The sequence below is a fragment of the Amblyomma mixtum genome, chromosome 6, assembly GCF_055824585.1.
Source record: "Amblyomma mixtum isolate Tamu chromosome 6, ASM5582458v1, whole genome shotgun sequence".
NCBI classification, from domain to species: domain Eukaryota; kingdom Metazoa; phylum Arthropoda; class Arachnida; order Ixodida; family Ixodidae; genus Amblyomma; species Amblyomma mixtum.
Window position 1 is genome coordinate 73,946,304 of NC_143017.1, and position 72,089 is coordinate 74,018,392.

At 48.7% G+C, this 72,089-nt stretch overlaps 1 protein-coding gene across 1 annotated transcript; it reads left to right on the forward strand.

Moving 5' to 3' along the window:
* The first annotated feature begins 16,312 nt into the window (after positions 1-16,312).
* On the forward strand, positions 16,313-50,346 carry LOC149339392 (U-scoloptoxin(01)-Er1a-like). Its single transcript, XM_089550464.1, has 4 exons — positions 16,313-16,517; positions 36,104-36,151; positions 46,173-46,207; positions 47,895-50,346. Exons 2-4 carry the CDS (start codon positions 36,112-36,114, stop codon positions 48,174-48,176), a joined length of 357 nt encoding a protein of 118 aa, XP_089406590.1. The 5' UTR covers positions 16,313-16,517; positions 36,104-36,111; the 3' UTR covers positions 48,177-50,346.
* The last annotated feature ends 21,743 nt before the right edge of the window (positions 50,347-72,089 follow it).

Consider the following 72,089-nt stretch of genomic DNA (forward strand, 5'->3'; position numbering starts at 1 on the left):
CACTGACATGTCACAGTACACGGGCCTCTAGAATTTCGCCTTCATCGAAATTCAACCGCCGCGGCCGGGATCGGTTTCAGTTTATAAAGCGACTGAGGCTATGAGAGACGCCGTAGTGAAGGGCTCCGGAAAATTCGACCACCTGGGGTTCTTTAACGTGCACTGACATCGCACAGTACACGGGCCTCTGGAATTTCGCCTCCATCGAAATTCAGCCGCCGCGGCCGGGATCGAACCCGCGTCTTTCGGGTCAGCAGCCGAGCGCCGTAACCACTGAGCCACCGCAGCGGGACAAGCGGTCGGGATCGAACCCGTGTCTTTCGGGTCAGCAGCCGAGCACCTTTACCACTGAGCCACCGCGGCGGACTGAGACATAGTTGTATAGGAAACAAGTTCCCAACGTAAATGGGCGTACACTTTAGGACGGAAACCTGGCTTCGAGTATTTTAGCAAAATAATGTGCTCAGAATTCGCTTCCCTGTGGTGGCAATGAATGACATTCGCTCCTCCTTGGTGCAAGGAATGGCGGCAGGATCTACGAGTGACACTAACAAAAATTTGCATTGCTCAGTGTGAGACGTTAGGCAGAGATTCATCAGCTTGTCCTGCATCCGCGGTTACTTTCAAGCAATAATCTCGGCCTAAATTAACGGCTTCCACGCTCCTACAGAAATCCTGATGAAGAAACTTTCTGGAAAAATGACTATTAACATCACTGTCGTCGCCAAGAAATAACTAAGCATATACACTCTGTGGCACACACAACTGAAACCTGAACAGTGCTGATGCAACACAGATATAGGGCAGCATACACTTGTAAACCTTGTAAAGTGTCATGCAGCAAGATGCTGCGAATCTTGTTCCGCACCACAGGGATTGTGCGGAAATGATGGTCGCACTGTGGCCTTCGGGATTTTTAAGCAGCAAAGAAGATTAATAACAGCGCTTGTGAACTTCTCTTGCCCCGTCAACAGTGCGTTCTATTAAGGCAGAGCCCATACTTTTAATCTTAAGCAATGAACAACACGATTCCTCCAGCGCGTATACAAATCCGACCAATTCACTATCGAATTCAAAGAACGTATGTCATGTTGAACAAAGTTCGCTTTGGCATATATCCGTGGCGGATGCAGCCAAGGATCCTAGTGCGGGGTCGGGGTTACAGTCTTCAAAATCTTCACGATGAAACCTGGCGACATTTATTCCGTTACACAAGGCAACCAGCTTTCACGAAGGCCAGCGGATGCGAACGCGGGGAAATAAAAATGAAACTTCGAAGAAGAAGGAGGATGCGCATATAAATTTTAGAGATACAAAAGCGAGCCGCAGTGGGTTACGTCACCTGACGGGTATACAGAAGCGGCAAATTTCCTCTTGTTTTTTGTTTTTTTTCCCCCTCTCTGCGTGTACGTTCAAAGACTGCGAGCCTTGGAGAGGGGAGCTCGTAATGGCTTCGCGAGACAAAGTGGCCGCCGGCAGCCAGCCATGGCGTAACAACGGACTCCCCACCGGAGGCAACATCACCGGCAGCCAGGGAAAGTCGTAAAGCAAAACCGTACGCGCTGTGAGTTCCAAACTTGACTCAAGCGAGTAGAAAAACGGAGGACAAAAGGGGTTCTGTCGAACTCTCATAACGGGGTGTTTATTCTGGGTAATCACGTTTTCTCCCCGTGGGCGGAGGAGCTGTACGCTCGTTGCGGAGCAGTGACCCTGTCGTGTACTGAATCGACGTGTATATAGTCCTTCGGTCGACGAGGAGTCAGGGACCCTGCGGCGTCGCCCTTCCTGGCTGCGCGCACCTTCACTGGAATTCTGAGTGCTAGTAAGGACGAATGCAAATCAGAGAAGCCGGAAGTAATTAATGGAGAGTAAAGACCGCAAGTAACTTTCTATTCGGTCAGCGGGAGAGCCAGGGAGTTTTTGGTATTGACATACCGCGAGCGTACTGACGACGCCATAAACCCTGGAGAAACTCATGCAGCAATTAATGCAATGCGAACTTTGCGAACCTTTATCCTGCGGTATTTTCTTGTGGCTGAAGACATACTAACGTTGTAAATTGCTGGTAATCTATAGTGTATGAGTAGTATACGATTGTTTGTTTGGGAAATCTTCACCGCACGTGCATATTAAGTTTTGGGTTAAGCGTGCGTTTGTGTGGCTAATAGGCAATGTACAGGAAAAAATAAAAAAAAAATAAATAAGCGGAAGCTCCGATTACAACACACGGCAGAAACCAAAAGTTGCACAGACCCCCGTCTGGTTGGAATGGTACATGGCTTAGGTATCGGCAGGAAAAAAATATTTGCGGTGCACATGCATGTCTACCGTGCCATTTAATATGAAGGTAACCAGTAACCACACCGATAACCACACCGGTAAACATCTACCGGTGTGGCGGTCACTTTCTCTACAATACGTGGCAGTGTAGTATAGGAGGGCCAAGCGGTCAGCTATACTCACATATTTTGTTCGGACTTCTCGTGTGAAGCTATGTAGTGACCACCCGCATATCGATTATGACCGTAATTGCAATAGAAAGAAACCATATATTACACGTTTATCTCGAGTCTTTGTTTGTACAGGCAACATCACGTATGCTTAATTATTATAATGAAAATATCCTACAAGTATACGCTACACATATGGGTCCCACCGCGCGTCGTACTTCAAACGGCCCAATCCAGCTTTTCTTTAAACAAGCTTCCTGTGCTGGAGCTGAAACATTTTTCCTTTTCGCCAGCTTCGTATTTAACCATCTGTCACTTCACATGGCCAAGGTGTCTGGCTCCATGAGTAGTTTCTGAAGAGGAGACACATAAGCGCTGGTGAAAATCTTACGTGTCTTCTCTTGTGTCCCTCGCCTGGTTTTCGCGCTGACTCCTTTGCATTATGTTGACAGGTTTATTCTTTGCCGATTGCAGACTGTTTACATATGAGTTATATGTCTCTGTTCACAAAAACTCTCGAGGATTTTAATAGTGTTATTGCCTGAACAAGCGCACATGCGATCATTCCGACAAGCCAGGACGACACAAAAATAGAGGCCCATACTGACACGTTTGTAGAGTCGGCCAAAATAAATAATTGCAGGCCCTGGCTACATCGCGAGCGCTAAGGACACATTGATTCGTTAGAAGCGCATCATAGCGTACGATCTTGCGTTGGCAGCGGTTCAACGCTACTGGCGGAATTTTTTACCCAAGAAAATGCTGGGCTTCCGCTTGAACCCGCTCAACGTTGTGCGGCGAAAAAGATAAATCATCCATCTCGCTTACGAAACAGAACTGCCTCGGAGCCCTGCGGCTTTAAGGCTTGCACCGTACAGTCGACGTGAGGAGAATACGCAGCGATGAGTGCGTTGAGCTCACCCAAACACGAAACGCGCCGTGCATTTGCCCCGTCGAGTAAGCTCACGGAAGAATTCTTACGCTCTAGCTACTGCAGGCTAAGCTATTGCTTTCCAAGAATGCAGTATAGAGAGCTGACAGAGGTACTCAACAAGCTATGCATTTGGTTGCCGAAAGAAGAAATTGTTCTTTAATATCATCTCTTAAAACTTTTTTGTACCTGAAAAGCACAACTAATTGTTGCCTGCGAGCTGTCATTTTAGAAAATAGGACGGAATTAAATAGGAGCCTTTATAATTGATAGATAATAATGCATTGGTAATATATACAGAAAATGAAGTGAATGCTTGTTGAGAGCCGGAGAAACACATGCTGTTATCAGGTAAGTTGACGTAAGCAGCTTGTCATCCATGGTCAAATCAGTTCCATGCTTGCTCCTTCTAAAGTCGAGAATGTTAGCGCCGGTATCCGCCGTCGTTGTATCCGTTGGTTCTACCTTCCTTCGAAATTTGAAGCTTGAGTTCACAAGAATGAACAAAAATACCACGAGCGAACTACGTTGCTTACTATTCTCTAGCCCTTTCTCTTCGTATTTTGTTTCAATGGTGTCAAGATACCAGCTAGACTAGCACAAACATATCTGCTGTAAGCATTTATCAACACCTGCACCATGAAAGGGAAACTAATGCGGCTAAAGTGACATCAAGAGTTCTTCGTTCTTGAAATGAATGAGAGAGATCAAAATTTCCTCACTATAAATACATCCACAGGATGACTGCACTGCTTTAAGAAAGCTAATAAAGCACGATGTAGTGCGGTATAGTATTGAACGCTGTGGTAGAGTACGATACAGTATGGTACAGTACGGTATGGTAAAGTATGACACTGTATGATACGATGTGGTACGGTAGAATATGATATTGTACGGTATGGTGTCGTACGGTATGGTACGGTACGGTATCGAGTGTTATGGTAGTGTATGGAATGGAATGGAATTGGATGGGATGGGATGGGATGGGATGAGATGGTATGGTATGGTATGGTATGGTATGGCATGGTATGGTATGGTATGGCATGGTATGGTATGGTATGGTATGGTATGGTATGGTATGGTATGGTATGGTATGGTATGGTATGGTATGGTATGGTATGGTATGGCAGAGTACAGTACAGTACATTACGGTACGGTATGGGGGGGTACAGTATGATACGGCATGGTACGTACGGTTTAACATCCAAAAGCAGTGCATGAATTATGAGGAACATTTTAGCAGAGGGCTCTAGATCAATTTCGACCGTCTGGGCGTTTTTAACGTGCACCAGGATTGCACAGCACAACTGCGTCTCTGCATTTTTGCCTCCCCCGAAATGCGGCCTCCACGGTCAGGATTCGTTTTCGCAACCTTGTGAAATGGCGCGTAATTGATCTCCCCATAAATCGCGACGGGTGATCGAGGCGGCGGATTAGCAAGTGAGTGCATATGGAAAAAAGAAGGGGTAAAAATGCTTTTTAGATGAGAATAACGTAAAAAAGATGTAAGATCGAATTCATGTTGAGTCAGGTGGGAATAAACAAGACAAATGAATGACTTGGGAGCTTGCAAATAATAATTAAAAAGAAAAAACTGGAAAAAATTTCAATGAGGCAGACGGCAGCGCCTGTCTCGCCAAGGAGACGTCTACCTGGCGTTTCCGGCGAGATTTCCTGTCACTGGAACAAAGCAGATGCCGATAGCTTACAGAATAGGATGAATTTGGGCCATTTAGCTCAGACGTATTTCGGTGCACGCTTACCACGGTGGCATACACACCAGGCGGGGTAACTGTAACTACGGGGCCGCTCAACCAGGCATACTCTTCTGGCGTGGCGTTCACCTGATGGTGAAGCGTGACAACTTCGCTCAAGAGCGTTGCGGAAGCGTGTCTATGTAAGTGAAAAGAAAAAAAAAACTATAAGGACTGCCATTATGTGGTTCATCTTTAATAGCAAGGAGGAGGGCACATTAGCGAACGCATGGTTAAAAAATAAAAATAAACATTTGCCCTGCTAGCTGTTACGATGCATTTCAAGTGCAGATGCGAAGAAACTCCGTGGGATGTTTCTCCACTCCTGTCGGACCAAGGCTGTTACAATGGCAGATCTGGAGCGTGGGACGCGTGTTTCGATGGCAGGTCGAGAACGTTTACCGAACCAAGGTCACGCCGCGCGGGGCAGTCCAGGCCGCTCCGACGATCGAAATTGGCGGAGTTGACCTGAGGTCGCGGAAGTATTACATCTGTCCCGTCACTTTCTGCTACCCGGTTTTCTTGTTTCGCTGTACGTTTCTCAGTGTCATTTATGAACCAATTAGCCCCGTAACCTATCTTCTTTGGCGGCCGGAAGCGTGACATACGCTTGAACCTCATTATAACGAAGCGGTTCATAACGAAATATGGACTATCGATTGAACCTCGCAATATCGGTTGAACCTCGATATAACGAAGTTGAAGAGGCCTGGTGATTACTTCGTTATAGCCGTAGTTTCGTTATCGCCCGTGTTGACCGAGCTTCCAAGGAGAATCGTCATTCCTTCGCTATACACATTATTTCGTTTTAAACCGTTTCGTTATAACAAGGTTCGAGTATAACGAAGGAATAATGATTCCCCTTGGAAGCTCGGTCAACACGGGCTATAACGAAGCCACGGCTATAACGAAGTAAGCACTGGGCTCCTTCAACTTCGTTAGAGCGAGGTTCGACTGCATTGGGTTTAGGTTTATTAAAACGAAGAGAAATCAATCAAAAGTGCAGATAAAAGTTAGTACAGTAGGAGGTCCCAAAGTAAAACTGTCTGGGGGACCTCCCGTCAGAAATACATGAGTATAAGTACATTAGTTTGGCAGAGGAGCTGGAAAAAAGGTGTATATCAAGTTGCAACCTATCAGTATTATTTGCTGCAATGAATAAGATATACAATAATTAGCGGGCAATGCACCAATAGTTCGCGTTGGTTTAGTAAGCACCTAATAGGACCACAGTGTCGTGCGCTATTTCCAACTACTACCGAACTAGGGAAGTATTTTGAACGGGATCGATATTTTCCTAAGGGAGACGCCGATATGCTGGCCACGTTTAGTCACCGCAGCAGTAAGGATTCTCTATTAAAAAACACAACAAAAAATTTTCACCCCGCAACAGATTTTTGGAGTATTTTCGGCCATGAACTTGCAGTAACAAAATAATTTCTGGTGGTATTTTGCTGTCCCTTGTCAATACGACAGAACTACACAAAAGTCTACGTAAAAAAATAGTACTACAGAAAAATCTATGGTGACAACAAAATGTTTTGTGTTATTTCGGATTCGATTGTGCCGCTTTTTTTCGACTAGGGAACATCATACAGGCAGATGGTCTGTGGAAGGCCTTGTGGATGTTGATTGAGGTGCAGTTTGGAAATACCTTACTGTACAGTTTGAATTGATGCGTGGTGTCGTTTCACGCTTGATGTTCGCTGCGATGCCTCGTTTAGTGCCATACCTTAAAGTTTCGTCACCTTCAGTAAGAGAAAGAGGCCTCCATCAGAAGCGCTTTTTGCTGCAGTTATCGGTATAGCTTACAACGCATTTTTCTCAGTTACTGCTCACAGAGCAGCGACAGCTGCTAGTATCCATGCACAAGTATTGAGCTCGAACAGGGACACATTTTGGGGAGGGGGGGGGGTGCCTACATCTCTTTGAAGATATCTCTAGTTTTCCAGACCGCACACCCAGACGCTTGAACTTCAATGAGGTGGTGCATGTGGTAGCGCAATCGATGTCCTGTACCTTTCAAGGCTTGAGATATATACACCGCGGAAACACGGGAACACCCGGATACAAGCTTGCTGGTGAACCATTCGCTCAGCCCACTCAGCTTGTAATACCCATGGAAAGGGATCTCACAACACAGAACCCTTATACCAAAATGTCAGGCAATGCTTAATTTTGACTATCAGGAAAAATTTTGCGCGCACTGAAAGACTAGTTTAACCTCCAGTAGAACGAGCTTTTGGGCACGTTTGTTGCTTAGCTTGGACATAACTTGAGCATAAATTGCAGCGTTTGTCCGTGTCTTGAGTGTTTTCTTCCCTATGTGGTTGTCGCGCGCGGCAGTTATGTCAAAAGTAGTTTAAACCTCCCTCCTCTTTTTTTTTTGTATCATTTCGCCCCCTCAAATGAGGCTACACTTGGGGCCAGATATCTCCTGTTCAGCAGCAGAACTCGTTTCTTGCTCAAGGCACATGACAGGTGCGCGAGGTGCTGTCTGGTTAGCGCCACCTTTTTCAGACCAAAGGAAAAAGAGTGGTACAAAAGTATCCACTTTTATATCCCAACACAAATACATGTACGTGATCACTACGTAACTTTTGCCGTCTTTTAGAACAGTCAACTTCCTCCACTACAAAGCTGCACGGCGAAGACACAAGGAATGCCACCGTTTTCGCAAGAGTTACGTCGTACCGGAAGTTTTTTCCACGACTCGGATTCTTGTTGCGGCCGGTGACATATGCGCATCAAATCGCTACATGCTTCCTGATGCGTGACGAGACATCAAAAAGCTGCATGCCTGAATTCCTCGCGCACTCTCCCTCCGTTCTTCCCTTCAACTCAGCGCTTTTGAAAAAGGAAGTTGAAAGAAGAACAAACAGACAAAACGAGGTCTCGAGATTTTGTCACACAGGTCGTCGCCAGCAGAGGCCACGCGCACATAGCCAACCGCCGGACTCGTGCAACCTAAAAACACTGATGTCGTTGCTACTCGCTGTAGCTTTTTTATGTGACCAAGCGCAAACGGGGAGCCAGCAAAGATTGAAATGTTCCCTCCTCTTCTGAGTCCTTACTTTTTAACGCTGACTTATTGAAGCAGCAGGGAAGCAAGTGTTTTCACCGATCAATGCTTTGTGCTCGTTGTTTGTAGCACTCGAAACGCTGTTAAAATAACAACTATGAGGCACGAAACGTCCACCTTGTGCATAAACTGCTTTCCTACAGAATTTCGTGCAAAGCTTTGTCAAAGTCCAGTCCCGAGGAGGAGGAGGAAAGAGACTTTAATTGATAATGGAGAGGCCTGCCTGGTTATAGAGACGCTACAGATATCACCTAGCTATGTGTATCACAATGCGCTGAAGAATCCTGAATTCAGTACACTGAATTCAGGGAATACAGAATCAAGAGGAAGAAATGGGCTTGGGCAGGGCATGTTATGCGAAGGCAAGATAACCGCTGGTCCTTAAGGGTAACAGAAGGGATTCCAGGAGAAGTCAAGCGTAGCAGTGGGCGGTAGAAAGTTAGGTGGGGTGATGAGATTAAGTTAGTGGTGATACGGTGGCCGCAACTGGCAAAGGGTAGGGTTAAGTGGCGAGACATGAGAGATGCCTTTGCCCTAGTAGGCGCAGTCAGGTTGTTGTTGCTGCTGCTGCTGATGATGAATACACTGCAGTGTACAAAGGGATGCGGCATTTGCAGCTTTGCCCGTTTTTTGCAATCGCATTCGAGCTTTCATCATCTAGAACTTTCAGCCGCATTCGAACTTTCATTCCCTGGGCTCACGAGTAGACGTGAAGTCAAGCGAGCTCAAAGTTTTGTTTGGTTTGGTTTATTGGGGTTTAACGTCCCAAAGCGACTGAGGCTATGAGAGACGCCGTAGTGAAGGGCTCCGGAAATTTCGACCACCTGGGGTTCTTTAACATGCACTGACATCGCACAGCACACGGGCCTCTAGAATTTCGCCTTCAAGAAATTCAGCCGCCGCGGCCGGGATCGAACCCGCGTCTTTCGGGTCAGTAGCCGAGCGCCGTAACCACTGAGCCACTGCGGCGGGGCTTAAAGTGCCCCTGTGCGCTTGAACAGGGTGAGCTGTAGTCAGCAGTGATGTAGCCGACCTGTCAGCGACCGCTATAAAAGTGCGAACTCATGCTTCCCCAATGGAAACTGCGCGGAAACTGCAGAAGCGAGAGCGCTGAGAATTATAAACCATCGTACTGAAGCATTGTTTCAGAGTGCAAATCACACACGCGCGCGCACGCACGCACGCACGCACGCAAGCACGCAAGCAAGCAAGCACGCACGCACGCACGCACACACGCACGCACGCACGCACACACACACACACACAACACACACACACACAACACACACACACACACACAACACACAAACACACAACACACACACACACAACACACACACACACAACACACACACAACACACACACACACACAACACACACACACACACAACACACACACACACACAACACACACACACACACACACACACACACACACACACACACACACACACACACACACACACACAGGCACAATCTCTCGCATGCAAGTAGGCGCGCACACAAACATACAAGGCCAATAAAGGGGTAATTACTCATTGACTCCCTTATTACTCCCCTTATTACTGTTTCCCTTATTACAAATCTACTCCACCTTGGGGGATTCCCCTAAACATTTGACCAATACAACACCAACTAATCACAGCAGCTGTTGCAGTACATCGCGTCATCCAAGGCATTTGCTGCTTTCACGCAGCCATCCTTATCTATTTTTCTGCCATTGCAGAAGCGTCGCATCAGGCAAATTAAATTTTCGATTGATCGGTCAACAATTATGATTAACAATATCTATGGTGGAAGATTGTTGCAGCTTATTGGCTTCAAGGTATGGAAAACCATACCACCGCATGTTAAACCAACTCAGTGCGTTTCTAATCGGTGTTTTATCGAACTGAGTGTGCCCAGGTTAAATCTGGTTGATTCGGATGGCGAAGTCAACACTATTTTATTTTTTCTATTTTATTTATACATGCTGCAGCCCCTTTATGGGGCTATTGCAGGAGTGGGTTAAACAAATGTGTAGCAAACTTGATACACGGCAATATTTAAAGAAAACCAAAACTGACAAAAAACAAGGCAGAACACTAAAATAGTAACACACATTAACGTAGTAGCAACACAGTGATGCAGTACCAAAACGTAAATGCAGCAATACACTGCAACACCAACAAGCAAAACACAAAATCAGATGGAATTAATTTCTAACAGGAAGGCGTTTAATGGCAGTCACCTTATTGTTCCAGGGATTGAGCGCCATTATTCGACAGTTCGCGGGAAAAAACAATTTGAAGATATCAGCGCCAAAATGCCAAATATATGTGACCAGTCCGTGCGCCACGGCTACCTGTTTGTGGATGATGAGAAAGAGGAGCGAGTGGACCCTTGACGTTTCAGTTAAGGGGTCCGAAGAGGTGTGTTTCGTCGTGTTTGAAGAAGCTGAAATCCATTGGTTAAATGTGCACGACACAAATACGATGCGCGATAAAATTGAATTCGTCACCTCGTTTGCTGGCCGCGAGAATCACTAAAACGACGTTTACGATTACCACAGTTGAAGAGTTGGTAATGAATCATGCGGGATGCAAAAAAAAAAAATTGAACTGGCATGGTTTAATAAACCGTAATAGAGGGCAAACCTCCATACTATCCAAGCTATGATCGTGTGCCCAGTATCTATATATGTATTGTATATATCACATCATTTTTTACTTAATCCTACTCATGGAATTAAGCTGGATTTTCACTGGTTTCCAGAGATTAACCTGTATTAACGCTTACAAATGCGTCGCAGCGAAAAATGAGTGTTATTTTCATCACGTCAGTATTTAATTTTCTGGAGAAAGAAAGATATGAGTAAAATGAAGAAAAAAGTACTTGAATTTGTACAAAATGTCCGCATCATACAGAGCTTAGCACGATACTTGATTTTGATACGTCCACAAGTTGTGAAATATGAAAAGGAATTGCAGTTTTGATGCTACGTGTGCGTGTGTTCTTGCAAAAACGATTTTGCGGGCGAGAGGTTGTCTTTCTGCACCGACCATCCTTAATCGCACATATTTTCGTAAAGGACTCTCAGGCAAACCTCGGGGCACAACCATATCCCTGGCAACAAAATCAAATTCATATCTTTATTAGAGTTAGGCACGGAAGCCTCAAAGGAGGGCGAAAATATGTATAACACCGGGGATAGCTGTGTTCTAACAAAATGCTTCGCACAAAACTTTTCGTCCACATATAAGGTTGCTGATCATTACATAATCATGGACAAGCTAGTGGCACGGTTCATATTAGAAAACAAAATTTACGCCTGTATCTATTTCGATTTCAAACTAATTTAGAATAATGAAACCTTCCTGAAAAGTACTGAGTGCCTCACACCCATTTCCTCCCTTTAGCTGAGCTAAAAAGGGCCAGCTTAGAAAATAAGGTAGCAAGCGGGCTCGCCCGATTTCTTCAAAGAATGCACGTAGTCATATTTCCGCGGTAAAAGAATTGCTTCGAAACCCAAGCTGGGAATTTCGCTAACCCTAGCTTATCCTATTATTACATCAGTCAGGCAATGCGAGAAAATTGCAGGCAGGTGCGGACAAAAGTAAACGGAGCATTTTTCAGGCTTTTTCTAATCGCGAAACTGGGAGGTGTGGTATGTGGAGGCCGGTAGTGGATGCTAGTGTGCTTCCTCGTAAACAAATAATATTTCTTCCTGTGTAACAGGAAAGGCATGGTTGCACTTAGAAAGCATTAGCGTGCTCCAGCCACCTCCCTCCACCTCCCCCCCCCCCCCCCCCCAAAAAAAATCAAGCTCATTCCCCCCCCCCCTTTTCTCTTACACTGCTATTCTTGTGTTGGGCTTGCCCCTTCTACAATACAAATTACGCTGCCACCCCCCCCCCCCCCCCGCCCTCGGCCCTCCTGAAAAAAAAAATCAGTCGATTTGGGTAATTAGGCCAAATGCCAATATGCGCCCTAGCCTGACCTCAACTGTTTGTTGGAGCTACGACCTACAAGGTGATCCCAGACACCCATATAATTGTTGTTATTGTTAGCCTTTCGAAAGATGGCACCACCCCAACTTCTTCGGTTTAGCTGCTGTGCAAGCATCATTCGAATCATGTTCTGCTAACCGGTGCTGCTCCTTCCGCTCAGCTCGGTGCGCTTAGGGGCGGTGCCGCCTAATTAGTGCCCCACGTTCTCTCCTGGTTATTACCAGCTGCACCTTGGCAAGTAAGCCATCCGCTGGCCAGGTGAGAAGTGGCGCAGTGGCACAAGGCAGGGGCAGGTGTTGCCATCGGTGGGACTTGGGTTGCTTGGGTTGGGTTTGCGAGCCAGGTTGCTCTTCACGAGCAGCACCTCACTATTAAATGGGCTGCCGTCTGACACGGTGGGCCTATGGGCAGCCTGCCACAAAATCGTCTTCAGACAGACAGACAGACAGACAGACAGACAGACAGACAGACACAGACAGACACAGACAGACACAGACAGACAGACAGACAGACAGACAGACAGACAGACAGACAGACAGACAGACAGACAGACAGACAGACAGACAGACAGACAGACAGACAGACAGACAGACAGACAGACAGACAGACAGACAGACAGACACACAGACAGACACACAGACAGACAGACAGACAGACAGACAGACAGACAGACAGACAGACAGACAGACAGACAGACAGACAGACGGACGGACGGACGGACGGACGGACGGACGGACGGACGGACGGACGGACGGACGGACGGACGGACGGACGGACGGACGGACGGACGGACGGACGGACAGACAGACGGACAGACAGACAGACAGAGAGACAGACAGACAGACAGACAGACAGACAGACAGACAGACAGACAGACAGACAGACAGACAGACAGACAGACAGACAGACAGACAGACAGACAGACAGACGGACGGATGGACGGACGGACGGACGGACGGACGGACGGACGGACAGAAACGCCCAGGTGCGGGGAATGGCCTGTATAAGTGCTAGCACACTATAAAATACTGTTAACGTGCCTGCCCACCCTCCAGAAGCTACCACCCACCATGAGAGGAGCCCGTCGCCCACCAACCTGCGCACTCCAGAAGATCTTCACCCATCAGAAATCCGTGAGGAGCCTATCATGGAACCACCTACATCCACTGTTGAGAATCCAAGAAGGCCTGCGCCACCCTACACCCTCCAGAAGCCTCTTGCCTGCACAGCCTGCCAACGAGCGAAAGGAACTTATCGCAGAACCTTACATGCATATAAGGCGCCCGTAGACTACAGGTAATCACTCTTCGAGGTAGCGCAGTGGCTAAGGCGTTACGCGACTGCGTTGGGCAGGTGCACGGGCTAGTAACCCGGCCTCGGAGACTGCACCCAGGTTGGAGAAATGGGTGGGAAAACGCCCGTGTACTATACGGGTACACGTATTACAAAGGGAAGGCTTCCGTAGGTCTCCGCTACGGAAATAGAACACTTAATAAGAAAACTGTAAAATAATATAACTAATGTGAAGTAAAACTAATAAACTGTGACTGTAAGATAATGTAAAATAGAAACTAATAATATTGAAAGTGTAAAATAAAATGTACAATGTAAATGATAGCTTTCGCATAGCGTATACTGTGTGTCGCTTACCGCGGCCGCTAGTGCGCATGCGCAGATGGAGTCATCTGCACGTGCGCATTGGCGGCTGGCGGCCGCGGTAAGCCGATGGTGGAGGGTGGGTGGGCGGCGGAAGCTCATAAGTGGAAAATTAATTTTTTTTTTTTTTACCGGCGGGTACCCAGAGGTACACCCAGTTTTACTGCGTTGCCTGTATATTGCTCTTATCGGTATAGCCATTTGATACTGCTCAAAGTGCTGTGCAGTACAAAGGAAACTGTGTATTAATTGCCGTAATTAGTTTCTTGCGGGCTGTGCAGCTCCTGATACCCCTTCAACTGGGGCATGACCTGGTATGCCTCTAGCAGGTGGTCCCCAGAGAGCAACCTAGAAGGCAGGTGGCCAACCTAGGTCACGTGACCTTAAGGAGTCATTACAATCTCTCCACCGGATAGTGAGCAGTCACCGCCATGGCAGGTGACAGTTAAGTGAATGATTGGTCGCTCGGGAAGAGCAACCTGGGCCGCACAAGGCCCACCGCTGGGAGCACCTGCCATCTCAGGGCAGGTGCGCATCGTTTAACCGCTGTGCCACTGCGCCAGGAGGAGCATGAGGACTCCCATGTATCTATGAATGTAAAGAAGAGAATGACCTTCTGTATATATGGCAATTAACTCATTAACGCTATCACGTCATATCTTTAAGGCGGGGCTTAAGTGTACTTTACAATCCCCCCCCCCCCCCCCCCCCTAAAGATTATACCCAGCATTGCAACCTAAAATAGCCCATGAAACTGTCGCAGAAGGTTAGGGGGCGATATAATGCGTCGAGTACAAACCCCCTCATAAAATGTGTGAAATAGCTGACTTAAATGCAAGCGCAACTGCTTTAATGTAAAGCTTAACTGTCAAAGTTCCTGGGAACTAAGCACGAAACATATGAATGTAAAGAACCAAACAGAGGTACGAGTTATATCGGGTGCCACACAAGAACTAAATATTACTCGTCATTTCCTGCTAGACATCAATTTCTTAGTTTAAGATTTGAGGATTTCAAAACACTTCGTTGTCGCAATAAAGTAACTGCATGTATTGGCAATATACATTCTTGTTTCGACTTATTTTTTCTCTCATTTTATCAGTCTGACCTGGTCAGTGAAAATGATAACCAGCAGCCGCACCAGGCTAAAGGAAAGGGCACAGTTAGTAACATAACTTCTGTCCACAAGGACATCATGCCATCTCTAGAAAGAAAAATGATAAAAAGAAAACAGCCAGAGTCATTGCACGCAGGCATTTTCGGATCTCTGGAATAGCTGCATTCTTTTTGAGAAGTGGCACGTCCAAAAGCAGTATTAGAGAAAGATATACGCTTTTTCAGGTGCGGCCTTCAAACGTGATTGCGGACTCAATTAATTACAGCCGTCACAGTCACAATTATCAGCACTGGAAGTGGGTCTATATGAGGAAGACGAGCCCCTACGAACGGCTGTCCTTGAAACAGTCTACTGAACCAATCGCTCCCTCCTACAGGTTTCGTAACATCATCACATTGCCTTATACTTCGCAATCCCAAATTGCGGTTATTTTCCTTGCTACTCGTGCTGTTCTTACGCATTACATGCCATCTCCAAGTGCCCACTTATTCTTACTGATTCGAGCTAGAATACCTCCTACTCACGTTTGTTGCATAATCCGCGGAGCTGGTTTTCTACATCTCGATGTAACGCCTATCAATTTTCTTTGAAACATTCGTTACGCTATCCTTCTGTCGTATGCAGAAGGGGTTCTTAACAATGCCTAAAAAAGAATAAAAGCACCACGACAATGGTTTCTTCAAGTATCGTTTCCCTGCTGTCGCAGATGTACATACTAGACAGACAGGGCACGAAGAAAGATAAAAAAGAAAGGATTGCTCTAAGCCACATATTCGGGTATTCTCGGCTCAGAAAATAATTAGGCATCTAAACTTAGACCGCACCAAAATATCAGCATTCCATTACAGACGTTCCCCCAACGAACTTCCTTCCAAAAAGCGAATACCGCTAACGAGCGACCGTGTCATACAGTTAAAATACAAACAATGCGTCGTGGCTGCGATGAGAACCGGTGTGCACGTGCGAAAATCGAAGCGTCGGCGGCGCCAACGCCACTTTGGGCGAGGCCGGGCGTCGATCGAAAGCAATAGCGGCTGGTGACTTTCGCCGGAGGAAGTGGAAGAAGAGCGTCCCCCCCCAAAATCGGCGTCCCACGGTACGGGATGGCGACGCCGTGCGCGCGTGAAGGCCGACCGCGCGGAGCATCTCGGCCTCCTCCCCATCCTCCGCCTCCTTCACCGCGCGCGGCACACGGTGGGTGAAGGAAAGCGGGGCATAGGGTCACCGCGCGTGCGGAGCCCCATTGGTCCCGCGGCAACCCTTGCCTTCCTTCGCCCCCGTGGAAATATATAAGGTAGATCCGGCCTTGCCAATGGCGGTTCCTGTGTTGTGTTCACTTTCCACCGCTTCGTGTGTCCTCCCGTGCCCGCCGCCAGTTCCCCCCCTACCGCTCTTCTTCCCTGGCCCACTTCGCACGCAAAAGGACTTTCTCCTCAGAGCCAGCCCGGACGCAGCTCAGAGAAGGTTGTTACTCCGCCGTGGTCGACACAAGAGCTCCGTGCATCCTCCGCCGTCGCAGCAGCCGCCACCTCCGCAGGTGAGGCCTCAGCGCTGACACCCGACCACCACGGCACGGCCACCGGGGCTCGTCAACCCACCCACCCCTCCCCACCTACATGTCCTACTCGTCCAACCCTGCACCGTGGCCCCTCGTCCTGCGGTTTTTGCGTGATCCCCTCCGTGTGTGTGCTGGATCGTGCGCCGAGGCTTGTCCACGCGGCTCCTCTTGTTGGTCTCGCCTGCACGTTATGCAAAGCGGCCGCCGTTTCTGACAGTCCCCGTGGCCTTTGCCACGGACGGCACGAGCTCTCTAGGGTCGGCATCGCGAGGGTCCGCCACTGAGACGGACCATTGTTTTTACTGCGGGAACTGTGGGTCTCAGCGGGGTGGCTACGAGTCGGACAGAAGCTGCCAGCGGGGGAGCGTTGCTAACCGCAAGTTATCGTCATGTTGTCGCGCAAAAGCAAATGTATCCAGGAAGGCTGAGGTATTGAGAGGGTCTAGACACAAGTAACAAGATAGGTCCTGCTTGGTTCCTCCCTGTAGTCATGGTTAATTTCTGTGGGGCTATAAGAAAGGTAACCTTCTTTGTCTGTTCATTCATACGCTCACAGGAGTCCTTTTCATGTTTAGAACTCGCGAGCCTGTAAAAATCGCAGCTAGGTTATGACTTCAGGATGATTTTTCTCTTTTTGGAAGCCGGCGTCCTGAGGATTTGATATTCCCTTTTGAGGAATCAGCCCGTTCTTGCCCGACTATGAAGACAAGCACTGTCTGTGTGATGTAACGCTTTTGTTTATATTGTTCATCATTTGAATAAGCACCGCCATATGAGATGTAACCGAAGTGTACAACTTCAGTTAAATGACTTGCAACTAACGTTAAAACTGCCAAGAGAGAGTGCTTCGTTTATTCGTACTGCACGGCATGGATTTTACCTATCCGCACCTCTTCCTCTATTTATGCTCCGTACCAGTAGTAGAACGCGAATTTATCCGCATCATAATAGACCTAAACTTCCATGTTTCGCGCTGCGCAGTGTGATCTTATGTTTCGAGCATGCTGGGAGCAGTTATTGTGCATTCACAACATCGATTCTGTGTGCCTATACCACGTCAATCTTTGACAGGATACGGGCTGAAATTTCGGAATTATAGAAGATTGCACTGATTTTACTGGCGTGTCCTAAACTTCACAGCTGAATCTTGCTCATTTATCTTGATATCTGCGCCATCTCTCAAGTATTTCTTAAATTAGGCTACTGACGCTATCAAAATCGTTACCGGGGCATAAACGTAGCTGAACAAAATTGAACTTGTTGAATCCTAAGCTTTCGTCATTATGCGGAAGTATCAGTGTTCCAGAGGCCCTAATGATCCTAGTGACCCTAGGGCCCAGGCCCTAAGCCCTAGAGTGCAATAACCTATCTCTACTAAACACTGTACTAGCCTTAACGACCCCTTCAGACATCTTCGAAATCAAGTGCCGACGCTTTTCCAGGTTGCTTTCCTTTTGCTTGCACAATAAGTTAAATTTCGTCACTGTGCGCCACGCACTCCGTTTATTTATCTTTATCTCTCTTTAGCAGCTTCCACTACCCGGAGTATTAGCTGTGTGCGGTTCGCTCAAGTTATAGACACGCAAAAACCACCATATAGCTTCGCCAAGAGGAAACTCTAGGACAGCGATAAAGTCTCTTTGTTTTGCAGTGAAAAATTAAATAGACCAAGGAATAACTAGAGCATTTTTCTTATAATTCGCGCAAACCTGATACTGTGCAGCTTTGTAAATTAAGAGAATCCTCCTGATAATGTAACTGTACCTGCAATTGCGTTTATCTCTTTCTACACGGGTGGTAGTATCAGGCGCTGACTCGGCTGCCCGCTTCTCCCCATGCAGCGCAAATAATCTGTGCATCGCTGTAGCAGCAAGCGCACGCTTGCGCGAGAGATGTATTCCGACGTCCTTCCCTCGAGCGACTGGCGGCCACAGCGAGCTCGCTTTACTGGTTCTTCGCCGCTATCCGCGTGAAAGATGGGCGAAACTGGTTCTTCCTGCCCTTACGTCTCCTGACGGCGTGACAGCGCGGCTATCGCGTCTTTTAAGCCCCAAACCGCACGAGCTCTTCCGAGGTTTCCAGCGAAGCGCACTGCGAGCGATCTTCGCGGTCGGTTAGAAGTAACCACAGCGAGCTTGCTGGCCGGCTGGTTGGCTTGTAGTTCGCGTACCCCATCGTCTTTCACGCAGAGCGTGAGGTTTTTAGCGCCCCCTTCGTCCCTTCCCTCCTCATCCCTGCTCGCCTCGATGAGTGACGAACGCGGAAAGATGGCGGGAGGGGCTTACCGCCGCCTCCCAGTCTGCTGTCCGTCATATTAGACAAGACGGTCTAGGGCCTGCTTTGCCGGCGTGTTTCTCGAGCGTCGGCGAGGGGGCTTCGAGCGGAACACGGAGGAGCATTAGAAGCGCAAACATGTGTAGGCTGTAACGTCGCTCCTGCTTTCTACCCCCCCCCCCCCCCCCCCCTTTCATTTTGCTTTACCTGCAGCGCCTGAAAGTCCGGAGGCCTGTATCGTAGTAGTAGAGGGCAGGGCGACAGGCCCGCCACCGCCGCCGCATTGGCAAGGGCCGAGAATTCCGAGGCGAGATTGACGTGAGAAAACGGAGCCGACGACCGAGGGCTATCTAGCTGGGGGTGCGGGAACGCCAGGGTGTATGGGCGAGCGATGTTGTGGGAGCGTTCGGTTCAAAGGGAGTGGCTCCACTTACTTACGAGAAATTGCGCGGGTACAGAGTAATCAAAAGGAATGCCAGTATTGAAATTCGTTTGAGTGGCCCGGCCCCAAGAGGCGGACTTCTGCTCCGTCAATGAAATAGCCCCTGGGGTCGACATGGGGCGTTACGGGGTGCGAACGAAACACGGTTACACCTGGATATTTAAGTTTCCCTTTGTGAGGAGAAGTAGACGCTTTAAGCTTGAATTTGGGCAAGGTTAAGAGCACACTTGATTATTATAGGTGCATTTTGAGTTTGTTTGCCCGGATACCAGGCATCCCGGTACCAGGCATCCGGATACCAGGCATCAGTTTGCCCCTTTCTTTGTCCCCCTTATCTTCGCGTTGAGTCAAAAGCTGTAGCTGACATGACGGTACTATAAATCAGTGATTATGTTTTAAAAAAGCGCCTTTAATACTCTATGCGGACGAGTTCAGCTTCATTTTAGCACAATATTCCTCCCATCATGACGCAGATTGCTGACTAAATACGTACCGAGTATGCGCCTCTACAGAGCTCACAAATAACGGGCATGGCTAAGGCTTGAATCCAGTGAGCACCCGACGTACTTTATACTGTTTCTTTTTTATTTCACTAAAAAGTTAGGACATACTCTTATTCGAATGCACTGTGTGAAGACTCTAGTTTAAAAACCGAAACCTTCTCAAGTGTACAGCGTAGAAGCATGAAAATGGGTTACAGAAAAAAGTAAGCGAATTAAACCAACTTTCACGCGTTTCCAGATCCGAAATCACTACGTGCAAACGAGCTCCTTTCGGATATAATCGCGGCAATATAGACAAGCCAACTGTTGCTGCGTAGGCTGCGACTCTCGTTTTCTCGGCACGCAAGCGATAGGAATGAGTTATCCGTATCGCATTACGAAAGGGAGACGCACCTGGACTCCGCAACTTTCGCCGCTCACGGTGCATGGACGTGACCAGAATTCGCGGCAGGCAGATCGGGCACGAACATTGACCGGGAGCTAGCTGTCCCTTCTCGCGCGCCTGCAACTTACTCGGCGTTCCTTGTGAGAAGAGTAGGGGCCCTATTTGGTTTTCGTAATCGCAGGCTTCTTACACAGCGCGTGGGTAGCGGCGGAACGAAATTGTAGCAGCGCTTCCCGCCGTCGCCAGAGCTAACTGTTGCTGCACGATGCATACGCGGAGAACGGGTTAATCGCGAGACAGGCGTTGGGATAGCGCGTACCCGGGCTGTAGCACGTGCGCTGCTGTGAAAACACGTACACCACAGCATACTGAGCGCAGAGGCGCGAAGGTTGCCAAGACTGATTTCGCTTAGATAAAGGTAGAGGAAGGATGAGCTTTCACGGCGGGTATAGTGTTTCACCGGTGTACTGAGTGGTCGGTATTCCCCGAAACAAGTGCGAGTGGTCGTCACAAAATGACGATGGAGTTCATTACAATTTCATGTTCTGCCGCCGCAATGCCTGAGTAAACGCGGGCAGAGAACTTCGCGCTTTTCTCATTCGCCTCGTTCGTAGTTTCTGCTTCAGTATATGGCCACTTTAATGAAAAAGAAAGTGTGCAACGAACGTCAGTTCTCAGCGCTACTTTTATGCAAGTAAAAAAGCTGTTAATCAAAAACAATGGGTGGAGGGGGGGGGGGGTTTGTTGGACAAATGTTTGAATCGACCGTATGGAAACTTGATGGTAAACCTTAAAATTTCGCGAAGCATAAATGTGCCCAATGAAAGAAGGAACACCGGAGACTCAGGGCTGTACATTGAACACGAAGCAGAGAGACGACTACGGGACACCAGTATCTTTGTTAAGGTCATGTTTTAAACAGCCTTTTTAAGAAATCATTTTATTTATGCTTTCCTCGAAATATTGCTTGCAGAACTTCATTTTAAAGGGTGTTTCTAGCAGTGATTCGCAGTTAATTTTTATTCTGGTTTGGTTTACTGGGGTTTAACATCCCAAAGCGACTTAGGCTATGTGTGTTAGGTACCCCTACTAATTTGCGACCATGCCAGAGTTTCCTCATCGCACGGGATAAAAGGCGACACAGAGTCTTTTTATTCTACGCAAAAAGAGAGGGCGAACCACTTTCCCTTTCAGCGAACAAGCGAAAAGGTATCTAAAGAAACCATCGATGTTCACGGATGCTCTTTCAGCAGCTCGTAGCCCGCGGGGTTACGCGGTGAAGGCAAAACACAAAGCCACGCAATAGCTTCGACAAAGGACAAGTTCGAGGCCAGGCAATCGACAGGCGATATCCCACCCTTGAAAGGCTCGGTCGCTGTTCCACGGTCGCGCCCCGTAAACTTCGATGGCTATCGGTTACGGAAGAACGCGCGTGCCCGGCCCGCGACATCGGCAAAGAAAGCCGCCACCGCTGCCTCAGTAATGTCTTTTCCTTTCTTATCACCCCCGACACGCCGGGAGGGTTGCTCCGCTTTTTGCGCTGGCACGCGCGGCGTTTCCTCTCACGCTTAGGCGTGCGTTACGCTCGCTTTCCGGAGCCCCATTCATGCGGAAGGAAGGAAGGAGGCCCCGTGCTTTGCAACGGGGGCTGTTGCGTTTTGCAAACACTCTTGCGTGCTTGCTACGCTTGCCGTCTCTGCAACCGGCGAGATGTGTGGTCGGCGACGAAGCAGCGCATTTCGTGGCTGAGCCAAAAATAGAGACGACGGAGGCGCTTGGATTGTAGGTACGCGTGGGACTGGCTTCGTGGGTTTCTCGTCTCTGGTTAGTTTTAGTTTTTTTAATGGTGTGTTGTTCAAGAAAACAAGAGTTGCAGCGTAGCCCGCCATTGTGCTAGAAAAACACGACAATATTGATGTGCTGAAAATAGTTCAGTTTCTTTCCTTTTTAGTGCTCCTCAAGGACCCTGCTACAGAGTTTTTCACGAGGGGAGAGTTTATTATAGGGTATTAGAGCCAGGCGTGGCGTGCGGTACTAGCTTTCTGCCACCGCGCATGCGCAGAACTCTTGAGAAATGACTCTGCCCACGCGCAGATCTCCCAAGTGCGTGTTGAGCGTTATGGGAAAACTGAACTGACAGTGTGCTACCTCTACGTTACGTGCTGAAAGATGATGGGGCGGGATAGTAGAGTTGGTACGTGTCGTCGTTAGTACATATGGCGTACATAAAATGGGGTACATAGTTATCAGTCCGCGTCTTCTTCCTTCATGTGCTGTAAACAATGCTTTCATCAGCAAGCATGTTATCCCAACACTGTGACACCACGGTCGCGCTTCATGTCAACTTCAATTCTCCGCACGTAGTGGCACACTTTTTTCAAGACGTTAACGCCCTTTTACACTAAAAGCAATAAGGCTTTCATTTATCAGCAGTTTACCATGTGCAGTAGTCCTGGAACGGTCTTTGATTTCATGTATTGGAATCCTCAGAGGCTTGCGGAGTTACAGCAATCAGTTCATGTCTTTCACTAGTCACCGTACGTCAACTATATCATTTATATGCCTTTAAAAACACAAGCTATAAAGGCGCAACTGAGTTCGCTGTGCTCATTTTAACAAAGCTGTACAACTGAGCGACCGTTACTGTGACTGGAACGACAAAGAGATGTGCTTCACCACAATTTTGCAGCACTAAAAAGCCCTTTCCGAGTTTCCGGAATCTAGGAAATGCCTTCCCCGTTGGCGCACAAAGCAGGCATCGGGTGCATGGACAAACTTGTGCAGCAGTCGGCTTACAATTACGTCCTAATCTAGTTTGGTAAACTCTGCGCCCCTGCTGGAAATCCAAAACGCGCTTGAAACGAAGGAGAATGGAGCAAAAACAAACTCTCGAAACTCTCTCGCTCATTAAGCATTCAGGAGACGTCGTCGCCGACTCGCTTTCGCACGAGAGTCGCGCGTAGGAAGGAACGGCGCGCAGCACCAGCGGGAGAACCACGCTTTCCTGTGTTTCTTATCCCTTTGAGGTCGCCGCGCCAGCGCACCAGCTCAGTTACGCAATGCGCGCGGGCACAACAACGAGCAAAGTTGTCGTGAATACGATGACACACCTGCGCGGGTGGGCCTCCCTTCCTCTCTTCCCTCTCTCCCACCTAATGGCAGGGTCATACACACACACACACGCCAAGGCGGCTCATTGTCAGCACGCCCAGCAGGGCACTACGTAATCGCCGCCGCCGACGACGACGACCACTCTCAATGCTCTCGCGGTGGTGTCATTTCCGGGTATCAGATTCGCGAGGCGTTTTCTGACTGCTATACGCTCGCTTGTGTGCTCATTCCGCTGATCACGCGCCAGTTTGTGTACTCTTTATTTGCTTTTTTGTTGTTCTTGGTTCTGGTTCTGGATCGTGCTGAGCGCTCTGCTCGGACAAGCGGAGCGCGCTTACGTTTTCTTTAAAAGGGAGTTGAGTCTTTGCTGCCCCTCTAGCTACAAAATGTGCGCACGCTGAGACCGCCTGTCATCTGACGTCACCCTCAGTGCGGTGCTGCAGTTCACAGCCGCTCTGTTGGCAGGCGAAGGGAGAGAGGGAACGGAACGACGCGTTGAGACGACTCTCATGACGTCACCTTGCTCTTCTGTTAGCTGTCAACACGGCCCCGAATTAGAGAGGCTCAAGGCGATTTGGAAACAGTTTCTTCAGTATTCATGCTTGCTACCGAAGAGACATCATGGGAGCTTGAAGATAACCATGCATGTATACTACAGTGTGCACGCATAGTTGTACGCTTAGATGCAGAATATGCCAGTTTTTCCTAAAGTACCCAGTCTATATGAATAAAGTTCAGGTCCCCAGTAGTAGTTTTTCTTTTTTCATGAGTGTGCCTTTGCAGACTCCAGCATGCAAATGTACTGCGCATCTAACCTCGAGAGCATGAACTGTGTAGGGCCTTGATAACATCCCCTGATTGCTTATGCTCTCGTCTGTCTTTGAGTATCTGCTATCAGCGTCAAGGCGAGGCGCTAAGAACCTCAGTAGCAGCTGCAGCCAACCGGTGTGCGAAATATTACCTTCACTGCAACCAACGCCTCCTTTATAAAACTATGCCTGTCAAAAGAGCCCCCCTTGCTAAATCACCCTCTTTCCTGTCCCTCTTTCCCATTTGCCAGCGCTTGCCGCTCGTGGCGCTGCCGGCTGACACTAGTCCCGTCTGGCCCGACCGTGTTCGTACGTTGGTGTGCGAGATCAACAAAGCAAAATATTATTCTCTGGTGTCAACGTGCGCAGGAATATGCCGTGACGTTTGGTTTGCTTCTGTTTGTCTTCTGAGAGCGTGAAGAATGAGGTACTGCTGTGTGCCTATGTGCACATCAAGTGCAAAAAAGAAAGACGCCGGGGTATCGTTCCACGAGATTCCTGCCGACCTCGAGTTGCGCCAACAGTGGCTAAAGGTGATCTCGCGAAAGAACTGGGAGCCGAACACGACGTCGAATTACTCCGTCGTTTGCAGTAAGCACTTTCTTGCCTCGGACTTCAGGGAGAATACCAAAATTCGGCAACTGAAGAAGGCAGCCGTGCCCAGCGTGTTCCCATGCTACCCCTCGTATATGAAGCCTGCATTTGCCAAGGTACGCAGTGATCCAAGTAGTCGAAAGCGTGCAGTGCAGCTCGACTGCGGCCAGGAGGAGGCATGTAAAAAGCGGAAAGTATTAACTGGTGCCGGCTTTGACGATACGCGGCCTATCGATGAGAATGAAGACGCTGGCTACCCTGCCGTCGCGTCAGTAGCTGTTGCGCGACCAGCCTTCGCGCCGTCGCCAACTAACAGGCCAGCATGCTCTAACGCAGCTCCCACTTTGGGTGACACGTTATGCTCTGTAGCGACGACGGTGCATACCGAATCGTTAACTGACAGGACAGCGGCGTTTGCGAAGCGAACATTTTCGACACAGACGGACTGGGCTACAACTACAAGCAGCTTCGTAGATCGCCGAAAACAGAGAGCCAAAGAGAGATCCCTTCGGTTACAGATCGTCAGGTTGCAACAGACGATTGACAGATACAAGGAAGAACTTCGCAAGCTGAAGGAGGACTGCAGTGTAAGTGCCTTTGTGGACGTTGTCGCCGATGCGCACCAGAACAAGGCAAAGGCTGTATTCATTGTGGACCAGGTTACGAATTACGGTAGGAAGAGACCAACGTGGTCTGAAACCACCGTGAGGAACTGCGTGATTCTGAGGAATCTTTCGACCAAGGCCTATGAATACGTGCGGTCTGAACATCTTCTACGTCTGCCGTGCAGGAACACTCTGCAAAAGTATATTGGGTCGGCAAGTGGGGAAATTGGTTTCAGCCCTCTGGTTCGCTGCAGGCTCAAAACAGAGCTTCAAGGCCTAACAACATCTCAGTCAAAAGTGTGCAGTTTGGTAGTTGATGAAATGCACATCAAGCAAAAGCTTGAATATAATAAACAACGAGATGCTTTTGTTGGCGATGTGAATATGAGCGTTGACCTGGACCATCTGACACCAAGTGACAGCGACCAGTTAGCAAATTCATTGCTTTGTTTCTTGCTCTGTGGTCTGTCAACACGCTTTAAGATACCTGTAGGGTACTTTTTTACTAAGGCCTGCACAGGAGCCGAGCTAGCGCATACCATTGTTCACGTTGTCAAGAAGACAGAGGAACTTGGTTTTGAAATAGTTCGTCTTGTTACTGATAACCACAAAACAAACGTTGCTGCCATGGACATTTTAAGCAAGGGAACAGCCAAAATATCTGCTCCACATCCAGCGGATCCTTCAAGACGGCTTTATCTTGCTTTTGACCAATCCCACATTATTAAGAATGTTAGGTCACAATTTCTTGCAAAGGAGATAGGTGGCAAAAAGGAAATTTCATCAGCCCCTTTGAAAGAACTGTACAGAATGCAGAGAGGCTCAACTGTGAAGCCAATAAGATACTTAACACGGAAACATCTCTATCCGTCAAATATTGAGAAGATGAGTGTCAGGCATGCAGTGCAAATCTTCTCTCCGCCAGTTACTGCTGCACTCCAGTATCTAAGAGACCAAGCCGGCCACACCTGTGATTTGGAGTTCAAGTCAGTGGGCCCAACTGTGGAATTTATGTCGACGATGCACAAGTGGTTTTCACTGATGGATGTCAGCAACACCCAGCAGCACATCCACAGAAATGACCCTGATAGCCGGCATTTCAGTGATGTTGATGACATGAGGTTGAAGTGGCTGGAGACTGACTTCCTTGAATACATTGAAAGGCTGAGAAAGGATAGCCACCCTGACAATTTCCTCACCAGTGAGACGTACAGAGCACTGGTCCTAACAACAGCATCGAATGTGGCATGCATTCGTTTCCTTTTGAAGGAAAAGAAGTTCATATTTGTTTTGTCTAGAAAGTTTTCGAGTGATCCAATTGAGGCACTGTTCGGATTCCTTCGAAGGACATCAGGTTGCAATGATGCAATGGACGTGAAGACTGTAGTGTGCGGACTTGAGAAGATGTTGAAGACTGGCATTGTGTCTGCATCAGTTCGAAGCAATGTCAATAGCTCCTCCTCATTCTGTACTGATGCAGCGCTTTCCAATGGAAACACTCAGAAACGCAGCTGCGCAAGCAAAGGTTTTTTCCCATCAGCAGCAAAAAACAGGCTGCGAGATCTTTGCACTACACCATGGCTCCCCAACCCCGAAGTGGCTAGTATTGCCCTGATTGGTGGATACCTGGCCAGGGTCTTGTCAGAAAGGGTCAGCTGCGAGACCTGCATTCAACTTGTGGAAAAACCAAAGGGCAATGCCCCTGTTGATGGGCTGATTGCTCACCAAGACCGCGGTGGACTAAAGTATCCAACCAAAGAGTTAGTGTCAGTATTGATAGGTCTCAAGCGGTTTGTGGACATCATGCTATTTTACAGGAAGTCAATTTCGAAACCATTAGAAACAAGTGTGGAGCATGCTGTTGATGTGCTTGTGGACATGCCCATTTTGGTGTGCAAGAACGAAGAGCCAGGCCACAGGAAGATGTTCCTTCAACTCTTGTGCCGCAAATTCATAAAACCGCTGCTGACTAACCATGCTTTTAATATCACAGACAGGAATTCAGTCGCCAAGATGTATGCAAAGAAGCCACTCTCGCGGAAGCTGCTAAAATTGTAGTATATCGTGTCAACTGTTGCAGCTAGGCATGTGATAAGTACTGCAAATAAATGTTAATTTATTAAATGTCTCATGTTGTTGGGTGTAAGAAAATTTGGGCCGTAGGAACGAACCGAAAGCTTGTTAAAAAGCAGGGCGAATCATAAAATCGAGGAAAAGCACAGTTTTTGGCTATTATTACGCTTTGCGTTCCTGCCCAGCCCCGTGAGCGACAGCTGAAGTGTTTGGCTAGTGGGCTACACGACATTAAAACACCTGAACGAACAAACGAAACTGCTCGCGACTGCCGCAGCGGCTATCTCACGCAATCATATCGCTTGTATCACTTTAAATAACACTTGAGCAGTGCTTCGTTAGCATACACTACGAACTAAATTAAATATAGTGCAATATGCAACTCTACAACCAACATTAGCAGCGCAAGTTCGGCGCGGCGCATATGTTCCAGCACGTTCTGTACGACGGCGTAGTGGCAGCTAGCAGCGCCGCGGTGCGAGCGGCACGTGAAGCGCGGCGTCCGCGGCGGCCCTATTGTGTGGCGCCGGAACTGACAGGCATAGTTTTATAAAGGAGGCGTTGCTGCAACTCCTTCTCTCTTTTCCCTCCGAACGTCGCTTTGGTCCCCCACCCCTTTCCCTCCAGTCGATTTGGCGCTTTTTCGTTCCCTAAGTCAAGGATTCTCGGCAATCCTGACGTTAGAGGAAGTGCGGGGGCCAGTAAGCAGAAAGAGCCGTTACGGCATCGGAAGGCCGCAGCTATGAATGCGTTTTACGGCCGCGTCTCGTTAGAATGTAACCTTTGCATTATGAATGACCTCCTCCCCCTCCTTCCCTCTTGCTTCTCAGTTTTGAAGTTTTTATAGTTGCTTTTTGTTTTCATGTATTAGTTATTGACTCTTCCTCATATGTAGTATCTTCCGGCACAGACGAGCATCGAGGTAGCCCCGGACTTCGTACAAAACTTGCGATTTCTATCTAACTGCAACCGGAATGCCGCCATAGAAGCGTAAAAATCTGAACCCGTTTTACGACACTATAGAACCAAACAAGGTCATTTTTTTTTTTTTTTTAGCTGCAATGAAGATGGCCATAGTGTTTGCCCACGAGCGTAATGGCATCCAAAAGCGACGTAGTCTTGCGGACATGAACCGACCCGTTTGATTTATGTTGGACCCTTATTGAAAAAAATAAATACAGAGGTAACAGCCTTGAAGCCCGTTTATAGGCCAAGCGCATAGCTGGACGAATTTCAAACATCGCACCAGCGCCGTGCCCTGCATCTGAAAGAAGTGTTTGGTGTTCAGATGGGTGGATGAATGTGTCTCGCCTCGGACTTGGCACGTGAACACTACGAAACTTGTGCCCAGACGAATGGGACACAGGAATTTCATTTGAGAGCGACCACGAGCCTTCACCGAGCCCAATTAAGTTCGGGTCGTTGAAGAGGTCCAGTGCATTCCAGAGGTTCCGTGATGGAGATGGTAACTTTAGGTAGTTGCAGTACTGTGTACATCCTGTTTGCGCTCTGGAGTACAACCAGCCGCCGCGGTATAGTACTGTGTCGTGTGTATTCGTCGCAGACAGTGGTGATCGAGTATGTCATCATTACAAGGCGGCCACTTCAAGGAGTTCAACGCGCACTAGCACTCTGGTCACGCTAGTGGCATGAAAGGGGTCGTATACGAGGCGTAAGAATGCCCATATTACACGCACGGTGCTTGATGTAACCTGAAGCAAAACTGCGGGAAAAACATGGCATGTTTTTAAAAACAGATGGAACCATTTTTGAATGGCTTTTCAAAGCTAAGCATTCCTTTATTTAAAGCGTAGCGTAGGAGTTTAGAAGCATGATGATGGTGATGATGTCCTCAGGCTTAATGGCACATACTCACGGCGGGGGATTGGCCAGGGTGCATAGCGGATCTATCTCTCTCGTTCTTTACATAATTAGCTGCGAAATTAGAACGCTGAGCAAAATTTTCAGACGCTGAAAATACGAGAAAGCACTCCATTACATAGTTGTAGATGCCCGTAAGATATGTACAATAGAATCACATCGCCAATTGCTGACTTTGGAAGGTAGGAATTAACTGTGCACGCTTAGAACCATAGTGAGGTTCTATACTTGCGTGCATTCCTGCATGCGTTTCGGTGTGTAAGTTGATGGAAGCACGCGGTCAAGCGAAAGCCCACAGCAGCAACACTATTAGTGGCAAACGCCTTTGCAGATGGGCTAGACGAGCTCCGTAACAGCGAGGAGGCCAAAATTGAATCCCATTTGTGAAGCTCACCCCATTTTGCACATTCTGATTGGATGACACCTTAACCCCCTTCGTTTCTGAATGCCTAGCTATCCGTATACACTTCCGTCAAACTGTTAATACAGCGCTAAAAAAAAAGAAAGTCAGATATCTTCTGATTTCAAACTGCGTTCGAGGCCTATCCAAATAAGCTGTTCATGTTATTTATTGCCTATTGTGTGTTTCGATTCGTAAGTGACACGAGATGTGGAATGCAAGTGCAGCTTGCAATGTTGGAGAGGGACGTTCCTTACTCTCGCTTAACGGGCGCGCGTGTAGACAGAAAACACAAAGCCAAGCCACTTCTCGCGGCTCGCATACCCCAGACAGCTCAGAAACAAGCAAGCACGCGAGATGAGAGCGAGATAGAAGAAGGAAGTCATGCGAATGCGCTCCCATCAGTTCAAGGCGGCCTTCTTTCCAGAGGGGCGCGCGCGATGACACCGACCTGGTTCTCGGTATAACAACGGGGGGAAGACCTTGAGGAACAAAGAGTGAAGGGGGACGACGTGCGAACATTGCGTCGCTGAACATCTGGTGGGCGTCCGGTTGCCGTCTGCCCACGCCTCGCCGCCGCCGCCGCCGCGTTCTCGCATACCGCAATGAGGGCCCACTGGGTGCGCACGGGCGTTGTCCTTCGTCTCGGGGTTTCAGGGTGCTCCTTCGTATCGATGTCTTCGGTAACGAACACGCTGTCGAAGTCAGAAGGCAGGCGCTCCGGAAAAAAGCTAGAATCCTTGGTTGCCCTTCAGAAAGTTGAGCTGAAAAAAAAAAAAACGGAACATTACCGCCACCTACAGCGATCGTCATTGAACTCCCAGACGCTGAGAAAAAGCGATGGCGAAAATGTGGGTTTTGGCTTTACCGAGACGATACCGATAGGAGAAGGCTAAAGAGGAGAAAGTGCTGTATAACAAGGAACAGCGTCTACAACGTACTCACGCCAGCATGTATGCTCAAGGCCTGCTCGTTTTGCATGCGTAGATGTCGACATCTTCGCCGGCCGTGCGCGCTACCTCTAGGTTCATTTTGCAGTCAGCTGAAAGGACACCTACTGGAATGCCTTCTATTCCTACGATTTAAGAAAGTATCAGAAGGTTGGGTTACGCTGTACACGCATGTTTTAACGCCTTTCCGTATAAGAGGTCTCCTTGTGTGCCAAAGCCTTTACAGAAAATATTAGCATACGTGGAGCATCAGAAGAGAACGGCCTTGCCGTTTTGAATGCCCATACTCTTGGCCGAATTCGATGTTGCTCTCGTAGATGCGTCGCATATGTGAGGAAAACGGATAGCACCCCTCACCCTTGTACGGCATAATAAAACTTGGTATTCGTGATGCTTACTCAAGGTAGCAAAACGACTTAATATCGCTTCCCTCGGACTATACGAACTTCGAAGAAAAAGCACGTGCGAGAAATGCAAAGAGAAACTTCGGAAGCCTGCGTGCTCCTGCCTCGCTCAACATGTGTCCTGTGCCAAGCGTCTTCGTGCTTTTGCACACAAGACGTACACGACCCCAAAAGCGCTTCACGAAGTCAAATGGACAAGGAAAACAAAACGTGAGCGTGTCTTCGACAGGACCTGTCGCGTCACAGCACTACCATGTTTGACAAGCGCGACCTGGTACGCCGCGATACGCAAAACTATACCACGGCGTCAACCTTTGACTTCTTTCCCCGTGCAGCTCGTACCAGCGGCCGAACCGGAACTAATGCATAAACGCCCGCTTCGGAACAGCTGCTTCGCCCTTAAGGAAGCGCTGTGCGAGGTACGCGGCAGCGAGCGATGGACTCACGGAAGGAATGCCGCATGGAGCTGCTGTGCATGCTTATGCACACTAGCCTTTACAATTGGGTGATGTCTATAATCTGTCAAGCACAGTTGGCTCACACGTTCTGTTATCAGGCAACGCCCACAAATTATAGTTAATGCCAGCACACTGGCCTTACCACCGCTCTATCTTCTTTTAGTCCCATTAAGCCTGAGGGCTATTCAAGCAAAGAGGCATAAACACACTCAGCTTTTGTATGGACGATGGTGTTTAGTCTGCATGAGCGCATTGACGCTGACGTGTTTTATAGTCCTAACGGTCGTTTTCAACACGAAGGAAAATGGGCGAAATATTGCAAATAGCAGCAAACTCTCACAGAGCGAAATTTTCCGTGGGGAAAAAAAAATCTACAAATAAGGTCCTACCACTTCCCCGTTCGCAGTCGCCTTTTCCAAGAATTTCCCATAGGCCCGCCTCTGTCCAGAAGCCGTGCTGTGATGACGTGTTTTCTGCCTCTTTGATATCAAGAGCTGGCGGAAGCCGTTCCGTAAAGTCTTGCGCACTAGCAGGTCTCCGCTAATGCGTAACAATGATATATGGTTATGGCGGCTACCAGCCTAGACATCTAGTACACGATTTCTAGATAGCAAATACAAATTACAGCAAGTACACTAGGCACTTTCTTTTGTTTTCGCCTGGAAAGGAAAAACCGTTTTTCGCAATTTACTCGTCAGCTGCCGCCCCGCCGGCAAAAGCGGGTCGACTTCCCTGCTGATTGTCGCAAAATCGCCAATACGAAATAGCAAAAAAGCAACATAAAATGCCATCGCTAATTCACAAGGCACCGCGGAGCAGGCGCGCACCGGGCCCCCAGTGTCTCCTAGCAGCAACATGAAGCAACCATGTAAAGTGGCCGTCTTGTCTTCGTCAGCGCGACATAGCCCCCGTCCACCCGAGCCCCGCCCCTCTCAGGATCTGGGCGCCGGTAGATGGACAGCTCCTGGCGAGCCTCTGGACAGCGTGTCCTATACCGCTCTACCGCGTCGCGAGATTACTGAACTTGTAATGAGGACAGCTGCTCCGGCGGAAGGAGCTGGGAAGAACGGCGAAATGACGGACGATTTTGCTTTTCGCGTCCCAGCGGGACGCACTGGCGAGGAAAAATGACCGTAGACGTCAGAAAAAGGAGGGCGGGGGAGTCGGTAGCAGGATGGGAGGATCATCGCGTTCGGGGCAATGGCTTGCCGTGTGGCCACTGAGTTACGTTGCACGTATCACTGTAGCGGATCCGAGGAGAAACACGTGGCAGCTGAGTCCCGCGATCGGGGATGACCAGGGTGCTTCTTGGAGCGGAGGGGTTCCGTGCGCTGGAGGGCTTCGTGGATGAGCTGACGCGTCGGAACGGCCGAGTCCCGGCGGGAGCCTCTGACCCCGCCGGGGTCGCGAGGTCGCGCCGGCGGCTACCGCGCCGCCATCGACGTGCGGGACGTCGCGTTCGCCCGGCGATAATGTGGCGCCGCAGTGCCGTTGCTGCTGCCCCCTGCTAGTGCGGCTGCCGTTGCCCTCGCCTCGTAAACCCACTTGGCTGATCATGTGCGCCCCCGTTCCCTCTGCACACTCGCGGCGCCACGGCGCGCGCCGGGAGTTGGAAGCTCCTCGGCTTCGCTGGCTTCGATGCGCAGTGAAGCTGCCGCGTAGGAGACGGGCTTGTACGCCGTTGGCGCCTCTTTCATGCTTTGGAAGATGAGCCGCCGCTCGGTGAGTTGCGCGCCAGCGTTGCGCCTTGAGGCAAAGAATCAGTCCCCTTGATGAGCGGCCCCGGATGACGTATCCAGTTTGCCTATACCCTTCCTCCTTTTCCCCTTCCTTATTTCTTTGAGAAAGTCTGCTTCGCCAGCTTTCTATTTTACCTCGATTAAGTGAAAGCGCGAGTGAAGAAGACGTGAAGCTGCATTTCATCGTGTTTAAGATCCAAGAGATATTTCACACTGTAGCAGCGACGTTCTCGGGTGCTTGTGCATAGGCTCTTTCCCTGAAAACGCTTTCGTCCTTCGTCTTAAATAGAGACCATGAAGATGGCTAGCATGCAGTAACTAGACAAATGACCAGGACTGGAGCGCTGTACTGCGATGATTTACCTCTATTCATTTCGATTTGTCGGCCTCACGTATACTCGAGCAACGCTAATCGATAGAACGTGGAAGTGTTTGGCGCTGTAAAATCATTAACGGTTCAATCGCTACCGATGCTTCGAGGCCTGCACGCCAAGTTTCATAGCCAAATTTCCGAAGCAAGAAACGTGAAAGATTGAATAGGTCGTATCTTCGTTGCCCTCCTTTCAACCTTAATGAGCGATGCGAGAAAGATACTGTGCTACACACACGTGTATCTCGTGTGTATGTCGTAAACAAGCGACGCGCGGACGCTGAGCGCGGAGGCGATGAGTCGTGAGGAGAAACCCTCGTAGTGACGCGCGCCTGTCGCTTAGTGCTTAACGTTCTCACATCAGCGCATGCATTCGGCGGTAGTAGGTGTTATGTAACTCTAGCGGGAAGAAACATAAGGGCGGCGTGGCCGGGGACCGCTCATTGCTTTCCGATAATCGTGCGAGCGTCTCTCTCCTTGAGAAAGCGAATCCATTTCCCTCGGCTCGCATGATCCAAAGGGAATGCGCGTATTGCGCACGCAATTCGCTGTTTTCTCACGTGCCACGCTGATTCGCATTGACCCACTTTCTCGTTTTCTCTCCCCCCCCCCCCCCCCAAAAAAAAAAGGAAGAAAAACAAAAAGACGCGGCTTCCGCGTTCGCCTATACGACTCGCGTTCGCGCTAATCTCTTCATGAAATCGTGATTAAACCTAGCTTCCACTGACCCCCAAAAAAGCACGCGTATGTCCCAATTTGCGCTCAAATTCACTCAGTGGCTCTGAGGAAGACGACGAGAAGATGAGAGAGAAGGAAAGGAGAGGACCGAGGTGGTGGGGGAGGGGACGTAATGAGTGTATCGGAAAGTGAGTAGCCGACGGCTCGAGTGCGCGTCTGGTTCCGAGGATGCGGTCCTGCTTGTTTGGCGCCGTGAAGCCTCTACAAAATAGGACCATCGGAGTCACGCCGCTCCTCAGTCAGGGTCAGCGCGCTTCCTCGGTCGATTTGGCTGATAGCCCCCGCCGCTGTCCACCTCACGATAGCGACCGGCTTTGCTAACGGCGTCGTGAGCATCTTTGTTAGCGGCGGCGTCAAGGTCTTCCAGGTTCTAATTAAGCCCGTCGGCGGCGCCAGTGGGTATGGGCATTCCGCTGTCCGGACCGCGTCGCTCTTCTCGCGTTCTAGATCTGCTTGGAACGAGGCAGTAAGTGATGGCAGCGGCTAGTGATTGCCAGGAATGTCATCGGCACTGTTGAGATCTCGCCTCTCGAACCGTCCTTTGCTAAACCCAGCGAGGGCACGTACGGCCTTGGCCTGCGAACCCGCCACATACCGGAGGAGAACGGTACGCGTCGTTGAGCGCTGTGTGATGAACAGAACGTGACTGCGCTAGCGGCCGACTCGCGGCCTAGGATGTACACCTTGAGACCTTATTTCGACTCGCAAGGGTGAAGACAGAATCTCCGATTAGCAGCGCGCAGGTTTCGGGACGCGTCTTCACTGAGTCCCTTACTTCTGCGGAAATCAGCTCTAAGCGTGGCACGAAGCAACGTATCAGATTTGTCTGCATTTGGGTGGAATTAACAGACGTCTCCGTCCTGTGGAGTAAAACGTTGCAGTAGATGAAGGCTGTAGTTGCGCAGTAATAAAGGTATTAGTGAGGTGGGAACTTTCGAGCGGAAGCCAGAACAATTGTGCTCATAAACATCCCTTCTTCTACAATGTACGTTGCGCGAAACTTTTTGAATTGAGTGCTGTAACATGAGAAAGAGGCGTCAATGCATCCTTCTACGCCCTTTTGATCCCGTTTTTTTTTTTTTTTGAGCCGCAGCTCCTGTCAATCATACCTTTATATTCCATAAGCATATGTCGTTCTTGTATGGGGTGTTCGAAATCCTTGCTGCTTTGTAGTGATTATAGTTTGCGCCTTATTTACCTAACGTACTCTTTCTTTATATGCATTATGGAACTGCTGTTGTAATCAGTATTTTCCTTCGCGCAATTACCTGGCAGACCCCTTTCAGCTTGTGTTCTGAAACCTCTTTTAGAAAATAATTTGCGTATGATCTTCAGCATACCATGCAGATTTGATTCTGTATTTCTGATTCGACTTTGAAGTTTTAGACAGCAAGTGATACCGTTGGCCTGGAGCTCTTTGACGACCGAATAGGATTTGGATATAGCTCATGCTGGATGTACACAGATACAAAGAGGATAGCAATGTCGCAGAAATAATTCTCGGCACAAATTTCGGCCACACGAAAAAAATCCTTACACCAGTCGACGGATTCTATCGCACAAATTCAGAGGAAAGCTTGAATTTTCACTCGGTCAAAAAGCAATGAATGAATTTGCACAGTTTTCGACGTTTCCTTGGTCATCTTTTATCCGTTTACTAGCATAAAATAGCTGCTATGGTTAAATCAGAAAATATAGCAAATCATTTTAATGATCTCGGGCTCACTAATAGAGATAAGAAAAAAAACATTAATCTCTCCATTTTCTATGCTGCAAGTGTGGTATCATCAATGACATCAGTTTCTGTCCTTCTTTTCATTCTTTCGCAGGCTCAACGATGCATCGTAACCTGATCGTTCTGGCCCTCAGCGCTACAGGTGAGGACTTCCAGTCACCCATATTTGTCCTATGTTCGTGTACAGTGGTCAGAAAGCCACTCCTTCCCCAAACATGCGCAACGAATAAAATAACAAACGAAAGAATAAAACAAAATCCGCGAATTAGAAGTCGCACAGTAGTGGTCTTGCTGCGACCAATTCTTTACACGGATATTTCACTCGACACTGTAGTCGGATACAACTCAAGACCGAAGCGGCAGATGCCCCACAAAGGAGTGCCTCCAGCCAATGGCGTCGACCTTTTCTGATGACGTCATGGTTAATACCCTTGGCCTTCCAGCCAATGGCGTCCACCGATTCTCATGACGTCGTGCTTAAAGGTGCACTGAAGAGGAATCTGAACTTGTCTTTTTGCCGCGAGAACTCGATCTACACGTTCCTAGCATTCTTAGAAACTGCGACTTATTGCCCTGTATGGCCGATTTCCCAAATTAAATTGAATTAACGGCCGGCTCCCGCCCTTTTTTTTGAATTCTGCCTCCTACGGTGGGCGGAGTCGACCAACGCGTGGAGTGCCTTTCACCCAGTCCCGTGGCGGCTAGCCGCTCTGCCATCGGCGGAGTAATACGTAGTAGTCCGTAGCAGCAAATAGTCCGCGCGTATTTTTATTTCTGCGGGGTTATTTTGCGTCTATATTATCTGCGAATGAAACTATTTATTCATGGAAACCTAAAAAACAAAATAAAGCGAAAGCAAAGCCTCCACGGAGCTGGCTGAAAGGAACTTCATGCGTTGGTCGACTCCGCCCATCGTACGAGGCAGAATTCAAAAAAAAGGGCGGGAGCCGGACGTTAATTCGATTTAATTAGGGAAATCGGCCATACAGGGCAATAAGTTGCAGTTTCTAAGAATGCTTGGAACGTGTAGATCGAGTTCCCGCGGCAAAAAGACAAGTTCAGAATCCTCTTCAGTGCACCTTTAATACCCTTATACCCTGCTCGCGTGACATCGTAGGTAGTGGTGGAGGAAAGTAGATAAAGAACGTCTTAATCGGATTAACTGCGGCGTCTTGAAAATTGGTCGACGCCATTGACTGGAGGGTCTTCTTTGAGGAGTATCTTCCATTTCGATCTTGAGTTGTAGCCGACTACAGAAAATTTTGGTTAGCATATTTCCGGAGCTACTCAAAGGTATACTTCTAAAATGCTTAGTCAACTGCAAAAAAGCAGAACAAAAACGCACAGAACGAAGAACTGAATGAAGGTCGAGGGAAGCCGCTCGGCATCGTTTCACCAAGATGACGTCTCTTAATCGAAACGTCGGCTAGAGGGTTGGGGCTTCCCTGCTTCCCTGTTTTTCGTTTTGTTTTTTGAAGTATTTCATCTGCCCTGAACTCCCTTCAGGATTATTTCTAATTGAAAGACGAACTTTATCGATTCCGCGTTATTTTCGTAGTCCACGATGCACAAGTTTAGATATTAATACGTCTTTATTTCTCTTGTGAAAGCCCCTACTCCATCACCATTCGCGGATATCATAGAAGGACAAGAAAATCGATTTATCACTACGCCTTGTCGTCCACATCACTAGTCTATACGTTCGCCGAGTGTAGAACAGGTTTATCAAGGAGAATGAGACAAATGACTTAAAGCATCTGCTTTTATGCGGCAGCGCCCATTATACAAAGTGTTGCGCAATAAGGCTTGAGGGCCGTTGAACAATAACGCGGAGCGGGCGCCAAAATGCGAGAACTAGTTCGCACCGTTTATCTACTTGGACAGTAATTGCCTCTCCGCCTCCGCTACGCCAAACAATGCAGCCCAACCTTGCACCTTACCCCGTGGCATGCGCAGATGTTCACGCATCCCATTGTGTGCGCAAGCTTCTCTTTGCTTACGGTATGAGGAGTACGGCCACTCAAGTATGCAACGCGAGTGCAGCTAACCTGAGAAAACGTAACTTTACTACAGAGGCGGGATTTAATTCTTCCGGCTAGCGAGGAGAACTTCGAAAGGCTTTCTTAGAGATTTTATATCAAGTCTTATTATGTGCAGCCTTTATAAAAGCTATGCAGCCCACTAGGTCTGCTTCTCAGTCATGCAGCGTTGTTCGCTTTACGTCGTCAGCGCTTCATAACTTTCGGCTATGAGGGGAGCTCTTGTCCTCACTTCACGGAAACTTAGGACCTTCAGTGGTGCTAAAGAGCCCCACTGCACGGTTCAGAAGCAAACCCCCTGCACTGTATATTTTTGAGAATGGCTCTACTTCGGCCCTGGAGAGACGCTGCCGTGGTGCTGCGTGCGACGAAGTCCTCTTTAAAGTCGTTCACGGACACAGAACTGATATGCTCCTTGTTAAAATCCTATCCCTGTATGTGTGTGCGCGGGACTGTTGTGTGAATGCGCATTGGTTCATCCTTAGCATCCTCATCTGGAGTAGCCTCCCATGTGTATTCTCTGGCTAATACTTCCAATTTTTATTGAGGAATGTCGCCTTCTTCAGATCCATCTTGGGGAAGCAAGACTTTTCAAGTAGTCGACTGGAATGTGCTTACATGTGGATAACAGCAATGTTGAGTATAGTATATTTACCCTACCAAAGAAAGGCAGGCAGAAAAGAATATCTGGTGGCCAGCATTTGCTCAAGTCGAATTGCTTCCTACTGCCCAGTTGAGGCTCAGTTGTGAAGCCTCTGCTGAAGATTCTACATACCACGAGTTGCCACGCCACGTTTTAATTTTGAGGGCTCTATATTCCTTCCTCTCACAAGTAAGTTTTGCAGGAGCTACGCGAAACAATAGCCAGTATGGTCGTCTTGGCTATATGCCTTAACGCGAGACATTTTCCCAGGACGAATAACAACCCGCCCTCTCTTTTCCAGACAAGCCTATCGTGCACTCATTCCCACTGTAAAGCGTAGCAGCCCATCAAAATGTTCCTGCGACTGACCTCTCAGACTCTCCCGTCATTACAACTTTGTTTGGTTCTCCCTGCGTCTCACTCCCTTCACCAGTGTCACAGCCTCATTCGCCTCCCTACGTTACATACTCCGCCCACAAAGCGAAAGAAAACGAAACAATACAAAGTGTGGGCGACTGGCTCCCACGTCTTGGATCACGCGTGTGCATCGATCGGAGAGATCGCGCCCTCAAGCATTACACTTGCACCTGGCCAGCACGTGAGGCGGCAACGTCGGCACCGGCGCCGAGCTTCCAGCGGTGCAATTTATGCGCGGTGTGCAGTTTGGCGCGAGGATGCTACGCGGGGCTGCAGGTGGCTAGCAGCGCAGATCGCCGCAGCGTACGAAGAAGCAGCGCAATGCATTCAAAGCTGCGATGCAAAGCTCGCGCTGTCGAGCGAACGGAGAGAGACAGAGAGAGAGGGAGGGAGGGAGAAAGAAAGGGCGGCCATTGCAAAACCTCCGTACCGTCAAGGCCGCGCCGGGCTCCTCTTCCTTCCTTCCTCCGGGTGATAGCGGTAAATCTTGAGCGCCTTCGGGAACGCCTCCTTGTAGCTTGTGGAGAAGCACGGCAGAAACAGGTTGCAGCTCTAGCAGAGGATTACTGCTTATTAGACCGGTCGATCGGCCGCCTCGTCTAGCTTGGCTGAGAAACGCAACGCGGTGAGCGCGCGTTCGCTCGCCGGAGGTCAGCGACGTTTAATGAGGTTTGGAGCCGCGCGCGCGCTTCGCGTTTTTATGGGCGCAACGTGTTTGCCTTCTGTTCGGCGTCGATATGTGTTACCGCGTAAATGATCGCCGCGTAGCCCCGGCCGGCGACGGCGCACCTGCGCGAGCGACGCTAATGTCCTGTCGTCGTCGCTTTGATGAGCTGCGCGGATGGAGGACGTCGAACGATAGCACGCGCAGATACACAAGCGATACTGCGCAGGGATGGCGCGACCCTAATGATTGTGCGTGCGCGCTATAGTCACTACCACCGACGCCGGGCCCATCGATATTCTCATGAGTGCAATCAGCTATGACTCGGCTTATTGAGAATCACCGAGTAAAGTGGTCTATGCGTTCTCTCTCAGATCTTGCGATGAAAACACTCGATGGAGGTGGCTACGTTGATGACATCAGCATGATGGATAGTGACGTCACAATGTCATATCTTGCGATGACATCAGCATGAGGGAGAGGGACGTACACAACGTCATCTCGCTAGGAAAAACCGGAAACTCGTGTTTAAGCGATGTTCTCGCCACTTCATCTCGCCTACCAAGGAAGTCTTCCATTCAGATACACGTAAGTTACATTCAGGGTTTCTTTTAAAGCGACCCCTGTCTTTTTCTCTGACAGTTTTATCGATATCATCTGAAACGCCTGAGGATGAATTTACGCTGTCAAGAGCCGTACTTGTGCGGCGTAAACCCCTCTCATTGCCACGTCATGCATACAAAATCTCTCGGCGTTTCCTGTTACCTTACCTACGAAAGGAATTCGCGGAAGAGACTACGTCCACATTCTCCGCATCACGCTCGATGTGAAGTTGACCTATTTCAGTGTAACTTTTGGCCCCCAAACCACCAGCCTTGCGACAGCGTAATGGGGCGAAGACATGTCAATCGCAGGTCCCAGCGTCAATGAAAGACACATGCTAGTTCAAAGAAAATGGAGCTACGAGTGTGTTGCATTACCCGCTGACGTGGGCGACGGTCGAAGCCTCTTCTGAAGACCGTCTCCCACGCCTACGGCTGGTGCGATGGTATCGCGAAGAGGCTTCGATCCTGTACCTATACGCTTGTCACCGCGAACCTCGTGGCGTCCTATTATACTGCGTTCTTGTGGCCGACAGACAGCTCGCCAGACGAAAAGATGATAGATGATGTTCGACTCACGAACCGCTTCGTTCTAGCGGCAGAGCAATTGACTCGACGGCGCACTCCGTCTGATCCGCCGGAAAGGTTCTCCCCCGCGGGGTCAGCGGCTCGCCGCCAAAGCCCCACGGCGTCAATGAGATGCGGCCTCGTTGAACGCTATCCGGCAGGGTGCAAAGAGCGCGACGAGTTCGTGACGACGCCTAGAGCTGAAAGAGGAGAGCGGATGCCTTCGCTCGGTGCGCGGGCGGCAGAAATCATCCGGAAAGAAGCGTGGTGTGAGCGCATCTGCCGAAAACGAGAATCCACAGTGAATCCACAGAGGAAGAAGACACTTCCTCCACTTTGCTCCTCTCTTAGTTTTTTTTTTCTTCTTTCGTTTGTTTCACGCGTGGAATTCCGTGTTTGAGTTGCCGCGCATAAAGAGCGGGAAGAAAGTGGAGTCGTGGAACGGAAAGTTCGTGTTTCTGGAATGTCGGGTTTCCGGCAGAAACTGGAGAAAAAAAAAAGCGAAGACTGATAGCGTCTCCTCATTAATTCCTGTTTTACTGGTCTTTATGCCAGTCCTGCGCTGTGCTAATGTTTGATATCAAAAACAAGAAGATATATAGTTGCAAACAAATACGTTCCCGGGGAACGAGTCACGCGGTTGCATTAACACGTCGTTAACCTTCTGCCTGGTTTCCCGCAACACCTGGGCCGACATCTGTGAGGCATGTTTACCCGAAGATGAGAATCGCCGGGCTTTGGGTCGTTAGGTGAGGTTAAGCTTACCACCCAAAGAGGGCATCTGTTCAATGACGTAATCACGGTGCGCGTCACGCTCTAACCCGGACATTAGTATTAATGTAAAACAAATCAAACGGGTATGCACAGCTCGAAATGATATCATTCTATTTCTGGCAACGTTAACCACATTAATTCATCGCTGCGGCTTCCTCCTCTCTTTACCCTCCACCGCAGCTGCAACGTTTAAGAAGTAAAGTTAGTTACTCGCACTCAAGCTATATTTTTCGCTTCAAGAAAAAACATTGACTTTAAAATCTGGAAAAAGAAGAAAATAGTTTCATAGAGGAACTTTTGTTTTTGCTCATAAAGAATTACCTGAAATTTATCACAGAGAGACCCCATAACTTCTCATTAGTTGCTGAGGGATCCCTATTTAGAATAATTTTCCTTTGTGATCTATGAAGAGGCCAGAAATGCGTCATCAAAGCTTTGTGTTTTTGTTTAAAGCCTCTTATTTGACAAAAACAGTATGAATAGCTCAAAAACTATTAATGCACGCACGCCGTACACTTCCACGTTCGCGAAATAACAGCTTTATTTTTTTGTCAAACACAATTATGTCGAATTAAATATTTTTCTTATTATCCGAAGCTGTTTCCGCAAAGAAGACTCAGTCGCAGTGTTATTTAGTTAAACATTCAGCCACGTCCGAGGCGCGCAGTAGAACTTCGCGACGTCCATCTTCAATGCTTATTTTGTAAAAGCGATCCTTTACTCTAGACATAAAATGGCCGTGCTGTTCTGTCCAGCAGGGATTGCAAATGCAGCGAGCATCACTGCGTCAAAATATTAAGAAAATACGATAAAAAAAACAAAAAAAAGCAGGCCTCCTGCACAAACGTTCGCATATGGATCCACATAATCTTGAGCGATTCCGGCTACCGGGAGCACCTTACAGTTCCATTCTCCACAAGTCGACCTTCCACTCTATTCATTGTTCATTCGTTTGTCGTCGTTGTGACCCTGGAGCGAGCGGACTGCGGTCATGTAAACAATAAAAGCGTCCGAATAGCATCGCGTCCGCGCGTGCAGAGACCGCGCTTCAGCGGCGCAGTCCCAAATGGATGCGTGCCCTTTCCAAGCGCGGCATTGGCCCGAACACGCGCGCTGTCTGCTCTTCTCGATCGTAGCTTCAGCGGCCTCCAACGATATTTCATGTCCGGTACGCTGCACTGCGGTGACCACGCTATCAGCGCGGCTACATCGTTCCGGGCACTCGCTTAAGCCGAGATTTACTTTTTCTCTTTTTTGTTCCTTCCTTTGCTTCTTTTCTTTTTTTGCAACGCGTCTTCGCACGGGCCTTCTTCGCAGTACTACTTTCATTTCCTTTTTGTTTTTCTGCTTGCCCGAGTCTGTGGTATTTGGAAGCTCTTTGCAGTGCTTGCTTATCGTTTTTTGCTTCGCCGCTTATTGCGGGAGAGTGGGAGGGAGGAACGTGGTGGTAGCGAGTAGTTAGTTCGCGTGCGCCCTGACTAACCGTTGAAAGAAGAGAGGAAGACGAGAGGGGTCGGAGCTTCTCCCCCGCAGCCACGCGCCTCCGCCGCGTTGTCTTTTGAATGGGAGCCGGTTTCGTCGCCGTGCAAGCAGCGACCTACATATGCGCGGCGTTGCTGCTTTTTGTTGCGAATCCAATTAGGCGCGGGGAAAGAAGCATTCGCTTTGTTTGTTCTCGCGCTGTGCTCGTCGCTTAGTGTTGGTAGCCCCAGTCGTAGCGAGGCGAAGGTTTTCAGCATCCCAAGGGAAAATATGGTTGGTCTCGTAGAATGTAAATTACATTCTCATTCATTTAATCGCGCTCATTAGCGTCCGTGCATTCGCGTTGAACAGCGACATTTTGATTAATAATCGCGTCGAATAAGCGCGTTGGCTTCCTCATACGCAGTGCTTCGTTCGAAAACAGACGCCAACGTGGGTACGACAGACCGCAACGCTGAGTTTTTCCGTTATGAGGCTTCTGTTTGCGATGATGCAGATGGAGAGAAGAGATGGTGGAGAGGCAGCGTATTGCACATCATGTGACCTGCTGACGTCACAGTCGTCTCGCCCAATCAGCGAATTTTATGGCAGACCACAACGTCGATTTTTTTTTCCGGGATGAGGCCTGTAATGCAGTCGCATCAGTATTTAAAAGGCGATAGCTTACCTCGTTTACTTTTGTCCGTACCCTTACATTACGGCATTAAAGGAGGCTCTGGGAGCTTAAAGGGCATTGAAGCATTCCGAATGAAAAGTCCCCAATATCCTGATAACTTGCGTTGGATTAGAATGTATACAATGCGCAGTGGAGACATTGACATGCTACACTGGCGAATGAAAGCTTATGCTGTCATCGCCCTCGAAAACGAATATTTGTTTTCTTTATTGGAATACAGATCTTTCCTGGCTACGTGTATACGATGCACCGGACGAAACAAGAATAAGCAAAAAAAAAATAAGAAAAAGAAAAGGATCTCAAGAAATATTTAGCCATCCTTGGCGTCTTAAATGACGAAAACAAAAATTGACTGGAAGTATAAAATGCTTTCGATATATCGACAATATCATCGCGCGGCCACAGTACGCTGTCTATGCGCCGAATGAACGCAGATGACAGAAAATAAGGCCAGCACTTGGAGAGCAATCGGGGTCATATGACTTTTACGAGAACGCTACTTTTCAGTCACGTTCAACAGATTCTTAGCAACTGGCATCGTGGACATGAATATGCATGACTTTCTGTACACATTTGCCGAGCAATCCGGCGACATATCGGAAACACAGCTCTTTCATTTTAACGAAGGGCCCACGTAATGTTTATGTTCATGGGGTTTTTTCCCAAAGCGACTCAAGCTATGAGGGGTGCCTTAGTGGAGGTCTCCGGATAATTTCGACCGCCTGGGATTCTTCAACGTCCACTGACATCGCACAGTACGCGTTACTTAAGGATTTCTCCTGCATCGAAGTCCTGTCAGCAGCCGAGTCCCATAACCACTGGGAAACCGCGGCGGTTTCGGGTTCTAGGAATTAAAAAATGGTAAATTTGTCTTCAATACCAACGCTGATCCCGATCTACTATTTTCTGTATAGTTAACCGTTTCAGGAACCGTGGCAGCATCATTTAAAATGGAGGGCCATCTTTTAATCAACAAAGACATACAGTAAAGATTGCGTGCCACAGTCGTAGCAAGTAAAACTAGTCTCGTAGCAGCGAGGAAGCCTGTATAGGGAACAAAAAAATAGCACCTTTTTATATATATTTTTTTAGCCAGAGAATGTGTATACTCGTCTTTATACGCTGGCCTTAACCGGTGAGTATATTCCATGTTATGCCATCTCCAGAAATCACCTGATGCATCGCGGCCCAATCCTGAAACAGAAATAAGAATTACGACCACTGGGCTTGAGGGGCAACCTCGATATCGTTGTAGCTTGAGCGAGTACGCTACCTGTGCATAGCATCTGCGCGCGAGCTCCGGAAAACACGAGAAGGTCACCCGTAGCAGCTGATATACGGCCGATTTATGCATTCTGGCTGCGTCGTTGCCCTCTGAGACGCTCTTACAACTTTTTTAATTTTCGTAGCCTGCCTTTACGGCTTTTTTTTCTCCTTTTTTTTTTGCATACCATTGCATCCAGTGAGCCATTACGAAGCCAGCTGCTTTTGCTAAGGGCCGCCGCATCTTGAAAAAAAACAAGGAATGCTTGCCACTTAATAAAAAAAAAAAATGGAGTAAACATGCGGACCTTCTTTCAGTGGAGATTATCAGAGTTTATAGCCTTTTTAAGCTGACTAATCTGAGCCACTAGTTGGCAAACCGTTTCTATCCTTGTAGAGAAACCCATTTTCATGTCTGCTTTTTATTCAGAGCTCTCGTCTGCGGTGCCTTGTAAGGGTTGGCTGGACCTCGTCAGGTTGCTTGACCGCACTTTAAAGGGAAAGGAGCAAAGCGGGAATTAGCTGTCCTCTAGCGCCCTCTATTTTATAATAGGGAGTGATATATAGGACAGCTTACTCCCTATTTACTCCCATATAGGCGTATTAGTATTTATATTGCGCAGCTTTTAGCACATGTGGCCAACCAGAATTGCTGGTAAGTGAAGTTTAATGTTCAATTAGAATAAAGCTTTCCTGATTAGAGCTGCGGATTTTGACTCCCTTAGCAAAGATATGCAGAAACAATGCCTATTTGACTTGCGTTTTCGATTGTAAACATGGCGTGTACAAGGGTACTAACCTATTATTAGCCGGACTATACGGCATCTCTCATAATCCGTGTGCTGTTTTTGGGACTTTAAACCGCGCATAACATACCGCGTAACATAACATTACGTAGTTTTTTTTTTTCACTTGTATGTGCGTTATAGAGATGTTGGCCTCGTACTTCGTTCTCTTGCCCGTCTGTTGTCGAGTCCCCAACGCAAGCGCTGCGATTGATGTGTGATGTTTATTGTTTCCTCTCTTCTTTTTGTAGCCCTCTACCTGGTTTGCGGAAAGTCGCTTCACAGGGTGAGTGCACGTTCAGTTTTAAGCAACCGAAAAAAAAATCCTATAGCGAACCACTACAGGTCGCTATAGGCGCTTAAAAAAAAATGAGCAAGTTGGAACTTCAATAAAACCACTTGCTCGGCTGGTTGTTCCTTTCTCAATAAAGGTAAAGTTCTACAGCGCTAAAGAAAGACGAACGTCCTGTCCATTGTATCCTGTGTGTTCGTCTTTCTTTAGCGCTGTAGAACTTTACCTTTATTGAGAACTTTCATTTCATTGCCTTCGTTTATGCAGCCCCGGCGTCTTATGCAATAGAGAGATTGCCTGCGTCTCTGGTTAGCGAACTTACTACGAGGATTACCGCTGACATTTCGCGGCGACTCCAATCGACACAAAGAAAACTTTGCCCTGACACTCTCCTTTTTAATTTTATTTAGAGGGTAGGATTAATCGGCTGCAGGCACGCCATTTACGCACGCGCAGCTGCTTTCCAGCGCTTGGTAAGAAAGTCACTAGCATTCGACCGACTAAGTTAAACCCTTTCAGAAAGCAAAAGCCCAGGTCTACAAGATAGCGCCGTTATTTTTTTTCCTTCCCGGGTCTTCTTCGACAAAGCCGTAAACCAGCAGGAGGCGTCCGGCCGGTTGCATAAAATTACCGCCAGCCCGTGGCGCGAGGAAATGACGTCCTTGGGACGGTCACGCAAGAGCAAACACATCCTCGGCCCACGGCGGTATACGGCCCAGGAAGCGTTCGTTCGACTCTCGAGCGCGCGGTCGCGCACTTGGCAAATACTGCACCGCGGCGCGCGCCTCCACATCCCCCCCCCCCCCTCCCCCTCGCACCGGTGATTTACGGACACAGGTAGCCGCGATAGCACGTACGCAGCGCCGCTGAACAGCGAAGCAGCGTGCCAAAGCGCCTTGATACTGACATTGTGTGTGCGAAAGCTGCAGGCCGCGACGGCGGCTCCGGGATTAATGGCGGCGTCGCAGTGGGGGGCTCTGATGCGCAACCCGGCCGAGGGACGCAACGGGGTGACGCACGCCGCAATGTGTGTGTGTCTCTGCCTCGAGCCGCACGCAACCTTGGCGCTCAATAGAGTCGCCACAAGCTACCGGCGCTGGCGGCCGGCCGCTGACGCGCAGGTAAACTGTATACGCATTGTTGTGCGGAACGAACGTCGCAACGGCGAGGATCCCGGCGGCTGCGGCGGAGAGCTCGTTGGCCGTCGAAGAATGGCGAAGCGACCCGCCGACCTACGGACCGAACGGCCCTTTACGCGACGCTCACGCCGTGGCTGCCTTTCGAATTGATGCCCATTGTCGGGCCTTTATAGCGCCGGGAGGCGTCGCGAAATTGAATAGCGGCAGGCGCGAAGGCGCGATGCGAGCGGAAGATACGAGAAGGTCTTAGCTGAAAACCGTTTGCAGGCGTTCGTGCTGGCGTACTCGCACGCATTGCAGAGTGGCGCAGTATTTGCGATCTGCCGCATTGTTCCGTGTTGACACATAGCAGAGCTACCCGCTGTCGCTTTACCTGATGCCTTGAATTCAATATAGCTTGCGCAACAATTAAATGCTTGGTTGTGAGCCTATAATGATAATTCGATTTTCTTAGATGTGGCTCTTACTTTTTTAGGCCTCGCAAGTTGTTCGGCCTGACGCGAGCCCTAATGCGTTCCCTGTTGTTCTCTCCCCCGACGCAGGCGAAGCGATGGGAAGAGTTTCCGGACGTTGAATTCCACTTCGACTGCAGCGACAAGCCGATCGGTTTCTACGCCGACATGGAGTTCGACTGCAAGATCTTCCACATGTGCGACGCCTACGGACGTAGGGTGCCGCACATCTGCGCCAACGACACGGCCTTCAACCAGCGGTACCGGGTCTGCGACTGGGAATACAATGTCAACTGCCAGGACTCGCCCAACTACTTCTACCTCAACGACCTGACCTACGAGACCGAGCCCCCAACCAAGGCCAAGGCCTAGTCCACCAGATAGATAGATAACGACACTGCGCACCCATTCCACCCCAGACCCCTCCCACACCCCACACCCAGGTCCCACAACCCCCCCCCCCCCCCCTTTCCCTCGGCTCATTTCCCAAACCACCTACCCACGAATGGTGCCCAGGCCATCCCTATAGCGCTCACCCACTTTGCATAGGTTTCTCGCAGTATGCAAACGGCGTACTGCAAGCTGCGCGTCCTCCTGCGGTTTTTGAACAGCGTGCCTAGGTTGTTTTATGAGTATCTGTTGAAGTGTCCGCCGGCTTATGCGCAGTGCTATAGGTCAAGCAAAGCCAAACGCTGCTTCAGACCTACCTGCAATCATATCGATGCAGCGTCGTATACTCGGTTACCGCAAGAGAAACAGTTCGCGTGTAATCGCAAGCGAGCCGATGGGTGGCTTGATCGCCCTTCTGCTACAAGATAGGCAGGTAATAAGTTTGATAAACAAAGAGCGCTGGCCAGCAGAAAAATGACTGTTCATGCGCTGCAACCCTCCCTGTGACTGAATCCGTGAGCTGCGGCTCTACGGCCTAACTGTGCCTCACCACTAAATACCTCCAGTTTCCAGCATGACTGCGTGTGTTACTTGATTGGGACATAATATTCGTTCGCGCCGTTTGGAAGACATTCGTTAGCCACCGTTCGTTATCGTAATGATCCGGTGAGCAGTAGAGTTAATGACAAATGCATGACGATAAGCGCCTACAGAGCCGCTCCTTTCCTGTTAGCTAAAACGCAGAAAGCTTCCGGCTTGTTCGCCGACCCCTTCCGGGCGGTCCTCATCGCAGACGCCCGCAGTGCCAACTAACATCGCAACGTCGCCAGAGCATGTCGGAACAGCGCCGCGAAGGGATGACAACGACGCTGTACGACGCGCGTCTAGGTCACCGATAATGGGCTCACTCACGTACACGCCGCGTCGTGCCCCTTATACAAGAGACGACGCATGCCTTTCGAGGCCAGCTCATTTCCGGTAAATGTCACTTTCACCCTGATTGCGCGTCGCACGCAAAGAAGACGGCTGTCTCAGCGTCACTCCAGGCTTCGCGTGGGAACGCCGTCTCGTGTCAACCACAAAATGGCGCGGCTGAGCGGACGCGCACGCGAGGACACACTGTGGAAGACTGCAGTCTGGAAAGACTTTGTTAAGCACTCGTTATTGAAGCTCAGAGGGCAGCCATCTTTCGTATATTCGGTGGCATATCGATGCCTGTGACAACAGCCTGTTGCTTGGGGAAAATGCTGTGCCATTACGCCGATGTTGATGGATGAGGGCCCTGCAAAACACAGGCATGCGTCAGACTAATTCCTCCCCTGCCCCTTCCCTTCCCCTCCCCACCTCCCCTCTCAACCTCTCCCCCCCCCACCTGCTGAGTCTACGGCAGACAGACAAGGTTCCAGCGCTCTAAATGCTGGCACTGAAATTGCTTGTAAAATAAGGAGTCTGTCTCGGCTTTATAAGTGCTGACTATTTCGTCACCAGATGCCGTGTAAAATAATAATAAAAAAGGGAAAATAAACAATTCGGTGGAAGCAGATGGGCAGCTACAGGATTCTCGGCGGTCTGTTGAAGACTCTTTCCAGAGCGCACCACTTTGTGAACAAAGACATTTTGCGGTTTGTTTGTTGTTCTTTTCATTTCATTAAACAAGTGGTTAGTGCTTTGATGCTATGAATTGTCCTCAGAGCTCATTTTTTTTAAGCATTGAAATATTGCGTGTGGTGCTGTTCTGGGGGAAATAGAATTTATCCAAAAACCTGGAAAAGAAGTTTGGATGAAGATGAATAACGCTTGAGTGTACCGTTTCATCTCAACTCATAAACGGTTGTTCTTTTGCACTGTTTTAACACATACGCACACGAACACATATTAAGTTATGTATTTTTACATTTGAGAAAAGGCCGAGCAATGTCACCATCAGAAAATGAAAGGAGCGAAGAGGTTCGACATTATTAAGGTGTACATAAGTGATTCCGCATGGCCTGCCAAATGCAACGTTTATGTGTATAAGCTAATAAATGAGCCAGAACAAGTTTAAGAAAAAGAAACATGCAGTTTTGTGTTTCGCAATAATGGTAAATAAGACATCGTTGTGTGTGTTTTATGTCGTGTACATAAGACAATAAACCAAATGTTATTTGTGCGAGACTTCGTCACACCTTTCTTCTCTCGCAAAAAAAGAAAAAGAAAAAGAGAAATGCTGCGCAAAAAAAAAAAACCTGCTTCATTGACTCTGCCTTCAAACTAGCATTTAGTGGAGCGGTAACAAACAAAAAAAACAGAAGGTCTGTCACTTCAGCTTCCCGTGTCCAGCTAGCGAAATTCGTTTTTGCGACGCCTCGGCTATTGGGTTACATTTTTAGCACAAGACGTTTACGCTGCGGCGCCTTTAGAGAGATGAATAAATAAAGAGATCATTCTGTCAGCCAAATGAGCTGAAGTAGTAACCGTATTGAACAATTATATCTACCGTGCCAGTCACCAGAAAGTCCAAATTTTGACATTTTGTTTGTTTGTAGTGTTTTATTTGGGACAAATTGCTACGTTTTTTTATAGGTGACAAACCTAAGGGCAGTTTCACACCTGAAGAGGCCATCCGAACTTTTACCTCTATGGTAACTACGAATACGTTTTCTCCATAGCAGAGATACAATATACCAAACAAATTTTCACTCAGTAATTGCCCATCCTTGACGCAACATAAGAAAGCAGAGAAAGTACATGTTATTAATTTTTCATGATAAATAGCAAGTACTATGGAAGGGAAATATGCAACAAAATATATATAGGGATATTTATTGCATGTTTATTTCATGTTCAGGCGTACCCATAAGATGAACAATGATATGTAGAATACAAACTACCTGCCATAAAAAAAAATTGGTAGGACCAACTCCATGCATTAAACAGAAAAAAAAGCGGGCATGTAAAGGTAAAAGCCGCGAAAGAGGGATATACTCAAATAATCAAGCAAAATGCGCTGAACTTACACTTTAAACACCGATTGCTTAGCTATCTGGTACAGTAGTTTAAAGCGTGCTATATGATACGGACTGACAAGGAGATGCTCAACCATTTTTTATCAACTCAAACTTCACCTTCTTGCTAAGCTTGCATTGTAAGCATTTAGTAAGTTGTGACTTCAGTCATAATTCGCGCCACTAGAAGAGGTAGGTGCTTTCTGATTACATAGTTGCATTAAGTTTCAAGGGACACGGTGGCAAAGCTTCCAAAGGACAGGATTCATTGGGGAGACATGAGAGGCATTTGCGCTGCAGTGGGAGTAGTCGGGCTGATGATGATGATGATTATTTGTGTTAAAGAAGTATGGTACGAACCCCCATTTAGTGCTTGTTATATCAAAGGAAACGAACCAAAGTGGTTCCGATAGCAGCTGTAAGGCCCTAAAAAATGCGGTATTACATGCGCGACAATATTACAAATTAAGCAAAGGTGAAAGAAAGAGCCCGCAAGATGCTTATATAAATAGCCGATAATGTAAGCGCTGCAATAACTTTTCGCTTTCGCAGTTATGAGAGGAAGCTCGAATATGTAACCCTGTCCGAGGAGGGTGTTTATCTACTTAGAGTTACTACATCAACAACGCTGTGGCCTCTGAATAAAAACTCCAGAGAAGAAGCAAATCTTCCCTTTAGGCTCTTCATTCGAAGGTTAACTGCACAGCGTGACGTTGGGGTGCCGCTGATCAGTTCGAGGTGTCATCGCATAATTCGTGGCACTGACAACAAATACGTGTGATGGGCCAACGACTCCGGTCGGACCACTAGAGAGGAAGGCACAAGCAGCGGAAGTAATGTAAACGAGGCGAAAGAGAAGAAGGACTACCAGCGAAGGGAAGGGTGACTGGCCGGCAAGGGCAGCTCAGGTATAGCCCCAAGAACCGCGTTAGTCAGTAGTTGGCGCCCCCTGAACGCCGATAACAGGTTCATTGTCACCCATATCGTGGCGGTGAGCACAGCATCACAGTGGTGGGTCAAGCAGGCCACTCAAAGCCACGCTCGCCACCATAACCATACTCTGCAAACGCGCTCTGAAACTATAAAACCCGTTCTGTCCATGGCACTGCGAACACTCTTTTGTAATTCTTTTCTAAGTCTTTTGTATCTTGGAATGCTGCAATGAGAATAAAATATGATGATGATGAACAAGACCTATAGCCTCGTTCGTGCTTCACGAAGCCTAGTTCAAGAGATGGAGGCCAATCGTCGTTGTTATACCTTTTTGAAGGAGAGGGGGAGTACATGCAAATGCATGAAGCAATCGATTTTTTCTTTTGACCAGGTTGGTTTTTTGGGTGGATGAGATCTAAAGCATGGTGACAGATCGCTAGAAATTTCACCTAACCCCCCCCCCCCCCCCCCCCTTTCCGCTTAGAGACAACTCTGCCTAGCTCAGACTCTCAAGATCAGCAACAGCTGATTGAGCGGACACCGTATACCGAAAGCTGATGTAGTTCTGGACTAAGAACACAAGCCGAAGAGGATGGCGACCATCTAACCATCAATTTGACATTTATTGAACAAAATGTTTTTTCGTTCTCCTCCTCAGTGTCGTATAGGGTAACAATTTCGTAATAATATTCAATTTTCATGTCCCCGTTTTTTTCCCTTAACGAAGACGGTAATGAGCAGTTACACTAAAAGTAATAGATTTAAGAAAAGTTACAGTAGTAGAAGCTTGCTAAAGAATGCCGTCGCTAATTTGCTTTTTGGTCTGCCGAAGGTGGGTGTCAGAGACACCCTTTTCCGAGCATATCACCCGAAAGAAACCGTGCACCAGGCCAGGGTAAGCTTGTGCCCATGGGAAAACTGATAGAAACCTGGTGGCACTGGAGAATCGAACCCCGCACCTTTCACATAGGTGCAGAGCACTGGCATCCGAGATAAAGAAGGGCGATGATGATCACAGTTCTCGTTAAAGCGGAGAAATTGTTGCACTATTAGAAGCGGCGTGTATACCTTTACATCGGCACATATGTCGAAGCAACTGCCGTTTGCGCTGTTGCGTAAAGAGGCAGAAGCCTCGCGCTAGGGCTTCCACCGCGTATTCGCCGTGAGCACGCAACAGTCCAATGAGCGATATGGCGGCACCCATGCATCGCTCGCTGAAAATGTCTATATACATGGCACAAGGTCTAAGAGATGCGCCTGCGTTGCATTTGCAATAGGTTGGTTGGTTGGTTTATGGGGTTTAACGTCCCAAAGCAACTAAGGCTATGAGAGACGCCGTAGTGGAGGGCTCCGGAAATTTCGACCACCTGGGGTTCTTTAACGGGCACTGACATCGCACAGTACACGGGCCTCTGGAATTTCTCCTCCAAAGAAATTCAACCGCCGCGGCCGGGATCGAACCCGCGTCTTTCGGGTCAGCAGCCGAGCACCAAAACCACTGAGCCACCGCGGCGGCTGCATTTGCAATAGGAGAAGTTAGAAAAGTACTGGTACAAATGGCAGAAGCAGCTCTTTGATTAACACGAGTAGCAAACATAGCCCCAGAATAAATAATAGTTGAAAAAGAATGAGTATCGTGGGAATAATGAGAATAGCTTTGATAGAAGTGCAGTATCGGTAACAGTGTAAGGGGTGATAGATGTGGTGCTGCTACCACTGCTTTTTTGTGTGGCATATGTTGGGGCAGCGGCGGTACGTCGGCAGCTTACTTGCGTGAGGAGAAGCAGCGGAGTGCAGAGCAAAAACCTTGGCACTATTTCCACGCGTTCTCGCAAACCAGCGGATGCATGCCGTGGCAAGTTCGTGAGAACCCTCGTATAGTGGAATGATACTTACGGAGTTGGCGTCCTGGCGAACCCGTAGCATACATGTCCATAAAAATCTGGATGCCATAGACCACTGGTAATCTGAAAAGAACAACAATAATAATTACAGTAGATATTTTTTTCGCGATGTTGAGTATCTCGCCTTTTTTCCTTTCATGGCAGAAGAGATCATATCACAACTTTTTGCACTTTTTAAGCCAGGCTTGTTTACACTCCTTCTAACTTTCTCTCCCATTCTCATTATGCCTAATGGGTTTATGTTTATGTTGTGTAAGATTGTTGTGTTTAATTATGAAGGACGCCGTAATGAAGGGCTCCGGAAATTTCGACCACCTGGGGTTCTTTAACGTGCACCGACATCGCACAGCACACGAGCCTCCAGAATTTCGCCTCCGTCGAAATTCGACCGCCGCGGCCGGGATCGAACCCGCGTCTTTCGGGTCAGCAGCCGAGTGCCATAACCATAAAAAAAAAGCCTGATGGCCATTATGCCTAATAGCAAACATCTCGAATAAAAAAAAAAATATTACATATTACGTCAGATAGCAGCCGCAAAAGCACGGCAGTAAAGGTTCTATAAGTTTCCAACCGAAGTTCCCATCATTCTCCATTTTCCACGTGAGGTGGCATTGTCGGCAGGGTAAAAAAAAGAGGTGTCAAATTTTTACCCGGCAGGTTTATATAGCTTGTGGAAAGCATTGTCTTCCTTCTGGTATCAAATCCAAAAAACGCAATAACTATAACGAATAGGCTCGTGCCACGTACGCAATAGGGCGAAGTAGCTCCGTTTTTTTCGCACGTGCGTGTCCTACTCGGTCAAGGTGCACGTCCCACAAGTCGGCACACCTCCGAAGGCATCCAGAGAGCCTCGGCGATGCAAGAATACGTCCACGCGAAGAGAGCAATTGAGCGGGTGTCGACAGAGCACAGGGCTCGCACCACACGGCCTGCGGTAACGGCGTCACCGCAGTAACAAGACTGCCACAGGTTTCGCGCCGAGCGCTCGGTGGGTGCAACTATTCGACGGCTAACTGGACGTGCGATGCGGGTGCTTCTTGGCCAACAAAAGAACCGCTAACGTTCCCCGCCATTCAGGCGCAGAACAAAGGACAATCGAGTCAGATTGGAGGTGGCTCGCAGCCGGGGTCGCCCTCTAGACGATATTTCTTCGGATTCGGGCGCTCCTCCAAGATGGCGAAAGCAGTTCGCAGGCGCACGTTATTGGAGGCGATTGTCTCAGAGCACAGCAAGGAGTGCCAGTGGTCACACAGTGTATTGCGCCACGCTGTACTATTGTTCTGTAAACAATAAACTACCTTTTCCGAATGCACTATTTCTCTTAACGCCTGTCTTCCTGCGTACCGTTATAAAGGCGAACAAACAGCCCAATAGAAACACGGAGCGCATTGACGAGAAGCGGACGCCACGGGATCCGTGTATTCGTGCAGCGCCTTCGCTCCTTTCTCTAAGATTTGTAACACAGGACAGGACACTTTGGAATTAATATTAGAGAACTCTTCGACTTTTGTTCCAAACTGTTTTCATTACGGTATCCGGCAAGATCGGAAAGTCCTGCGAGATATTTTTATTCCCAATCTCCAGTCCGCTGCTCTATAATCGTCTTTACCAACTCTACACTCGGCCCGTCAAGGGTGTGCTAGGTTAGCAGCAACAGTAAGATGAGTTAGGATTTCTTTATTGGTGGTTAGAGCCTGTTCTGCCCAGAGGTCAGCTTAATAAGGTGTGGGGTATTAGTTGCCTTGTAAGTGGACCATCCAACATCGTGCGTGCGATTAATGGGTAGCCACCGCAACGGCTATAGGAAGGGAGTACGAGCAGTCCCTTTTATAGCGTGTGCACTAGAAGGGGGAAGTCATTAGTATTTGATTTTGCGCGCCATGTCTCTTCTGCACCATTGAAGCGCGAAGCTTGGAAGGGAACGTGGAATAGGAGTAGTTCGTTTCACAGAGTTCTTAGAAGATAGCTATTCCTGTCATTGTGCACTTTCTTTCGACGGTCGCGAAGTTTTGTGTGTAAAAATCAAAGAAGGTGTTGTATATTTAAAACTGACTAACAAACGTCATGCTTTCTGTGACGGTGTTTTCGACCTGTACTCCTGAGCAAGAATCCGTCCCAAGCTGTTCCCATTGCCATAACTCGTTACCGCATCATCCGCGCACCCCTCAACATTAGTGCGGCGCGGGTGCAACGTTCGATGCATCCCATGTGCGCGGTCATTCATCGAGTACGCCCACAGATTGCGGTAGGCGCATTCCGGCCACACTCGTTTCAGTACCGGCGCCTAACGGGCAGCGTCGGGCTGCCCCGCAGGAACGCTGCCAAGGCGAGCGAAGACAGAGCGGCCCGCTGAACCTTCACCCGCATGCGTCTTCCTCGGCCATTACTTGCTACACGTAGCTTCTCCTCCCCCGGGGGAGAGAGGTCGCCCGTTTCTATTTCTCGAGGCCGAATCGATTATGCTTCCAATGCTCGCGCGCCTTCATTACCGTTAGGCACGCAGCGATGACCGTTCCTCCTATAACGTATCGAGATTCAAAGCCGCTTGAAAGCGCGTGCGGACATGTAAAATGTGACACACTGAAAGCTCGCAGAAGCAGTTGGGTAGTGAACAACGCACGGGTCGTTTAGTTCCAGTCAACTGGCTTGGAAGAAAGACGGCGGGAGTAAGGCTAAACAGGTTTCGGATTAGAAACCCGTGGAGGCCGCCCAGAAGCCGCGAGAAGTAACGGCAGGGAGCGAAATGCGCCAAACGTAACTTCCATCGACCGGAATGTACTCCGTCCTAGCGTTTTAGGATAGATAGCGGTTGTAGATACCGATCTCGTATTCCATGTAACAAACTGCTGCGCTACAGCTGCGAACGAGTCTCCCCGCATACATCGCGGTCCTGAACCGTTAGTTTTCGTTGCCAAGGGGATTTAAATTTGGCAAGTTTATTTCTTAACTGCATAGGTCTATACCTGAGGTAAATAGCAGGGAATATGGACATCTTAATAGAAGAAAATGAACAAGGGACTGGAGGGGTATTCGCCGCGGTGACTTACTGGTTAAGGGGCTCATCAACCGAGCCGGAGTACCCGGGTTCGAACCTGACCGCGGCGACCGCGTTTCGATGAAGGCGAAACGCAAAAGTCACAGGTGTGCTGTGCGATGCCAGTGCACGTTAAAATCCCCAGGTGATCGAAATTATTCCGGAGAGCTCAACTACGGCACCTCTTTCTCTCTTTTTTTACTTTCACTCCCACTTTCTTCCCTTCCCTTACGACGCGGTTCAGGTGTCCGCCGAGATATGTGAGGAAGATACTACGCCATTTCCTTTCCTCAAAAACCAATTTACCAATTTTACTGGAGCAGTGCCTCAGTTTGATGGCCATGATGTCAACAAGAGGACCTGTCAGGATGATAGTTTGGTTTGGTTTGGTTTACGAAGGACGCCGTAGTGGAGGGCCTCAGATAATTCGACCAGGTGGGGTTCTTTAACGTGTACTGATATCGCATAGCACACGGGCCTCTATCATTTCGCTCCCATCGGAATGCGACAGCCACGGTCGGAATAGAACCCGCGTCTTTCGAATTAGCAGCCGGGAACCATAACCACTGAGCCTGGCTGTCTCGGTATGAAGAGCGGTCCTCTTGTCGAAACGTTGGTCGGCGGGCTGACGCTTCCGTCTCATCTCTTGTTCATTTGTGCTGACGAATTTCGAGCTTTAGTTATCCACATTTTGTTGTCACTGAAGCCTCTGCTCACCTCCCTTTTTCTCCACTGCAAAGATGAAAAAGTAAAAGAGGAAGAAGGTCCTGTGTGTTTACGTCCTAAAACACCTTTTCGGGCTGTTAGTAAAACCAAAATGGAGTGATCCTGGTTAATTTCGAGCCGATCAACGAAACCCCGCTAAAAAGGCGTTTTCGTTTTGGTCACTATAGGAACACGGTAATCGCGGTCGATTTTGGGTTGTGGGGTTTAAACATCCCGAAGAGATTCTGGCTGTTAATTAAGGACTACGTAGTGGTCTCCTGATTAATTTAGGCCACCTATAGTGTCATCTGACGTGCGATGATATCGCGCATCACAGGGGCGGTTTGTGTATTTATCCTTCATGGAAACACGGATTCCATGGCCGGGAACAAACCTGCGAACTTATATAGGATCAGCAGTAGAACGCCAAAGCCACTGAGCCACCTCGGAGTTTGATAATCGTGGTCGAGTATAGAACTTGCGACCTTTAGCTCGACGGATAAAGGACGTAGCCAATAAATCACCGAGCGGGGCCCCAGTGTGTCAATGCGTTGTCGTTTAAGCGAAACGGTTACGTCGGAACGCGGTAGCGTTAAGAGCCCCGTGTCGTAGAAAAACCGGTGTCGTCGTTGGCGTTGGCCGTGAGCGAAAAATCCTAGAATCATTAATAAACAAAATTCTTTCGGTTCGTAGCTTGGATTAGTCGACAAGGTTTTAACTGATCCAGTGCATTGACTACCAGGACGCCCTGTCGTATACAAAACTTGTCAGCAGGCTTTCGTCTGTACGGAAATGCGGCTACCGCGTTCGCCGGGTGAGCATAATGTTTAGAGGTAAGGGGGGGGGGGGGGGGGGGGGAGGGCAAGCACACAGCCGCACAAACTTGACACACTGCTGCTTCAACCAGTTGCTTGCATACACTCGCGCCCCTGCGCCATGATGTAAAGCGCGCGTGAGTGCCCCGGCCGTTTTTAACACCATTTAATGTGAGAATGTCCGAATGCGGACGCAGCTAAATTAGAACTTCTTTTTGGGCGGTCTCATACATATCGATCTTGTAGTGGTATGTGACTGTTTCCGCTAAACCTTTTTGCAAGGACGTAGTTAGGTCACTGCAATGCTCGTTCGGTTGCGAAAGAACGAGAAACAGTTCTTTTTCTCGTCACATGAACGAGACTGCCAAGTAAACATCACTGTGTAGGCAATTAGAAACAAAACAATATTTCTTAGCCTGTCGCAGGGTCTGCATCTAAAGCGATAGAAAGTGAATGAAATAAGTTTTCTGGCAGTAAATTGGATGGGCGTTTTACTCATTTCTGTTCGGCATACATTATTTTATGCTCTGAAGAGCAGATAGATGTTTACCATTATCATGGAGGGCGCTCGACAAACAAAACTAAAATCAAGTTCGAGAAATCGAGTTCCCTGCTACCAGGCATACAGCGATGACATAAAAACGCCTAATAGTGATCAGCTCAGTTCCACAGCATTGCAAGATAAAAATAAGCACGAAAACGAAATACGCAATTAAAAAAGCATGGTTGCAACCGAAGCTATATCAAGAGTCATCACAGGAATAATCATTTATATACTGTTTCAGTAAAGTACCAATTCAGTAAAATTTCATGAAAGATTTCTGCACTGACAATGTCCCCTGGCATCATTTCATATGACATAGCCACATCGAATTCATCACTCATAACGTGGAAAGATCACTTTCAAAGTGAGGTTGCTGATATTTGCAAGGTTATTTTCGCAGTTTCGATGGTAATGTATTAGGGCAGGAAATGGTCTCCTTTCTTGCATTCAACACCAATACAATACAATTCAACACCAATACAAGTCGCGTCCGTGAAAGCCTTACGTTGTTGCCTTCGCTATGCACTAAAAACAGGCCTGCCCAGCGGCCGTCACTTCACGGTTGTTGCTGCGCATCTTCCCGTAGCCTCTAGCATGTCTTTCCAGCGATTTCTTTCGGGAGGGCAGCTACAGAAAAACGAAAGCCTTGAAGGGCGAGACAAAGTCTCGCAGCAGATCACGGAAAACGGCTCATTCACCAGGAATGCCTCGTTTGATGCACTTTTCCCGCTCGATCTTTGCCGGGAGAGTTGTTCAATACATCAAGGTAATCTGCGCTCAACTACACATCCGCACGAACTTGCAGGAGTCTTGTGTCGTGCAGACACGATGCCGAGACGGCGTTCTGTCCTACTTGCGGCAAAGGACGACTCACGCCGGGAGCTGATGATTACGCAGGAGAAGACTGATAGAGCCCGCGGAATCTCCAGGGAAATCACGTTGTCCATTATGCGCCGAAGGGTACGCTGAGGATTCAGGAGGTAAAATGCGCGCTACGACCGCTCTAAGGAGTCTCGCTGCTCAGGTTCGTTAATACAGCGGCGGCCCAGCAAGATCATTGTGCTGAGGTTCGGGGCGATTCCTTGAGACATAGCTCTTTTTACCCAACGTTATTTACGGGTGGTCGTACAGGCATGTTCTGTATGTAAAACGTACGCTCACAAGTTGCCACAAGAGCATTTGATTATGCGTCCGGTTCCAGACCAACCATGGTACCGCGTCGGCATGGGCATATTTAGCCACGCAGGTCGGTCATACTTGTGTATTTATGATGCCCTATCCAATTTTCTCGAAGTGCAACAGCTCGTAGACACTTCAACAAAAACTACTGTGGATGCAGCAAGTGCCATATTTTCCAGATATGGCATACCTGTAGAGGTATGCACTGATAACGGGCCTCAGTTTTCCAGTGGACAATTTGCTATGTTCTCAAAAGTATACTATTTCAAACACGTAACCTCAAGCCCGTATTTTCCCCGCTTCAACGGACTCGCCGAAAAGGCGGTACAAGTAGTCAAGAGAATCTTGAAGAAAACTACTGAAGCTAAGCAAGACTTTTGGCTTGGTCTTCTCGCCTACAGGTCAACTCCACTGGAATGCGGCTGGTTACCAGCCGAAATATTACAGGGATGCTCGTTGCGAACAACTCTCCCAGCCGTACAGGTCGGACAAAGCCGGCGGGTTGACAAACGCCAGCAAAAAGACTACTCAAGAGGGTCACTCGCACCAACAACGGCGATACGGTCAGAATAAAAGACGGCTCATCGTGGAGAAGACAGGCTCGGGTTCTTCGATCGTCTGGTCAGCCAAGGTCATACGTGGTCATGACGGGAAGACAAGCAACTCTTGCGACGCAATCGCGAGCATCTACTGCCAACCAGAGAATCTTTTCGTCTTAGCAGTCCTCCTCACGAGGACGAAGGTGATTTTCAAGCATGCGCTACCCCTGCCAGCACACAACACGACCCATATGCGGCGCAAAATCCAAACAGCACAGCGAGCATTGTGCCGACAATTCCGCAACAAGCAGTTGCTCCAAGAAGGACTACAAGACAACACAGACCACCTCGGCGCTTAATGTATGACGCGAACTTTCAACAAGTGCTGTGACTGTATTCAGTGCCCTGATATTTGCTGTAGTTTTGATGCGAAATGATTTTTGATCTCTTTTTTTTTTGTTCTCCCGAGATAAAAAGCGCTCCTTGTCCTTCGTTTTTTTTTTTCTTTTTCTGTTTACAAAGGGGGATGTATCTTAATCTGTACCATAATCGGCCCAGCACGTAGCGCGCTCTGTGTTCATGGCAAAATACGCCCCCATGTGATAAGGGCGTTACCCGCCTGTTCATATCGTGTATAAAACCAGTGCTGAATAAACGCTGCGGCTCACTTTTTCCCAGCAAGTGACACACGACGTGTCGTCGACTATTCCACTCGATGCAATTGGAAAGTCGCAATATACTGTTATGGAAATATTTAAGGTAATGATCTATTCTTCTGATGTGTAGCAAAATCTTTCTTTTAAAGTGTTTCCATCGATCGCATTGAACAGTTAAGGCTGCCATAGAAAACCAATGGGAACGCTTTTGGCGGAAGCAAAAACGATAATAGATAAAACAAATTCAAGACTGCCGTTGGGTGATCTGCGGGTATATTGATTGTTATAGTGAAATCTTACATTACATGAAAAAAATTGCGTTCCTAAACGGTTTACCGCTCAAAAATACTTTTGTCCAGGATTTTTGGGCATGTCTTGAAAATCGGCCGACGCCGCTGACTGGCAGGCCTCCTTTTGTGGGGCACCTGAAGCTTTGTTCTTGAGTTGTATAAGACTATAGTCAACTAAGTTTATTAAACATGCAGAAATTTAATTAACGCCGCGGTCGGGTTCGAGCCGGAGTACCCGGGTTCGAACCCGACCGCGGCGGCCGCGTTTCGATGGAGGCGAAACGCAAGAGGCGCCCGTGTGCTGTGCGATGTCAGTGCACGTTAAAGATCCCCAGGTGGTCGAAATTATTCCGAAGACCTCCACTACGGCACCTCTTTCTCCTTCTTCTTTCGCTCCTACCTTGCTCTCTTCCCTTACGGCGCGGTTCAGGTGTCCGCCGAGATATGTGAGACAGATAGTGCGCCATTTCCTTTCCTCAAACACCAATTTACCAATTTACCTCAGAAGTTTCCTCCCTCTTTTCACAAAAAAAAATTAAATGCACCGATGCGACCTAGCTGTTAACTTTCAAGCCTTAGGTTAAAATACTAATGATGGTCCTACTTCGCATTTAGTATATTGACTATCATGAAAAAAGAAAGAACTGTCCAGATACCCCAAGGCCAACTTTTCAGGCCTCCAACCATGCATCATTAAAACTCCTTTTATCTTCCTCTGAAGCTTTGCCTCTCCTTTCGTCACTGCTAGCGCGCTGGGAGAGCTACAGTCACACGCCTGCTTAGCACATGCAGTTCTCCCAACAATCGGCTGATCATCTGTCATTACGCGCTGCGCATTTTGAACTTGCTCCCCTCCTCTCCTAGCGTGCAAAAGTGGCGGCTAGCAATATCTTTTTTCTTCTGTGACATACAGAAGACATGCCCATGCCGCAAGGAACGTGACTACTGAAATAACCCCGTGCAAGCCGACAAGAGTAATTTAGGGCCGTTTTAACGGACTCCGTCTCCGTAGCATGCAAGCGTTCAGCCGGACGTCGGACATATATCGTTCTCTTTCGCCTCTACGACTCGCTGACAGCCCAGAGATACTACGTTTATTCTAAGCGCCGGCGAGCTCTGCCGCCATTAATTCATCCGGAACGAGCCGATTGTGTTCGTTCTCTTTGGTGCGCGCACAGTATATCTTTCGCAGGCCGGCGCCCTTGCCGTAGACGACCCCTGGGGGCGAGAGCGAGCGGCGCTATATGCGCAATGCCGCGCGCGCAGGCACGCGATGAGCGAGTCTTCGCAGCGCTGCAGCCTTGAACTGGTAGCCAGTGTGGAGGCCTGGTGCGGGTGCCGTCAGCTGCTCGCCTTCACGTTTCCTCCCCGTGGGCTCTGTGCGGGCGGCCAGGACTACGCGAAACAAAGCGACGAACAAAACAAACCGCGAGGAGTGTGTGCGCTCGTACGAGCAACTCTCTCGGTGTAGCTAGTTCAGCTCTTGGCTCGCGGTCGGCCCCTGCAATTTTAGTCGTTTCTGCTTGCAACAAAGTTACGGAGCTGAGCTATCATACAGCAGGCCGGCCGCATGTTTTTTTTTTATTCGAGCTGTTTGCCATTAGGCATAATGAAAAAGGGAAAGAAAGTTATAAAAAGGAGCGTAAAGTTCGCGATAAAGCGATTATCATGAGTCCACTTGCGATAGTCGCCTGCAACGTCCCATCGCAGGCCTACCTTTCTTAGGAAGCGTCGTCTCACGGAAGCTGTAGCCGGGCAAGTCCACAGCAAGTGTTTTTCGTCCCACTGGTCGGGCGCAGCACCACAATGGGGACACTTGTCAGTCACTTCGTAACGTTTGTCACGCCACCGATGACGCACAGAAGGAGTCAGAGCCGCTCCTGCCCGAATCCGGCGCACAGATACCTCCTCCTCCCGAGTGAGACTCCGGGGGAGAGGGTACGAACACGGAGGAATTAGAGCGCGTGTTCGCTGACGCAAAGCCTGTTTCTCGAAAACATGGGACAGGAACGGATCTGAGGGAAGAGGGGAAGGTGGCGGGATATCGGATGTGTCAAGGTGTGTCATTGCATCCACATGAATATTATGCGGATCCTGGGCATGCCCGCGAATCCAATGTATACGCACAGGACAGGGGTATTTTGTGCAAAGATGGTGAATGGATTGTGTTATATAAGCACATATTATATATTATTATATTAAGCGCATGTTACATAAGCGTGATATACGCAAATATTTGAAGTTATATTAGAGACACTTCTCGTGGGATGGTGTCCTGAATGGTTCAATGTGCACGAATTTTATTTAGCAACAAATTTACAAAGGTATTGCTGTCACGTTAAATGGTGTGGACTTGCGTTTAGATGGTCGGTTCACGGGGGCACCATAACAAAGAAGTCACCATGCAATTCGAAGCAGTTCATTGCTGGTTCTCTCACAGGCGATATGCAGCTTCGGGATATTGAACCCTATATGTACTTCAGTGTGCGTCTTTTAAAAAGATGGCTTGTTCAGATATCTTCAGGGGCATTTGTTTCCACTTGAAGGAGGGAGGTAGATGCTTTTATTTAAGGTGGGGTGAGGTGGATCATCTGTCTTGCAGCTCGATGCAGACCATGCCTGTTTTTCCCGGTGTTTTCTGGTGCTGGATGTGTTGCTATTTTTGCAGCAAGAACTGTTTTGTGTCTATCTGCTATAAAAGGTTTGCTGAAATGTAATAATATTACTTTTTTGTTTTTTGAGGAGGGTGATACCAAACCACTTTCATGGGTAGTAACTGGCAGAATGATGCTATCATCGAAGTATTGAGACTGTACTACATATTGATGAAAATGAGCGAAGTGTATTCTTGTGGAATCGCTTTCTATCCGTCTCCAGTGTTTTTTAGTGTATTTTGTGTGTGTACTGCGGGGACGCCGCCCCCGTCATACGGCGATGGATGTGGATCCTCCTGGGCATCCGACCAGACTGCCGGCTCCTTCCTCGAGTTCTTCGAGGAAGCGTTGCAGCCTTCCCAGTGACCCCGACAACGAGGACACCATAGAGTACTTCAGCGAGGACAGTACCGAAGGTGAATTTGAGACATACCTGAGCCGCAGGACCAAAAGAAGACTATTAAGAGCCAGCTCCTCATCGAGCCAGTCCACGGTGAAGACAACTGGCCAAGCATCGAAGCATACTATTCTCATCCTGCCTGCGCATCGATCCCACAACATGAGGCGGCTTAACAGGCAAGCTGTCTCAATGCAACTTGAGGCCCTTGTGCCGAACGAAATTAAAGACGTTCGCGTGAACTCGCGCAAAAACGTTGTTGCTGTTGACGTCCATCATGCGCCAGCACTTGAATCACTGCGGGCCATCACTGAACTCGGAGGCATGTCGGTCCGTACAGTTATCCCGCTCGGCGAGGACGTTTCTTCTGGCGTCATCTATGACGTCGATGAGACGATCACGCAAGAAGATCTGCCCATACTTGTGAAGCAAGGAAACGAAGGCACCGTGATTCTCCGAGTCTCACGTCTTGGGAAATCTCGCTGTGTCAAGGTTGTCGTCAAAGGCGACAGCCTTCCGTCACATGTGAAGGTAGGCCTTTTTCGTCACGCAGTACGGCCATTCATACCAAAGCCCCTACAATGCACCAATTGTATGAAACTGGGCCATGTTAGCGGAGTCTGCGGCAATGCGAGTGTGTGTTCCCGGTGTGCCGAGCCTCATGATTCTGAGACATGCACAGCACAAATTCTCAGGTGTTCAAACTGCAACGGTCCCCATGACGCCTCATCTAGAGACTGCCCGCGGCTAAAAGAAGAGCGTGCTGTCCTAAGACAAATGGTCCGAGACAACTCGACGCACCGCGAAGCCGCCGCGATCGTTCGCAAGAGACGTGCCCGACGCAAGAGGAAATCCAGACAGGCTACTGCCAATGACAGCCGCAACGACACGCTGTTGGCGCCTCCTGCTCACCCTCCTCCACCTCCTGTTCCTCCTCGCCCCAGTGTGCTCCGTCCGCCCTCTGTGGACAAGGGTGGCCAGATGTCATCAGGTTCCGATCCTTGGCCAGCGCTTCCGCCATTATGTCCTCCTGAGGCCCCTCCACGTAAGCTCCCATCGCTGAGCACGTCGGCCGCTGCAGACGGGCTCCCGGAGCAAGACCGCCAAACCCTTGTGATTTTAAAGACCGTGGTCAACGCAATTCGGCCTCTCCTACAGGCTCTGCAATCCCCAACTGCTCGAAGCGTTTTACTAGTGCTGGACTCCCTGGGTTCAGCACTTCAAGGACTTTAAGCCATAATGGCTGGCCACCTCCCCACCTTTCGTGAGGAAGTCAGAGGCGCCACGATCTTCCAATGGAACGCAAGAGGTCTGAGGGCGCGAATGTCAAGTCTTCGTCCTTACGTATTCACTAACTACTTCCCGATATTGGTAATCTGCGAGCCCAAATTATCAGAAGCAATCAGGCTCTCCGGGTACGAATCTTTTTTCGCCCCTACATGCGGGGAGCGCAGCCAAGTCTTGGTATACCTCCGCACTGACATGACGTATGTTTGCTGCCCAGTTCCACCTCACAATGACAATCAATGCGCGTGTTTCTTAATCAAGACAAAAACGCTAGAATTCACACTGATTGCAGCATATGTGTCACCCTCCTCTCAATTAGACTGCGAAAGGCTGAAGGCCATCATGGAAGACACCCGTGCTCCTTGGCTCATTACTGGCGATTTTAACGCCCACCATTTGCTATGGGGAAGCACCAGGATTAACGCCAAAGGAAGGCATCTGGCGTTATTTGCTTCCGACAATGATCTGTATGTTATGAATGACGGCAGTCCTACATACCTGCGCGGCTGTCACTACAGCAGCTGCCTGGACCTGACATTAGTTTCAAGGTCGTTGCACCGGAGTGTTCGCTGGTTTTGTGATGTGGAGACCCATGGAAGTGACCACATTCCTACCTACCTCAAAATAAACGGCCTTGGTGCGTCCACCCCAGCCCAACTCGCGCGAATCGACTGGGCAGTATTTCGAAAACATATGGAGGAGACGAGCAAAGAAGCCCTCACTGGCAGGCTGGAGCACACTATAGCTAATGCTATGAACGTTGCAAGAAGTCACATCACGTCCTCAAGAATACGCAGTGATTTCGATATTGAACTAGAACGTCTGCGTGCTCTTCGGCGGCGAGCAGAAAAGCGATACAGACGAACCAAGTCCTTAAATGATCTACGGGAGGCGAGACGTACGCAGAAAAAAATCAAACGAAGATTGGATCAGCTGGCGAACCAGCGCTGGAGGTCCTTTTGTCAGCACTTGGATCCCCGCAAGCCCATGTCCCTCATATGGCGTACTGTGCGGGGCCTCCGTACGCTTCCGCAACAAAGACAACCAGTCTATGCGTTGGCTGTCTATCAAGATCGACAGCAGTCTGAGGTAGCAACGGACTACTGCAGGAAAATTGCTGGTGTACCAACTGCTTCGAGTTCCCGGCGTGTTCCTCCTGCCTCACGGGTCTCAGCCATGGATGTCCTTTTTTCTCGCGAGGAACTCGACGCTGCTCTTGCAGGATGTCGGCGTTCGTCTTCACCAGGCCCAGATGGAATCACATATGCTGCGCTGTCCCACCTTGGCCACGACGCGCGAGAAGAGCTCCTCAAACGTTACAACGTCTCTTGGCTCGACGGTGCTGTTCCTCAAGAATGGAAATCGAGTCGATTGATACCCCTACTAAAACCAGGGAAATCTCCACTCGAGCTCTCATCGTATAGGCCAATAGCTTTGGCCAGTTGCGTAGGAAAGGTCATGGAGAAAATGATTTTGTCGCGCCTTGAGTGGTACCTGTCCCGGACTAGGGACGCCGACCATGTAGCGTGGCCACTCTGTGGCTCCCAAACTCTATTTCAGAAATTAAAAGTTTTCACCACCACCACCACCTCGAACACTACAAAATATACCCCGACGCTATGGCCGGCTTCAGGCGGGGTCGCTCTTCTATTGACAACGTCGTTGACCTCGTATCCACGGTTCAACAACAGAAGCACTTGAAGCGTTTGTCAGTGGCACTCTTTCTGGATGTAAAAGGTGCCTACGACAACGTGACCCATGAGGCCATCCTTGATGCGCTGGAAACTGTGGGCATCGGTGGTCGGATGTTTGCATGGATAGAGAGCTATCTGTCCAAAAGATCATTTTTTATCCAATATGATGATGGCCCGACGCCTGCGCATTACACCTACCGTGGCGTGCCCCAGGGCGGTGTCCTTAGCCCTACATTGTTTAATCTGACTCTCATCGCCCTCCCTGAGAACCTCCCCAACACCGTCCAGGTGTGTATGTACGCCGATGATATCTGCATTTGGGCCTCCTCTGTGACGCGTCCCCAGGTGCGGGCAAGACTTCAGCGGGCAGCATCAATCACTTCTTCCTATCTCCAGAAGAAAGGTCTCAGCGTTTCACCGGAAAAGTGCGCGCTAGTGGCATTTACACGTAAATGTATGACTCCATATCCGGTACGCATCGACGGTCAAGTCATTTCTTACAGCAAATCTCATCGTTTCTAAGGAATCCTGATCGACCGCAATTTATCATGGAGCCCACATTGCACTGTACTGAAAAAAAAGCTAACATCTATCGCTCATTTACTTCGATTTCTGGGAGGAAAATCATGGGGCTCGTCGGTCCAGTCAATGCTGGAGTTGTACGGAGCTCTATTTGTGGGATGCTTGCGGTACAGTACACCTGTACTCTCAAACACGTGCAAAACTAACATGCGTGCCCTCCAGTCAGTGCAGGGTCAGGCCCTTCGCACATGCCTAGGTCTCCCTCGGAGCGCATCAACACTGGGTAGCATTGCACTTGCCAAAGACCACCCGATCTCTACTTATATTGTCCTAGACTGCTTGCGAATGCACATACGTCATATCTCAAGGATTCCACAGCATCACCTTGCGCCCTTGCCACTGCAGAGACCACATTCTGCATTTGCGAAGGTGATAACGACGCAACAGTCGTCGATCCCACAACAGTTCACCCCGGCAGCACTACCTCCCTCTCCTCTGTGGTGTACGCGGCTCCCATGTGTGCGCCTTGCTATTCCGGGGATAGCGAAGAAGTCAAATTTATCGACGCCAGCCATTAAGCAACTGACACTGTCCATGCTCCACTTCGAATACTGGGACCGTACTCACGTCTATACGGATGGATCAGTAACCTCTACTAGTTCTGCTTGCGCTGTGGTCGTTCCTGTGCGACAGACTCAAATTCACCAACAAATTTCGCATCGGACTACCTCTACTGGAGCAGAGTTGGCCGCACTTCTTGCGGCGGTACAGTATATCTCACAACAATCACCTCAAAAATGGGCTGTTTTCTGTGATTCAAAAGCTGCCCTACTATGTCTTCAATCTGCCTTGAGAAATAGCGACCATGAGCAACTTATAGCGGAGATACGATATCTGCATCACCAGGCAATCGAACAAGACCATGAAATCATCTTCCAGTGGGTACCAGGCCATAGCGGCATTGTTGGTAACGCCTTAGCTGACGATGCTGCTCGATCGGCTCACGAGACAACCAACACTGTCCGCATACCACTGACAAGAGCTGACGCAGCAAGGCACCTTCAACTGCTCGCCCGAAACCTGACTGTAACGTCGTGGTCTGCCCCTGGAGGTTGGACACCCCGCTCGCATCACTTCAACCTCTTGCTCCAACATCATATACCATTCGGCCTCCCCCGCAGTGATACTACGCTGTTGTGCCGCCTGTGGCTGGGAGTGGCGTTCACAAACGCCTATTCCCATCTCATCTCAATGGCTGACTCTCCTGCGTGTGGCCAGTGTGGTTGTGACGAGACGATCAGCCACCGCCTCTGTGACTGCCCCCGTTTTGAGCGAGAGCGCGGTTGCCTAGTTGCTTCTCTGCTCCGCTTGGACTCGCGTCCTTTAACAGAGTCTAACGTTCTGGGGCCTTGGACGCAACCTTCCAGACAACGGAAAGCGGTGAAAGCGCTCCTGAATTTCCTAAGGGACTCAGGGTTGCATTCCCGCCTATAATCTAAGTTTTCTGTGCGCGCCCTCTGTCCCTGTGACATAGTGGTCGATGGACACTTGACAGACTCATTTCTTTGCCGCTCTTTTTCCTTTTTTCCCCTTTGTTCCCCTCCCCAAGTGTAGGGTAGCCAACTGGGCATCGCCTGGTTAACCTCCCTGCCTTTCCGTCCTTTTCTCTCTCTCTCTCTCTATACACATTTTCATGGTGGAAAAAGAAAGGAGCAAAATGCCGACCCAGCTGAAAAGTTAATACCAAAATTCGTTCAGTTTTGCTTAACTGTTTTTTTTTTAATTATGCATTCTTGCTTTTGAAAACATATTGTTTGGCATAAGCCTAAAAGAGGAGTCGCCATAAGTAAGCAACCCCTGCTGCTAAGTTTGACCTGACAAAGAATAGTTTGCTGGGCGAGAACTATTTGCAGAGCAAGCAGATAAGTCCCGTCTTAGCAAACTACATCCTTAAGAATGAGTTAATAAAAATTTAGAAATTGTAGCTTTTACGACTTTCCTTTTACTAACTTTGAGTGCTGGTTTGCTCGCTTCTGACTGTTTACCACACGCTTAACAAGAGGTCACGAAACCTAAGTAATACTACCGCAGTTATTGGAGGTGTAAACTGTGCCTTTGAAGAGACAATCACTCATCTCTTGTGTGAGTGCCCTGTCTTTGTGACCGAAAGACATAAGCTGCGTTGTGCTCTGGACGCCTTGATCCTCGCCCTTTCACAGAGGCCAAGATCCTCGGTCCGTGGCCACAACAGTCGACTGCCATCAAGGCTTACAAGGCACTGTTTTGTTTTTTGAGAGAGACTGCCTTGATTGACAGATTGTGACTGTTTCCCGTTCCTTCTCTCTTCTCTCTTTAATCCCCTCATTCCCTTCCCCTGTGCTGGGTAGCCAGTCGGAATCCTTTCTGGTTAACATCCCTGCCTTTCCCCTCTCTCTGTATCTATCTATCTATCTTACAGAAACTACATAACACACCAATTATAGTAATGCGCCCGTAATCAGTTACTAGGGTTTTCAAGTTGCAATTGCATAGCCGAACCACACAAACCTTATTGCTTGGGCCCGCCGCGGTGGCTCAGTGGTTACGGCGCTCGGCTGCTGACCCGAAAGACGCGGGTTCGCTCCCGACCGCGGCGGGTGAATTTCGATGAAGGCGAAATTCTAGAGGCCCGTGTGCTGTGCGATGTCAGTGCACGTTAAAGAACCACAGGCGGTCGAAATTTCCGGAGCCCTTCACTACGGCGTCCCTCATAGCCTGAGTTGCTTTGGGACATCAAACCCCAATAAACCAAACCAAACCAAACCTTATTGCTGGGCTATAGTATGGTCCAGTACAAATTTAATATCGTGAACTCTCTATAGTTAGGCACAACTCAAGCACACAGCGGCAAGTGCCCCTCATAGGAGGCCCTCCAGCCAATGGCATCGACCGATTGTCATGACGTAGTGGTTAATCCCCAAGCACCTGCCAATCACGTGATATTACTTTACCAGGTGCAGCGGGATTAACCATGACGTCATGAGAACCGGCCGACGCCAATGGCTGGAGGGCCTCTTCTGAAGGCAAGTTGCCGCTTTGTTTTTTTTTTTGTTTTGTTTTTTTAGTTGTATCCGACTGCATGCATATTCTCAAAGCTGGCGGACGACCCGTTTTGCCCACGGCAACTTCGCGCGGGAATGTACCATAAACAATCTTGATAATGTGTATTTTTCGTCCCAATGTAATTTTGCGTGCCAAATGGGCACGACACACTGTTACATACAGGCTTGAAGGCTGGCTCGATATTAGTTTCGACAAAAAAGGGTCCTTCGCCATCGGCAAAAGTATTAGTACATTCGCCTTCAAGGAAAGACGACCCCCAAGGACGGGAACAAATCTGCGACTTTGTGCATAGTGGCAGGACGCAATACCAAGTTACCGGGGAGGGTACGGAAAAAATTCAGGGGGCACTTTGGCTCTCTAAAGTGCTGCAAGGCGAAAGCGTTTCCTGGCGCTCTGTTTGTTTTTATTTACTTTTTTATTTTTCATGTTTTTTATTTTTGCTCCTTTTCTTGTTTTTCTTGTTTTTATTTTTATTTTCATATCCTATTTTATTTTGTTTTTATTTTTGCTTATTTCTTATTTTTATTTTCCTTTTCTTGACTTTATTCCTTTTATTTTATTTATAAGACCTATGCATTCACTAGATGCGCCTTTATTCATGCTGGAACCTTGGTCCTTCGTGGCGGAGTGGTAGTGTCTTCTCTTCAAATTAAAGG

Excerpts from the sequence above, each read along its gene's own strand:
- LOC149339392 (XM_089550464.1), top strand. The coding sequence starts at position 36,112 with ATGCATCGTAACCTGATCGTTCTGGCCCTCAGCGCTACAG. Across the intron at positions 36,152-46,172 it reads TCTGGCCCTCAGCGCTACAG|CCCTCTACCTGGTTTGCGGA; the intron begins GTGAGGACTTCC and ends TTCTTTTTGTAG. Across the intron at positions 46,208-47,894 it reads GCGGAAAGTCGCTTCACAGG|GCGAAGCGATGGGAAGAGTT; the intron begins GTGAGTGCACGT and ends CCCCCGACGCAG.